The sequence below is a fragment of the Gasterosteus aculeatus genome, chromosome 13 (genome assembly GCF_964276395.1).
Source record: "Gasterosteus aculeatus chromosome 13, fGasAcu3.hap1.1, whole genome shotgun sequence".
Taxonomy (NCBI): Eukaryota; Metazoa; Chordata; class Actinopteri; order Perciformes; family Gasterosteidae; genus Gasterosteus; species Gasterosteus aculeatus.
This window is the reverse complement of record NC_135701.1, coordinates 1,985,882-2,057,970: the sequence shown is the minus strand read 5'-3', so window position 1 is coordinate 2,057,970 and position 72,089 is coordinate 1,985,882. Positions and strand designations below refer to the sequence as shown.

Genomic DNA, 72,089 nt, shown 5'->3' with positions numbered 1-72,089 from the left:
GATTCTTGCCGTTTTCTGCTCCATCATCACCCAGGACCTCAAGTGGGAGCTGAACATCAGCTCCATCACCAAGAAGGCTCAGCAGAGGCTTTTCTTCCTGAGGCAGCTGAGGAAATTCAACTTGCCAGAGATACTTGCCAGAATGGTGCTCTTCCACACGACCATCATTGAGTACTCTGCTCCTCCATCACCATCTGGTACGCTGCAGCCAAGGACAAGGGCAGGCAGCAGCGTGTCATCCACTCTGCAGAAAGGGTGATCGGCTGCAATCTGCCAACCCTCCAAGACTTGTTTGCCTCCAGGATGTCCCCAATGTACCAAGTCAAATTCCTGTATGTGTAACATATGTGGCAATACATGGCTTCTGATTCTGATGTGTATTCAGAGCCAGTGAGCAATGGACTTTCAAAATAAGAATTAAAAAAAAAACACTGAGCGAACAGCCGATAAAGACATTTTCGGGATTAATTAATGAGATAATAACCCGTTTATTTGCCCAGCCCTAGTAATAACACTAAAACGTGTATTAAAATCAGCAGAGAAGGAATCATTATTGCACACTTTATGCAAATACAGTAATTCTCAGGAGAAGACATCAGTGTGTGTTTAACTATTATCTCAACAGCAGGTTATATTGTTAGATAACACAACACAGTGGTCTATCCAGTAGGCATCTAAGAACACAGATCAATACACATTAGTGCTTTAAATGAGACTACACGGGGTATGTGTATGCACACCATATGGTGATGGTGTTAAAAAAGGGACTGCTCATGCTGTTCCATTGGACCACCGTGCTTTATTTATTGATAGGTGAGAAGGTCCTGAAAGCCATGCAAAGTATTTTACCTGGCATCTTTTGTATGTGGAGATGTCTGACAACACATGAGCTGCTGAAAATAACAACAACAAAGTGAAAGGAATTGATTTTCCATCACAGTACAACAAAAATAGACAAAATGTGAGCAATGTTAGAGCATATGTGGGGATGGAGTGTGAGAGTGGTGTCTCCGGTGAGTGCAGGAAATGGGAGTAGATGACAAAAATGACTGGAAAAAAGAATGTGTTAGATAAACATGGAGAAAGACAGTTAGAGGGAACCATGAAAGGCTGCAGCTGAATTGGTCGAGGCAGGAATCGATACAGGTGCTTCAGCGGAAGCCCAGCCAAAGAGATGGCTGGTTTGCAGAGAAAGCACACTGATGTTCAAAAGGACTGTGAAGATGGTGAGCAGTATGGGTTATCTGTCAATAAAGTTGCATTGAATATGTGTGTGTGTGTGTGTGTGTGGTGGACAGCGAATGGTGGCATATGAGGCCTCACCTCTCCAGTGGAGTGGTAAATCAGCCATCAGCCATGTGATGGGCCCAGGGCCCCCCTGTTCTGCCCAATGGGACATGACCCTCTCAGTCCCCCCCCCCAACAGAGCTTTGATATCCCTCCTCGCTCCACTGACCAACTGATGGGAGGGGGCGCACCCTCAGCATTCCTCCAAACCAGCCAAACGGAGTAGCTGAATATATCCCAGCATGCAACAAAAGCCCAGAGGAGCTGCATTGGCCTTTGTAAAGGGGGAAGGAGGCGTGATGTTCGCTCGGCCTCCTGACCCAATAGAGCCGGCTGAAACCGCTGCTGACCCACCGGGATTGAACAACTGCTTACTGCCTGCAGGCATTAGCGTAGCCAGTAGAGAGGATGAGCTGATTGCACCATGCGGCCGCGGAATACTGACCTGGCTTCAGTCCACTACCTGACATAGGGTCTAACCTTCTAAGACACAATATGCTTTCAACAAGAGCAACACAGACTGATGGGTTCAGTCCACTTAGATACCGGAGGATATATGCCACAAGAGAAACACACACTAAAAGGTAGCCCAGGCTAACTCTTAAGAATCAGCCATGGTGACACCAAATGACACAACTCCTGATTTGTGGTTTGTTAACAATATTGTGAAGAATGCAAACCACAAAGAGAGTGTGTTAAATTTACGTTATCTGTTTCTGTAACCGACCTGAGCCTGACAGACGAGTTAGCTGACATGGTGTAGCACAGGGGTCCCACACTTTTCCGGCTCGCGAGCTAATTTTGAACTGACCAAGTCATAGCAATCTACCCCCTGCCCTCCGAGGGCGGGCCGATGGGGGGTAATTGTCTGCGGGTAGTAGCGGTAACCAAATGAAACAACAGCAAAACGAGTCGATATGAAGAAAACCACGAGCCTCTCATCTGTCAGAAGGAGGGAACCGTCACAAGCATCTTGGTAGATGCTTGTGACTTGTGGCTGACACCTTATTGGAGTCAGCCTGGGTTCCTTTGGAATGAAATGAAATGCTAATCGCTAATTAGCATTAGTTTCGGTCATCTCAAGCGGTCGACCGCCCGTGCGTGACGTGACGTCATTTTTTTATCGATGGCACGCATCTACTGGTTCGGCCTTCAATCAACCTATTGGGCACCCCTGCTGTATCAGGTCTGAACTGTACTCTGCGAGTGTCTTATGGAACATAAGTGTAGAGCCTGTCAACTGACACAGATGTAAAGGGATTATATGTATCATTGCATCAGTGTGATTCACATTATACAAATCCTAGTTGGCAAATGCTTCAACGTACAATTTACGATGTAAGTTATCAAAGTAAAATCCTGGCTCTTTCTATCCTTATTGATACATTTCGATATCATATTTGGGCGGTAGGACAAATGAAAAGATGCTAAGGCCCTGCTTCCTCCATCTAAACCTGAGTGTAGATTAGCTCTAAACTGTGCAATTTTTGTAGTTCAATACATGAAATGTATTTTTGTAAAGACAGTGTGACTTTCCTCCAAGAGTAATATAAATGAAATGGCAAATGTTAGTGGGCAGTTATTGCACCTGCAATGTCAGCAATGTCACCTCAATGTGATAGAGCAGACAGCAGTTGGCTTCTGCAGTATCTATGGCATCAGCATCAGAGAGAAGCCACCGGGGTGTAACTATCTGGGGACACAGGAGCAAGCTTCATATGTTCGCCTCCAACACCTAATGCCACCGGCTGCAAAGAGCGCAAACACTGCCTCCGCCTCGGCACAGTCCTCTGGGACGTCTACTCACTGTTACACTCACGCACACTCGGCTTGCATCACTTCAGGACTGAAGTACACCAAAACCCAGCGTAAGAGACTGGGATTAAAGAATTGATTTCTCCTAGTCAGGTGGAGATGAGACTCTTCAGAAGATTTAAAGCTTTGGATTGAGAGAGTGGGGCAAGATCAAGATCTGTCTCTATGTAATTTGCAGCTAATCTGCATTGGAAGAGCGCTAATAATTCTATGACCAGTCAGATAGATTCAAATCTGTGGATAAAATAAGACAAAAATAAGACTCCGAGGTAAGAAAGTATAAGCTCCTCAACAAATGAGGCTGTTCCCTTGAGCAAGGAGCTGACAACCTCAGCTCCCTTATGTGTTGTGATGTGATTCTACTGATCAGCTCTAAATTCTCAATGTGAATTTTGGATCAGAACTATTGTTTCTTCTTGAATCCAAAGCTTATTGGCAAATTCCTTTGTTTTCCAAGCCCAAATCTTTACAGTTTGGTTCACTTTCAGCATTCATATCAACTTGGTTTCTTGAAGCAGTTGCTTTCATGTGAACGCCTTTTCTCAAGTGATAATATCAAGCTTAGAGAAGACTGTCTCTTTCCAATTCAAGTCAAACAAACCAAATTGTGCCCAAAAATCCCAAAGACACTACTATCATTGCTCTCAAATTTGACATGAAATACTGAAAATACTGTCATTTTTCATTCCAATACAAAGTGACCATCTCAACCATTTGGTCAAGGTCCCTCAATGTCTGTATCGAGGCAGCAGGGCATCCTCTAGTGTGCTATTAACTCAGCCAATGCATCCCGCAACTGACGTAGTATAACATGCGGTGGAAAGGCCAAACAAACACAAGACTTTCAGACAGGCGACTCCTGTTTGTTTCTCTTGTGAAACAAACAGGAGTCCCTACATGTTCCAGTTTTCTCAAGATCAATTTATTTTTTAAATTTATTTAATTTTTTATTATTATTATGTTTCTGTCTTCCTCTTATCTGTACGCTTCCCTTACTTACTTACTTACATTGTAAAGCATATTTGGATACCAAGAAAAGCGCTATAAAAAACAAGTATTATTATTATTGTTAAAAGTCATTCCTGACTTATTTTGTCCTGTGACTCATTTGTCAAGTTGACGTTCTTTTTCCAAACCTAACTTCCTTTTGAAGACGGATGTTTATTTTGAAAAGACACTATGCATGTGGAGAATGTTTCAGTCTCACACTGATGAGAGAAGCGCATCTAGAGGGCCATAGTTTGAAGCACAGGGCCAGCTTGAGTTTGGAGAGAGGATGTATGTACGATACGAAACCGTCCCCTCGTCCTTTACCTCAGTAACCATGACACCAGACGGAAATATGACTACATCGAGTTGGGGTCGAATTGCTTAAGACTCTCATGCACACAAAGTAACAAATGAGTTTCCGTACTCTGAAAGCTGTCTTGACTGAAATAAAAAATGGATTCAATCTCTATGAAACTTCAGCAAATGGAACTTTAATCAAACCAAAGTTTTATGCTTAGAAATTTGCTGTACTAAACAGAGCATATTAAGGAGGATCCTTCCACACCTGATCATTTTGATGGGAAAGACCAACAGTGAAGTAACTATCTCTCTCTTCATTCAACGTTGAAGAACAGAATATGAAATGAGCCTGAGCCAAGTACATTTGCTGAAGCACGCTTGATTTCAGAATAGGTAATCACTAATCACACGTACAGTATGAGACATTTTTTATTAGGTGCTCTGCAACAATATCTTGGAGCTATCTGGACAAAGGAAAAAGAACAAGAACACTGATGCTGTATTTAAAACGACTCTAATATCCTTTAATATCTGCAGTAGGCTTCCTTGTTTTCTCTACCGGGGGATCTTGGCTAGCATCCTCTTTACGCTCCTCTACGGGCGGGGTGGCATCACATAAAATCAGCATCAATAAGATGAGGCTGATAAGGCTCAGTGATTGGCCTTACCGTGGACTCATTGTAAATAACAGAACTAAGACCAAGTTTAAAAATAAGTAAGGCCATCGACTACCCGTTATTTAATGGACTCAGCAGCTCCTTTAGTGAGCGATAAAGAGCTCTACTGAGTTCTACCTCTTAGAGGGTCTTCCAGCCGCAGTTATTATTTGATGAACGGCTTAGATATTGTTGTTAGATGCATGTTGTTTAATTATGTTTCATATGGATTTTTCTGAGGTGTTTTTGTCTGTTGTGCCTGGTCACTGTGTCTAATGTTTTCCATTTGAGTGTTTTTTGGGGCCAAATTAGTTTCCCCACTGGGGATCAATAAAGTTTTCCATTCAAAATTCAATTCGACAGCAGATCTGTAGTTGCCTACAGGCATTAACGTATCATTGCCCACAAAGAATAGATGGTAATATCCACTTACCAAGTGCATGTCAAAAGTAACTGCCTAAATGGTGGTAATTGAATGAATTTCTGTGGCAATGCAAATAAAGGCTAATTGCCACTTCCACTCCAGGCCACCGTGTAACCCTCCACCAAGTGGAAAAAAGGAAAACAGCCCGCGTCTACGCCGTGAGGCTCCCTGCAACATACAACCACCTTCATTCCTATTCATAATGCACTCTCATATCTTAAACAGCTCATTTGAATTGGTTCATTGCCAGGCGAGCCTCTCTCCCTTTTAACAAACAAACACAACAACAATATTGCGAGTCAAGCTGTTGTTTGTTAGTGGGCAGAAAGATGACTGCGGCGCTTTGACTCCCGCATCACAAACCAGTGTGTAGTGACCTGACCTGCTGCTAAAGGAGTGTGTGAGGATGCTTAGAATGGCGAAGGAGACATCAAACCCGGGCAGATGGGAGAAAACGATGGCACAATGCAGCTTGTCTGGGACAGGCTGCGCCAGCTGATCAAGGCAACGGCAATTTACTGGCTACGAGAGCTCTTGCCAACACCAAATGTTACCAAATAAAAGAGCTTTGCTTTTAAAATGACTATAATTTGTCTCCTGACAGGATCTATATGAGCAGTTTCTTTGTGTTATTATCTCCTCTGGCAACAGCGACTGACTTTTATTTGCAGAAGTATTGTCCTTTATTAAGTTGAACATGGAATATTACTCAGTGACTTGTCAACTCCGGCAATTTACCATGTAGGATATGTTGTCTACATCCATTCAGCTAATTAAGGGAGTCACAGCAGTGTAGATTTTCAGGGCAGATCAAACAGTAGAGTGTTGATATGGGAAACAGAGGAAGACTAGTCTCCACCACCTCTGTTATATCATAATCCCTGTTCCCTCAGCCTGATTAAAACATTTCAACAAGAGCTTGGGCTGCCTAGCGTGGTAGCGCCGTGGAGAGGCTTGGCGTAGAAATATCACAGCTCCCTCATTAGTGAGAGGGGATTTCATTTGGAATATCTCACCGAGCACTTTGAGAGAAGCGGCTGTATTTACATTTAAAAGATCCAAAGTGGCCGTCTGAAGCTGGCTACCTCTTTCCTTAATTGCTGGCTTCAGTTGTCCATGAATACATCCACTTTATTGCTGGCTCTCATTACTGGACGGCACTGAAGAAAGTGCCCCCACCAACACACACACACACACACACACACACACCACCTCTTTTTGTCTCCCTCTCCAGCAGGGCAGGACCACATCAGAGATCTCCCAGTGGCCAAAAGACACAAACAATCGAGAGGGATTATACTGTAATCCTGTTTTTACTTTCATCTGTCACATATTCAAAGGAGAAGATCTTTGAAGCATGGGATTCTTGGGGGCTTTGCTCCACGGAAAAACTAGGAAGTACTGTATATAATGCAGTACTAGGAGAGGGGTTACAAGTTAGACATGACAAGACAATGAGCTTGACAACACATGCAGGTTCAGACTCTACTGGATACAGATTCTGTGGAAAGAGAACTAAGTCAGGTGACTACTCAAGTGTGCGCGATCAATTTCAACATGAACCTTTTCACTTTCTCAACACACATCTTATCTATGCATAACACAACGTCTATTGTTAAATTTAAAAAAACTTGAACTTCGAACTGCACAGACTTAACTTCTTAGAACAGGATGCAATGCTGGACTTTTCGACCAGATTGATTGTTTCTGATTCTAAATATCTATAGTCATGTAGCACTCTTTCACTGTTCTATTTGTTTGTTACACATTTATTACTTGTACATTTCTTGTCCAAGTCTGTACTAACTCGTTCTCATGCTGCAGATTTCAACACAGATTTGTGGGTCACAGTGAAACATCGCTTCTGTGTCGGCTCAGGGTGTATGCGGTACCCACCCATAGATACCCACGGTGTGTAGGAACAGTTTTCCCTCAACTCAGCTTTTAAAAAGTTCACTGGGCTCTGATTCCCTCAGTAGGCATCTTCATCCAAGGTTTTAACCAAAAGCATCTTCTTTTTTGTTCATTTCTGCCCCGAAACAACACAATTAAACAGTTTCAGTCAGCCTGAAGTTGTCTGCTCCTTCCTAGCGATCAAAGATAAAAATAGAAATCCGTCAATGGACATTATGTTTGTCTGTAGGTCTCTCGCAGTGTGGGTTGCCTGGCTGAACTGAGATGGTTAAGAAGTGCCATTTACCATTCCCATTGCCAGTTAATTAGATAACTACAATCATATTCTTTCCATGTAAAGACCATCGAAATTGAAGCTTTTCTGCTAAATTGAACACTCAGTGCGGTATCAATACGGAAAAGCTCCACAGCCGTTGGTGTAATTCTTTTGGGCCCATAAGAGTTCATGACTGAGTAATCCAAGCCAGTATGCATCAGTGCTCTGCTGCCGGCGGGTCCCAGAGGAGAGATTGAGACCGCCATATCAACACAGGAATGACCTTGTTTCCCGTGGCAGACCCCCTCCCCCAGCACCACACAAACACATTACAGCCTGGACAAGCCAGCTGACCTGTGTCACTCAACACAAGAAACACATGCACTCACGCAGTTCCAAACCAACGCAGCCCTGGCATTTCTAAAATGGTTTTCAACGTGAAATCGCGGATGTTCAGGGAGCTGTGGAGGGATATGAGAAAAATAAGAGCAAGCATTGATATCCAGTCCAGCTAAACAAGAGTGTAAGAGGGTTTAAGCATGAAATACATGAACATTCCTTTTTAATTTGTAGGAATAGGCCGCATGATCAGACATAAAACACGACCTAAACCACCATGAGCACATATTGTATGTCAAATGGGAATAGTGCAGCTGAGATTCAGTCACAGCTGGCAATTGTCTGCAGAATTTACATCTGTGTCATTTACCACGTTGCTTAGAGCAGGCTGTGTTGTCTAGCTGTCAACACCTCGCTCTGCCCAAAGCCCTGGGATTACACAGGAGCTGATAGCTGTCTGTCATAAAGAGAAGCAGTCGTACCTTGGTTTGTAGTTCCAAGTTGTAATGGCGAATCGCAGTGGAACCGTCTGTGGTTGAAGCAAAAGGGGCCGAATGCATCGACTGAAATGTAATCAGGGGACCCACCTCGTTACGGTTGAAATTTTCAAAAATAAAATCTGCCTAAAATCTGTTTGTAAACTGTTTACTTGTGAAACAATTTGTTTATGCACGTCCTCTGTCAATTCCGACTCCATTTCCACATCTCAAGTTACTAATTGCAATGTAAACAACGTGGAGGTCTTGGCCTGGATATCCACTGGATATCCGGCCTGGATAAGGTTCAACATTTGTCCACAAGTGATCCGTAGCAATTATGATGTGAGCCAAGGACAAGTATGATAAGTCATTCTTTAGAGGTGCTTATGAGTTGCAAATCATCAGTTATGTAAATTAAAAACAGTTATTACATTTTATGAAAACCACAACGACAGCAAACGGGCAAAACCAAACAGACGAGAGGCAAACACCTTGAGAATCAGACGCCACAACGCTTAATAAAAACACAACAAAAGGTGGTTCGACGCGCAGGGCCCCACTGTTGGCCATGGATGATCTTGCGTCAACCCCAGCAGTCCCAGGACGTTTTCCAAGATAACTGGTACTTCAAATGAAATCAATGAGAATATTGAATATTATTAGATCTTAAAATAATGAGTTAGGTCAACCTGGCTCACCTTTGGTGAAGTTAACAAACTTAAATTAAAAACAAGAAGAAACAAAGAGAAAACCTCCAGTGCTGAAGAATGAAACTGATGTCGAACATGGAGTTTTGTATATGTCTACCTTTTTATATTACATGAAGGCTTGAAGTCATGTATGATTTTTTTCCCGTTTTTGCATTTTTCACTTTGTTCTGCATTTCCCTTTCCTTACATTTTAAATCAGGTTCCATTATCTGCAAAATACAATTTTCTCTTTAGTTCATCTTCACTCTACTGCAACCATGCCAAATCATATTTATTCACTCCTCACAGTCTACTTCTACCGCTATTGTCCTTCAATTCCCCATCCTTTTGTTTCCGTTTTCTTCCTTTTCCTCTTTTCTTTCCTGACACTCGGGATCCATCTTGCGTTGGGACCAGTCCTCATCCAAATCCCCTTTGAAAAGCAGAGATGGATGCGAGGCCTTAAAACTTTATGGTGGGAGCTTGGTACCACATGCCGTTTCAGTAGCAGCGCTGCTAGCACGCCTGGCGATTTATGGCTCATGACACTTATATATTTAATTTGTAACCAAACACTTCCCCTTCCCCTGAGTCGCCTCAGAACTCTGGAACACGTCTTGTTTTCTCAGGTCAAGGGTTAAACAAAGGAAACACAGTGCTGGCTAGCTGAAGGGCCAGCGCAAGGGGGTGTCAGGGTCACCAGCGAAGCCATGCAGCAGATTATGGGACACATCAAGGTTGAATGTTTAGCTGTGATATCTGGCAGGAAGACCGAACCGTTGCAAAGACCTCAAAGTGGAGAGGGAGCAGGAATCAGAGGCGTTTGCATTACACGTAACGACATCCTCTCTCTCTCTTGCAAGGATCCCACCCGGTTGTTGGCTCTGACATCTTTACTGCCCCATTGGCTGTAAACCCCCAGAGGGGCGGGCCCGGTGCAGTTACACGCCCCACTATTTCTCCACCTCTGTGCTGTGGTGTATCAACATATACGTTTATTTAGTGTGAAGGTCCCGCAGCTCTCACTACGTGCCATTTATGAAGCTCACAGCATCGTGACCAAAGTAGCCAGGGAGGACAAAAGTCTACTAGCAGTGGGGGTGGGTGGGTGGTGTGGAAAACGTGTGCTTTGTTGCATACATTTCCAAAAGAGAAATATAACTATTGGATGAGGTTCAATATTCGTGTGCTGCATGATCTTTTTACAGAGAGGTTTTGTCCTTGTTTTCCATAAATCAGAAAGGGCAGCCATATGGAATCAATTTTCTCCATGCTTTTGGTAATACAATGTTGTTTAAATCAGGCTATGAGAGGTATATGACAGCCATCAGTTAAAACTTTCAGAATGTGTTTTACATCCTGAAGTGGAGATTTCTGGATACTCTGTGTATGCAACTAACTTTCTATGTTGCATATTTTGTTAAGACGCTGACGGACTAACATATCATTGGATTATTTATATTTATCATTATAGTTGATGTAAAAAATGATGTAAAAAATGTTTTCAGAAATGTTATGTTTGAGCAAGGCATTGTTTACGTTTAGGGTATTTAGGAGAACCCCGCCCAAACAAATAGACATAGCACTAGATCTACTACAGATCTAAATGTATATTATGGATGTTTTGTTTCCACTGGTGTGAAAGCTGTATGAAGTAAAAAAAAATCTGTAAATCTAATGCGTCCTCTAGGAACCTTGAATTTAGAAAACCTCAATCATTTTACCTTAAATATTGAAAAAAAGTGAAAGAAAGAGGAATTACAGTCATGACTTCTAATACAACCTTCTGTCTCATCTCCATTACTGTGCAGATGGATTACATTTTTTTGAGAAAAAAAAAAGATAAATGAATAAAATAAAATAATAGCAACATGTTGATTCATAAAACACACCTCCATGCTTTTTTTTAGATTATCAACAAAACACACACAACATATTTCATGAGACCTATATCTTCTTTGAACAGATCTGGGTTAGGGTTAAATTAAATTAAACTGCATTGAAAATGACTTTTTTTCTAAAACGTATGAAACAAAAAAGGTCTTTCACCAGGAGACTGCTGCTCACGTCGGCTGAGAACCAAGTGCTTTTGTGACCTAAAGAAGTGAGGCGCTGTGTTGACCTTTTCAATTTCACAGTATTGTGAGATTATTGTTCACTGTGGTGTTTTACTCTTTAACGTGTATTGAAAACACTTTAAAACTGCAACCGCTCAGTGCCGTGTTGTTGTCTTGGAACGTTACTCTGTAGGAGACAGGACTGATATGGATTATCCAGCGTAATCACAGTTTCTGTAAAGGCCCATTGATCTTGTTTTTCAGAATCTGAAATAATAAAACAATATTTTAAAATGTTTAATTTTCTGTGAGCACCACGGATTAACTTCCATTCATGTCCTTTGTGGAGACAAGGCAGAAATCTCAGAGACCAAACAAACGTGACAAAATCTAGTTACTGATGATAGCCATCATGGTTCAATACCAGAAGAGGGAGTGAGAAAATAGGCTTTGGTTTTGGGATTTGGGTCAACTGACTCTTTACTCGTCTACACAAGCCTATTGCAACAATAACTGGGTTAGCAGCAAATTGACTAAATGTGTTGCACACTTACTCGTTTACACATTTGTGTAGATACAACGAATAGAAGCAGCTATGAGAGAGAACCTATATTCATATGAAGAGCTGCAGCCAGAATCACTCTTCCCTCCATCTGCTCGGCACAGAAAAGTGCCAACTGCAGCGCAGGAATACCACACACATGCTCTCATTGCATTAGTGCACCAACGAACACTCTCAGCAGCACATGTATACGTCAGAATATCTGTGTTACCTTGTTACCTGAAGCGGTATTCTAAAATAAATACACTTCAGTCGCAAAAAGAGGAATTTTAAAAGTATGCTTTCATTCTTACTGCACAGTTTAAACCCAGATGCCAACAGCGTCAGACTCCTGGCTCACTCCCGGATCACTAAAAGGCGTCTTTATGGGCCATTGTTCCCCATATGGGGTGGATTAAAGCCAGGGACAGCAGGTAAATCACAGGCACACACTCCAACCAGCAGACCGGAGGACATGGCCACCAGCCTGCGTGTCAGAGAGAGAGCTTAAGAGAAAAGCAGTGGGGGAGGAGGTGTGTCTGTGTTGTTCGGGACAAGGCATTGCCTGGGTTTTGACATATTTGTGTTGAGGTGGGGAAGCAGCACCTAGTTATTATTTTTTATTTGTATTTTTATTTGGTTGGGGTGATTGTGCTTAAACAGTTGTCTTTAAATGTCACCAGATTATTAATATTTGTCAGAGCAATTTGTACTTGTGACAACTCTGTAACTAATGAAAGGACCGTGAAATCACTTTTTTGAAAGCTATAACCATTAAACCCTGATCTAGAGCTGGACTTGAACACAGTCTTAAAGCATCAGTCCCTGGTCGACTTTAGGACGCTGTAGATGTTGTGCACACCTCCCCTTCATCTACTCCCGCCTCCCTCCCTCCCCAGTTGCCGGGCTGCTCAGCAGCAGGGGGGCCTGTAATCCCAGCAGCACTATTGTGCAGACCGGCAGGTATTTCCCCCGCCGGCGCTGAGCAGCGGACTCAGCTGACTGGCAGCGCTGTGGGAGCAGGAGGAGTTCTCCTCCCAAACCATGACTCCCTTACTTCCTGTCTTTCAGCCGAGCTCTCAAGCACAACATTCTGAAGACAATGCTATTTGTTGCACGGGGTCCGTACTATTCCTCAAAATCACATTTCAAAGTCAGGTGGTGTGTCTCTGTGTGCTCTGTGTGTCTCGGGGTTTGATTCCTAACCTTCCATCAACCTGAGAGATTACCACTTAGTCTCCAACAGCTTTCCTTTCACACCAGTGGAGGGGTACGCTTATTTAATCTTGACTGATCTGGCCTAGCCACTGAGTGGTTAATGTCTTACGTCTACTGGGGGCCTCTCCATATCCCCACAGCTGCAGAGGTCTCTATAAGGTTGAGAGTACGAGTATCTCCCAGGGGTCGCTAAGGGAGTTCCATCAGGGATTTCTCCGGATTTCATTTTTGGACAGGAGCATGCAAAAGAATTGGTCATTTCAATCCGTATTTCTGTCCAGCAATGCCATTCAGAAATGACCCCATTCTGAAGGAAGTAGGATGCCATCGGTATACATTGACAACAGTTATCAGCCACTGGATCTACTTGATGTGTTAACATAGAGCTCTTCAAAGTAACCCATACAACTCTGAAACTCAGGTAAACGCTACAGGTAAACACTACCTGAGGAAGCTACGTTTCCATGACGTTGTCCGTTGGGAGAGTGCTACCTGCTGCCATCTGGGAGTAGTACAGAGCTGCAGGCAGGAGCTCACACTAACGTGCACTAGAAGAGAGCTGAGGCTGTGATAGAAACACACAATCAGGTAGAAGTACGTCCTCTTTACATGGATGTTAGTCAGTTGGTGACATATTAAGGCTCTGAATATTACATCTTTACATCACTTGAGATGATGCCAATGACTAAGCGACGTTAGGCTATTACTGCTATTCCAGTATTAACTGTGCGACCTCATGAATGCCAGTGTTTTTGTATTTGTGCATCCAAAGCTGATGTGTAAATGTAGTGAGCATAACCAGGATTTTCCAAACAGTGGCCGACTACTGTAGCGGCCCGTTAGAAGTTCTGTCCTGCTCTCTCTGGCCTTTGCAGCCCTGGTGGGGCGCATTTGTCCCCCCTGCACCGCTGCCCTGCCAGTTGGCAAGCCTGAGCCAGGAAACTGTCAGTGTCGATTGAGCTGAGTGGAGGAGGTCCTGCTAAAGGAGTCTGCTAGTTCCACGGCCCACCTCTGTTTCCAAAGCATGGGAATAAAGAGCTCTGCATTCCACAGGTCTGAGCTGCCAGCTTTCCCCCAGTCCACAGTTCACAGGGAGCCCTGAATGAGATTAACAAAAGCGTTCTGTTGGACCCCTCTTGGCCGGCTTCCACGTCAACAGCTCGCAGGGTCAGGGGTCACACTAACTACATTCATTCCCAGCAGACCCCGTGCTCCAAACACAGGCTGCCAGTCGCACAAACTCCCAGCTTTTCCTCTAATCCCCCGAGATATGTCTGATCGCTCCACATGTTTCTGCTCAATTAAAGCAATATCACACCTTGCAAATGGAACGCAGAGATAGAGAGGGAAGCAGAAGAAAGTGCAACCGCAAAGACAGAGAGAGAAAGAGGGAAAAGCGAATGAATGGAAGCCAAATAATGGAGTTATTAATCTGCTCGTGTAAGGCACTAACACATGCGCACCTGATTAAACACCTGAGGCAAAAACTTAGTAATTGATGGAGGACACATGACTGGCATGTTAAAGCTGATGCACACAGAACACAGCATGTACAGAGACAGACACACACCTGCCCCATTCTTTGACTGGACATGGAGGTGTACATGGACTTTGATTTTTAATTCAGATATTCAACATGTTCTGATTTGATTTACTTTAAAAGTAACTTAGCTGTGCTCATCACTTACGTGTTCCATCACAACCATTGTAACTAACATTTTTATTTCTTCTATTTTTACAGGAAAGGGCTGGTGTGGTGGTTATACAGCAGGAAAGTCCTGGGTTCAGAACCGCCCAGCACCGGCTGCATGTTCTCCCCGTGCCTGTGTGGGTTCTCTCCGGGTCCTGGCTTCCTCCCACAGACATGCAGGAGAGCTTCATTAGTGCTGTATCTGTGGATAAGCTGTATACAAGATGACATTTCCAGGAAGTTATCGTCTGTATTCATTTCCGTCCCATCTGAGATGACGGAGCAGACACACCAAGCACATTTTAACTTGTAGTTAATTGGAAATCAATTTGAATGCACATACCAAGGAGTAGCAATGTGTCTTTTAAAAAGTTTAAAATGAAAAAGCAATGGATGGGTGGAATAATGTGAGACTGAAGAGCATGTATCTGACAAAGGTGAGCAGATGTGATATGATTTACACATTGAAACCACTAGTTGTGTAGGTTAATTTGTATACAAATGTAGTCTCACAACAGTCTCACAGAATCCATCTCCCAAATACATCATGCTGAAAGGACAACAGAACATTCTTGGAGTTGTGGCTAATATGGCTGCATTTATGTAATCCATGTGTCATTTACTAATTATTAAGTAATTCGCTAGAAATAATAACATTTTACATTTTAGTTTTTCAGATTGTTGCTTGGTTGTTGTTTTTTTCTCTTTGCTTTAATGCTTTAATTCACGAGGATGACGACTGGCATTTGACCTCTGACCTGAGCGGCAGCACATCTGCACCCACAATCATCAACATACTGTATACACCCCGAAATGACTTGTAAACATGTGTACCTGCGGTAGATACCCAAATCTACTAGGCTTTAGTAAGCGGTTATTAACCATTTCAAAAGTAGGTTTGGCCCTTAAACTTCTTGCCTTTTGCTCCCTGTGTATTAATTGCTAACGTTTACGTCCCTTTGGACGAGAGCATCAAGTTAACACCTCTTGGTCAGAGCGACATGGCGCTGCAGTGCACGTGCAGTCACTCCGTGTGTCTGCCTACAGACGGGGGGGCATCCACCTCGTCCCGCATCTGAAACCAGTTAGCTCGGAGAGCAGCGGTAAACCAAAGTGGACAGGGGGAGGCTCTCAGAGAGTGAGAGAGGAGAGATATATAGAAACGGAGATGAGGGTGAGGTTGGGGGGGGGGGGGCTGGCAATGGTTGGTGGGGGTTGTTCACAGTGAGGATCATACATTACTTTTTTCTCCCCCAGTATTTCTTGTCCTTGATCTGCCTGCTTTTCTTTAAGCTGGATCCAGAGCCCTGCCCCCCTGCCGAGTCTTTAGCCCAGAGGAGGGGGGGCCTCGGCCAGCTGCAGGCTTCGCTGGAGCCCTGCGCGCGGAGGTGGAGGGGGTGGAGGAAAGGGAGGGGTGTGGTGGTGGATGGAGGCAGAGACAGAGAGAGAAGAAGGCTGCGAGAGGCAGTCGATGACAGCGTGAGTGCAGCAGAGGATATTGCACTCAGAGACACAACACGGGGACCCTGAAAGATTAAGTTTCAAAGAAGGGAAATGCAGCGTTTCCCCTTTTCCGTGATCCACAGCCTGCCCAAACACCGTCTGCAGTCGGGGAGTGACGAGGGGCCAAACTCGCACTGTATCTGACAGATTTGCTTGACTTGTATATACTGTTAAGATCTGTTTTAGGGTTTTCTAGTAAGGGTTAGTAGCAACATCAGTCCTTTGAGAAGGGGTGCACGGCCGTGGTGTTCATCCTAACCTTCCTTGTGCATGCTGTTTTCAAGCGCAAAGGGAAAGCTGCCAATCCCAATCCCAATTACATTTAGACCAACATATGTTGATAATCAATTAAAAAAAAGATCGAGGCGTTATCAAACTTCTTATTCAACTTTTTTTAACTATTTAAATGAGTAGTCATAAAATAATTTTGTCACCAACATAGTAAAACTATCAATGACGGACTTTTCCCAAAATAATTTTAAAAAATCAGGCGGACTCCTCTTCTGTCACTTTATGTGCACATGCAGCAGCCCCGCAAATGTTGATCACCAGTATTATCGCATGAGCTGCAATAATCATCACCACAGAAAAGGGTCAACTTCTTTTATGTCTATTAAAATGAATGTTCGAAATAATAACTTTTATTTATTGTATCTTTGTCTGCAAAGCAGCAATTACGTTGTGCTATCCTCCATTGGACTGTCTAAGCTCTGCTGAGCTCGTTCTGGCCTGTTAACGGCCGGGGTTCCACGGGAGGTGTGATGTGGGCGCTTTTGGACAATGTCCTCCTGCTGTCAACAGAGGGCGCTAGGACTCAATATGTGGATCCAAGAGAGAGAAAGAGATATGAAAAGCATTACCGAAAAAGACTAAATCAGTAGGAAGAATTCAAATTGAAGACATTTCCATTGATAACACGTGTAGACAGCATCACCTGGCTTCACTTGAGGTGGATCAATCGCGTTGCTCAGATGAAGACAAATCAAATTTTAAAGATCACAGACCTCCTCCCTCTAGTGCCTACGCTCAGCAGCATTACCATAAGACACAGCTACAACACGTGTAACTAAACAGTCAAATCCCAGGGATGGTGTTTTATGATCTGTTTGATAACTTGTGTGACACAGCACTCCCTGTTCATTTATAAATCCTCGGTAATCCCCGAGAGGTAGTGACAGCTGATTGAGAGACGCTCAAGGCTCTGTTGGTGAAGATAAACTGAGGTACTTTTCTAGAAACAAGGTCTGCTGAGGGCCCGGAGAGTCTAAATCACTCCTTAAAGAGACAGAGAGAGAGCCTTGGCGTCTCCGGGGTCCATGGGTGTTGCTGGGCCACTGGTCGGCACGAGACGCATTCGCTTCATGTAGCCCGTAGTGTCGGCGAGGGCTGGACACAAAGTTTCTTCAAAAATGTTTCCTGCTGGTAAGAACGGGAGATAATTCATACATCTAATGGGAGCCATAAATTCGCATATTAACTTCAGAGAAGGGCAGGGAAGAAAAGAAACACGAGTTAAAAGGTAGAGGAAGGGTCGGGGGAGTGCACGCTTAACACAAGACAACAACACGGGGAGGAAAGATATGGGTTCATATCGAGACGCAGGACAGACAATAAAAAGAAGGGAGCAGCGGGGGAGGGGCACAAAGGGAGGGAGGGTACAAGGGGATAAGGGGCAAGGGTGAGACAGGAGGCAAGAGGGGCCTGGTGGCAGGGCCCGGGCCTGGGTGGTGTGGCGCTAACAGGCCCCCGGGGACCCGGCGCTGCAGGACCATATGGGGAGCAGTGAAAGGGAGAGGAGCAGCGGGAGCCCCGGGCTGACAAGCCACCGCTGCCCCTGCTTCAGCTGTTCCCCCGGAGCCCCGGGGACCTGGGGATTAGAGGCACACAACAAAGACAACGCGTACAGGACAACACACACACACACACTCAGAGGGTGGACACCAGTGGTGCAAAGACAGGTACACACTGGCCGGCACATACACATTTACACACAAATAATGCAGTGCCAAAACAGAGCAAAAAGACCAGAATTCAATCCACTTATGGCCTAAATGATGGGTGCCACATAAAGACACAATCAGCAGGTGCACACACACACACACACAAACCTTCATCACTGTATTATTCACACACACACACTCTTATAAGTAAGAAGGCGCACTCTTAGTGGTTATCTACTTGGTGTGTGAAAGACTGTCTGCATACACACTAATACAGAGCACATCATCACTCACAGGATTATGATGGTCATGGATATAATTCCTATCAGTCAAAATGTATTCACCTGTGGGGCAGCTGTGCTGCTGTGGGGTGCAGTAGCTCAGACTACTCAATTTTTAAATACACTTGTCTGTGTGTGTGTGTGAAATGTAAACTAATCTAATCTGTAAACTAAGCTTCACTCATGGATTTTGGCAATGCACTTTGTATTTAGGCCAACGGTAGCGTAATGTTACAATTAGCCTTCTTCATACCATTTGGCTGTGGAAGTTGTTATAAAATAGAATAGTCCTCACAGTTGTGTCGCATGTTTTATACTATACTATGGGACTTATTGGTAAGTAAATAATAACAATATATCCTTTCAAACATTATCTCTGAGGAGAGGGAGGATGACGTACGACACGAGTTATAAGACCTGCTCTGTCCCGTGAGCTACCGGAGCCCCCACTGCCCCTGCACAGACAAAAGGTTTCTGCAAATACAAATATGTTGAATGTTGCAAAAATAAGTAAACTGGATTTTCTGTTGTGCTTTCCTTTATAATCCTTTCAAAAAGGCCAACATAAAATAAAGCTACTTTTATATCTTATTTTTACTGCTAAATTATTTGGGGACATCCTGTGTATATCTCAAACATGTCAGACTCACATAACACACAAAAGAGTAACAGTGGCATCCCAGACTCACTTATTGCATCACAGATGAAAACAAGTGTTTGCTGTAAGAACACGTTGGAAAGTATAGCGTGAAGGCACCTGCTCGGGCCAGCTGCCAAGTCTCTGTCAAGCCCAAAACCAGACTTTCAACTTAATCTACTCTTCCCTAAAACTTGAGCTGGTGAAAGTTACCTGCCAGGATCAAATAAGGGAGTGGGGAAATCTGTGTGTGTGTGTGGGACCAAATGGGAAGCCTCACACCAGCGCTAAATCCACCCCATGTCCCTCCTGTAGCCCGAGGCCATGAAAGCAGCCTTGGCTAACATTAGGCTGCATTTCCTGGGGCTCAGTGAAACAGAGTACCACCTGTCCTCCTCTAATAACACAAAAAGTAGCTTTTCCCTCCTCTCCATCTTCCATCTTCAGAGACAATGAGCCGCTGCCTCTTTTACAGCGTGCATTGAGGTCGAGCTGACGGGCAAACTCTCCTTCAGGCTCAGGAGGAGGAAGAGGGGGAAGGAAGAAGTCAGTGGAAGCACCTGCAGTGTCACACCAACCAGCCCGCCTCCAATCCATCCCAGTCATTGCGTAGCCTGTCGGCCATTGAGTTCTCCCAAATCCCCCGGATCGGTATGAGATGACAAACAGCTAATTAATTTCCCTGACGCCAGGAGAAGCCAGACTCAAACTGCGGAAGAAGACTGCCTTCAGCGAAAAAGAAGTGTGGACTTTATTATGTGCAGTTCTCTACTTTCTCTCTCTCCACACACACACACACACACACACACACACACACACACACACTCACACCACTAATTTGCATTCACCTCCCTCTTGTCTGCCTTTTACTCAACTTTAGCCTTTGGCGCTCTCACTCTCCAATCACCTCATACATCAATATGAACCAAAATGCATACATTTACACTCATCAATATTCATGTTTAATCCACTATATTCATAAGAATTAAGAGGTAAAATGACGGGACAAAGCAAGAATGTGGCTTTAGCACCGGAATGAATGAATGCCACGTTACCTGTTGACTAATAATGAAGAAACTGTTATAATTTTTATCTGCACTTTAGCATTTCCACAACGTGGCGTTTCACTACCTGATGGAGATGAATTCCTTGAGCCCCTCCTGTTTTTTTTAAGAGGGAAGAGACTGACTCGGAGAGGCCATTGATCTCATTATGCCACTGCTGAATAGTTTTATGGTCGTTGCATCACAGCCCTGCTTGCTCCACTGCTTTATCCATATTAAGATGTCCTGAATTCAGTTCCTCTACGGATGTCTCCGTTTCTAGTTTGTCACATGAAACGGGCCATTATTGGTTTCACGCTCAAAATGATGTACAGAGAGGTTACTTTAGTAAAACGATTGGGCCTTTACCTTTAACGAGAGCATATATCATAAAGCAATCTGAGGGCAATAATCGTTCATCATTATTGAGACTACGACGCCGCTTTGGGGACCTGGCTTCAGAATGCAAAACAGATTTTCTTCAGGCTGGGGCGGAGGTGTTAGAGGCTCTGCTCACTCTGCTGCAGAAAGAGGATGCAATCTCAGTTTTGGACTCGCAATCTGATGCATGCATGAAGCCACTCACTGGAAATAGACAAAGTATGTGTTCTGCTTTACGTCAGGGCTACTGTTGGACCAGTGAGCTGGGACTGTAGCTAGCACCGACGACACTGCTCCATTGCTTTTGTAATGGAATATTTTGTGGATATATCATAATCTGATTGCAGTATTCATTACCTCAAGTCCAAATTCTGCCATGAAAATCTATGAAAGAAATAAATCATGAGCATCACAATATTGCTTAAATTACCAAAAGTAAAATAAAATATGTCTTAGGAAGAATAGTAGAATGATTCATTTAAAATTATTGGATTAGGAATATCAACGTAGAAGACTGTCTATAATCCTGGGTGGCTTGTGAATCTCAAAGAATCTTAATTTATAGAAAGTCTTAATTTATAAAAATTACTAATAACATATATACTTACTATTAACATATACAAATACTTAAGTACAGTAATACCTTATTCCTTTCCATTTTGGTGTTGTGGGACAAAAATGCTGAGTACTACTCCACTAAGAGAAAATAAAAAGAACAAAGTATGTAATCAAACATGCAACGTTACAATTTACAAGAATCCTAGAAAACCTTCTTCTTGTATTCGTTCACACTAAAGAAAAATGTAACTGTGACTGTGGTAAAACATTTGTTTTGTTGCTGCATTATTTAATGCATGTTCTTACTGTTGGAGGCTAAATGTTTTCCTCCGGTAATCTAATGGCTTCAGCCTTATATTTATTGTAAAGACATTAGTGGAATTGAACTTTACATCTAATTCTCACGAGGTTAGTGAGTTGCCATATTGTATTTGCTACAACCATGATGTGCAACTAACCTCAAGGTTTTATCTTTGTGAGGATGGAGCTAGAGGAAAGCCAGAAGTGTCCCAGCCTGTGTTGTGCGTGTGTGTGTGTGTGTGTCCCGGTCCCTGAGCGTAAGGTGAGAGGGTTGTTGTGCTCTGTGTTTTATTGCTCTCCAGCCTGCGACTGAGCCAGACTTTTAATTGCGGCAGCGACAGTGGGAGGGGCTGCCGGGGCGGCTCGTCACCCTGCTGCTGTGAGCTGGGAGTCAGGGCAGGTCCTGATCCCCTCCCCGGGGGCCTTGGGGCCCAGCAAACTGTCACCTCTTCCCCCTGACGCTGCACACCTGAGGCTCCCGGCCCTTCAGAACCTCCCCACCCCCCCTCCCCTCCCCTCCCCAACTACTCCGACTTACCTCCCCCTCAAGCTTCACATTTGCCGGCCCTGTTGACATTATACAGCTCACAACGTCTGTCCATACGCGTCTACTGATCAATAGGGTTGACTCGCAGCGCATCGACGCTGGCATCGGCCTCATTGATCACATTCAACCTCCGCGGTTTTTCAAAGATAATTGGGCCCGGAACCCGCCTCCTTATGAGTGACAGCGGGCTGGAATGATAATCAACTGGATCCAGTCCAAGTACAATCACAGCAGGACTGGCTGGACCTCAGGCAGGGTTTCCAATGTTTTAAAAGATCTTTTACTTAAGCTCTAACCTCCAAAAGCCATTCAGGATTTGTAATTACTGTATCCCCGATAGATAATATCTCATATGTGTGCATTAATAAAAGTGACACTTTTCTGAAAAAAAACATGAATCTTTAAATTAAAAAAATAATTTATTTGATACAGACATGTTACAACAACCTGATAACACAAATATCCTCCCCATGGACACCCAGTCCCTCTCCAACGGAGTGTCTGAGAGATGATGTAAGGCTTTAATAAAAGGCAAGCCTGCTGATATTGATATTCATTATTACGTGGCCTGAGCTAACCCCATTATGTTCCCATTAGGGCTAATAACATATACTGCTAACTCATTTGTTTCATTTAGCCATTCTGCATATATAAAATGAAATGACACTGCGTGGTGACAGAAGGAGACGGAGTGGTCCGTCTTGATTTGAGACCATTTTCACCTCGCGTTGTTTGAAAGGTTTTTAGAGAAAGGAGACTCATCTGAATATCAAAGGAGATCTATGGAGGATAATGCGTGTGCTGAATCAATATTTCATGTGTGACAACTGAGATTTACAGTGCATTGTGTGTCATGACACAAATTCTGAGCTGTTTTCCAGCAGGTAGCCACAACACAGGATCAGCAGCACCAGAATAGCTTTGTGAGGTAGTGATGTAGTTGGTGAATTGGGTGAGAGACGGCGAGCCCAGGGCATAGGCCTACATATTCAGAGAAAACAGGACTCAAGCTGCTTTTGGAGGATGAAGGCTGCTAAAAATAAGCCGGAAGAACCAAAATCACAAAGTGAGAGGGAACGAAAGAAAAGGAGGAGGAGCTGCCATCAGCAGGATGGGTCGGGTTTTGCCCCTCGCTGATTTCAGCCAGAAAGCTCCCACATCTCCACTGCTGCACCCTCTGCCCCTGCTGCCCCGTCTCTGAGCCCAAACCCCCTGTGAGAAGCTGTGCCCCTGTGCTCAGGCTGTCAGGCCAGCACACCAGCTCGCTACCGAGAGGCATTATGCTAATGGAGGGCCTCCTTCCCCCACTCCCTCTCTCCGCGGCCCTTCACTGCTCAGTGGATCGGCTTGCCTTAGGGCCCTGCTGCTTGTTTTGACAGAGCATCCCCTGATAGTTGGGATTAGTCCAGCTTGTTTGGCTAAACTAGGAGAGGGGGATCTTAAGCTACTTTGAGTTTTTGGAGCTCCGCTGGAGCCAGATGCCTCCTGCTTTTATCCCCACCAGGAGAGGACCTTCACCCCCCAAGGCCTGCCTACAGCCATGGGCAGCCATAACCATGCAGGCAGTGTCAGGACCCATACTGCACACACACACACACACACACACACACACACACACACACACACTCACAGTACCGAAAAACACTAGAACACTTTTGCACAAACACAGGCCTCATAACATATCCAAAAGACAAAATATTCACAACACATGAATAGTCAGAGAGAGTGGAGCAACGCTCTGATGCAACCCTCAACAACCACATGTCTCCCGCGATGCAACCTGGAGATACAGCAAGGGTCGTTCCATCTTCCAAGTCAGAAACCAAAAAGCAAAAACAAATGGAGTTGAGAATAAAAATGCTTGTTAGATTATTTTATTCTGGCTGTGTATTCCGGACAGGATAGAGGATGAAACACAAGGGTCTCGGCACTTCCCAGGCAAACCTTACATGAGGAAGTGCAGTTTTACGGCTACATTCCTTTTCTGCTCTACATTAATGGAGGCGTCGGGCTGCTATCCCTTTGAGAGAGGCTTGAACCTCTCTATTAAAGTGGCTGACCTGTGGTTGGCGGTTCAAACAGCCGGTATGCACATTAACGTCACATTCCCGGCGTTAGCGTCTGAAGAAGGAGGAAAAGAGAATAAATAAGAAGAGGTGGAGTGATCTCCCTTTCAGCAGCCGTCCCCAACAGGAGGCCCACGCTATATTTTATTCACTAATGTCAGGTGGGTTCAGGCATATTCAGGGTCGTCCTCAGTCCGGCCCGCGCTGCTGTTTTCATCAAGGTCAGATGGATGAAAAATAGAGATATCGCTCTGTTAGATCCACTACAAAACGCTGCTGCTGTGGCAAAATGCTTAGAGAGGAGAGGAAAGGTGCATGAAATCAGTGAAGAAGGTGTCGTCGTGGCGCAGGGGTTAGAGAAGGTGTGCTGGGAAGCACAAGGTTGTTGGTTCGATTCCAGGCTGCCCCATGTTCCATGTTGAAGTGTCCCTGAGCAAGACACCTAACCCCTAATTGCTCCCCGGGCAAAATGTGAAAAAGCCATGGGTTTAAAAAGTGTAATGTAAGTCGCTTTGGATAAAAGCGTCTGCTAAATGACCTGTAATGTAATGTAATGTAATGTAATGAAGAAATGGAAATGAGAAGAATGACCAAAATCTTGAAAGAAGGGAGGACGCTACAATCATGAAGGTCAATGGACAAAATGAAGATTAGATTAGAGCAAATTGAATGCAGATTACAATGGGAAAAAAAGAGATGATGTGAACAAGAGCGGCAGCTATCAAAAAAAGTGTAAAAAGAAAAATGAAGGGCTGCAAAGTTTAGAAAAAGGGATAGTAGGAGAGCAGGAATCGACCAGACAATCGATAACTAGAAAAAAAGAGAAGCACAGAGGAAAGAAGAGGTGGAGGACAGGGAAGGGGAAGAAGAAATTAAGAGAAAAAGAATAGAGGAGAGGAATTGGAGAGGAGAGGAGGGTCTCTGGAGGGCTGGGTCACGGAGGCCCAGGGGTGATGTCAGCCTATTAAACTGATTTCACAGGTTCCCTTAACGAAGCCTCTGGCATGTTAAAGGGCAGGAAGCATCCTATTTCAGCCCTTTTTTCCCCTCCCCTTTAAAGCGGAGCGAGTGTGGGACTTATCGACAGCTCCTGACAAACAGGCGTGAAGGAGGGCAGCTGCTGGGGCAGTCCTCTCAGGATCCAAGACACAAGGTGCTAGTCAGCAGCGGACCTGCCGATCTTTAAACAGCAGCCAAACTCCTTCTTGTCGCCCCACGCTGCCCTGACGGAAACCTGATCTTGACTGCTGAGCAGCGGCATGTGACTGAGTGGTGATTCCAGGCTGATAAGGCTGTTGATATTTTTGGAAATAATCTGTCAGCGGAGGAAAATTTGTTCAGATGAAAAACTTTAAGCCAAATTGTTGCTTGGATTAACTAAAAAAGTCTAATGCTGGGCAAACACTGAGCTTCTTTCTTCATTGTGTATCTGTTCAGTGTGTATATTCTGAAAGATACACTCAATATGGTGTGTTTTGACCACAACATTTAAAATACTATTGAAATAGTATTTTAGAGTTTAATTTAGAAACGTGGACTAAACCCTGTCTTAGTAGACTATAAAAGGTGTAGTGATGCCGTAAGTTGGTTCCAGGACTATTTACTTGCGGAGTCTACACTCTTGTGGTGGTGAAGGGGGTTTGCTGAGGATCCGATAATGGGATGTGGAGTACGACTGGCCACTGGATATGAGAACGGTGGTTGAGGGGGAAGGAGGAGGAGAACCATTTTAAAATTTGACATTTATGATCTGATTGGCTCGGGGGGATGGTGGCAAAATATGATTGTTTTAAGTCAGTGAATCCATAATCAGCTGTTCATACTCTGAAACAAGTATAAAGAAAAGTGAGTGAGAGACTATATCTTCCTCATTGAACTTCCAACAAACAAAAAAAAAACATTAATATTGGACTTTCAAAATACACCGATAACATTTATGTAAATAATTTTTTTTCTTTCAATGAAGGTACTGTTACTGTTGATTACATCCATTTACTGGATTATGTCCATTTCTGCCTTTTTAAGTAAAGGACATTTGATTTTGAATAATTAAACTAAATATTGGAATGGGACACATGCAGTGCATTACTACATGCACAATTGTCCGAAACTGATACCTCCTTCCAACCATCCATCCATCCACCTTCAAGGCCGCTTAGCCTCCATTCAGGGTGTGGGGGGCTGCAGTCAATGCCAGCTAATATCAGGCCAGAGACGGGGTACACCTTCAAGCAGGGCTGACACAGAGACAAACAACCATTCAGACACACAGCCACACACCTATGGGCAATTTAGAGTCACCAATCAACCTAATCCCCAGAGCAGGTCTTTGGACTATGGGAGGAAGCCTGAGTACCTGAAGAGAACCCACCCAGAGACAGGGACAACATGCTCCACACAGAAAGTCAAAACCTGGGCCTTCTTGTTGTGAGGCAACAATGCTAACCACCACGCCACCCTTAGTCTTCCAAACACTCAAAGCTAATTTAACGCTACATAATTGTCATAATTTACCCATTCAAACAATTATGGCCAGGCTGCCATGCAAGGTGTCACCTGCCATATCAGGATTAACAGTTTAGACCTATTCACCGCAGGTAAAGCCCGCGGGAGCAGTTTGTAGTAAGAGTCTTGTAAGCGTCTTGCCCAAGGACACATCAAACCGCCGGGGATCAAACCGCCTCTGATCGAAGGACAACCCCGCTCAACTACTAAGCAGCAGTCGCCTGAGTTTTGGTGTTTTAAGTTACATATCTCGACCGCTATAGAATGAATTCCTTGGTAATTCTTCATTTTTTCATCCCGCGCCACCAAACACAACCAAATACCAGCAAAATGAAAAGATTAGTGGCGCTGGGGATCAAACTGCAAAGCCTCTGATCAAAGGTCTACCCTGATACACCACTGAGCCTCGGTTAGTGAAGTAGTTTAAAGAGCAACTATATCTGAAAGTTATAGGTACAATTTAGTTATGACGAGTGTGAAACTCCACTAAAGGTTGGTTGGAGGCGAAATTCATGGCGCAAACAAACACATTCAGGACTATCCCCGAGGTATATATAGTGAGGAAAAAGTGAACGCTGCATTAATTCTTGTGATGTAAAGATGTTGCTCTGGTTATGCAATATTAGGTATTTGTTATAAGTAGTTTTTATTTACACTTGTCACATGTTATATTATGTTGTTACCCTCCATTGTTACATTGTGTTAACATGAATGTTTTTTTCTCACTAAGTAGGTTTTCTGCAGTGGTGAGAAAGTAGTAGTGGCGCACAATTCTGACATGAAGCGTATTTCAGTTTTTTATTAAATGCCAGTATTTGGCCTTATTCATGGTCTTCAGAAAAGTGTATGCCAATTATCATATAGAAAAAAAAAACATGTTATTTCCTAATCCTAATCCTTTTTTATAAAAAGTCATGGTTATTAACAGACTGTATTTATTGATTATTTATATATCTATATGTATTATCAAAGCATAAAAGAAAAAAGAAATTTCTTTTTGAATGCAATGTAATTCACAAATGTGAATAAGTGTGTGTGTGTGTGTGTGTGTGTGTGTGTGTGGGAGGGGGGGGGGGGTCTGTGACTGAGTGTGTCCTCTTGCTCACAAACATTCACATAATCTGCTGAATCGCTGTGTATATGATTTGGAGCTGACGCACGCTATCCCTGTAGGATATCCTTGCAGGTGCTCGCTCCCTCCAAATGTAATCGCCCATCTAAATAACCCAAGTGCAGACATTTCTTCTCCTTCTTTCAAGGCCATGGCCATTTTCTTTTCCATGATGAATGCAATGGAAACATATACATTTTCCCAATTTCTATTTTTTTCTAAAAGACAAATGAACAGTAAAATGACAGTTTGGGGCATCAAAAAGTTGTAATTAAAAATTCAATTGAGTTAACAACTAATTTTGCCAATCAGAGGGAGAGTCATACCTAAATCCCATTTTCCACAGTTCAGTCCGGACCTTTGGGACAGTAAGTAAGGTACATAGGAAAGAAGGAAGCAGTTGAAGAACAATATCCTAATAATTAAGTCTACAGGTGAAAAAGCCCTCCTGTTGGTATTGAACGAAAAGCAAGACAATAATTTTCTGCAGCAGATTTTGTCACCTTTTCTGTTACTACCATAACCCATAATAAAATCATAAAAGAACCAAACTTCATGAATGTTTTTTGTGACAAAGAAGTATCTGTTCCAATCCCTCTATCAGAGAAAAATCAGAGTTGTAGAAATAACTGGAAACTCAAGAGACCACGACATTATGTTCTATACGAGTGTATGTAAACTTTTGACCACAACTGTATATAAAAGAATAATCAATTATAATTCCAAGATACTTGTATTTAGGTAGAGAGTAGATGGTGATGGATTGAGGTTCAGTGGCCTTCATTTTGAATTTGAAAACATCATGAGTTTTGTTTAGTCAGCATTACATGTCCATTTTAATTGAAAAAGGCTACTTGGTATAGAATTATAAGCAGGTTGTAGCCAACAACAAGCTTTAATATTTTGACTGTGTTGTTGTATGTCATAGAGGTCCCATTATCGATCACTGGGATACACCCTTCGATACACCACGGAAGCAAAGTGAAAGTGAAACCTTCTGCCTTCACAACTGATTTGCAGTTTGTCCTATATTGGTTAGTCTTCAATAGGGCATTGATTGACAGCATCACAAGCGTACTATGAGTCAATAAAACAAGTCCTTTACAATTTACTTGAGATTTGACATAATAATGTTTTCCTTTAAGGCTGTGCTGTTTTCTTAAATCCTCCTATAAAGATAAGATTTCTGCAGTTAACTTAAAAAGAATTCCAGAACAATTACACCAAGAGAGATCATTTGGAGATGGGCCTGTAATTGTTTAGGTGACTAGAATGAGATCAAAAAGGTATCATAATACAATGTTGACGGTGAAGTAGAGAGAGTTTCACTTACCCAGTACCTGTTGATGTTCTAGTATCCAAACCTTTGTGTGATCTAATGACATCTGATATTGTAACCAGATTAGAAACAAAGGCTGGATTTAACCTTAAAATCCCCTGTCTAACATTTCATGAGTAACCTTGTGAGAATTGGATAAGGATCGAGAGACAAAGAAAATGGTCATTAAACAACCAAGCATTTCCAACCAACCAGAGATTATATGGTTATCCCTAATCAACAAAGCATAGGGGAAGCTCTTTGCCCTTTTTGTTTCCAACTAAGTACTTCAAAGGATTGTTTTTAGCTCGGTGAGGAAATGGTACATGGCATTAATTGTGTCAAAATTGCATGTCATAAAAACAACTATTCTTTTTTGGTTTTGGACAAAGTAAATTCATTCACTTGACTACCTGACTGTGGCTGAATGGAGAGCAGAGTCGTCCTTCAATCACAGGATCGGCGCTTTCATCCCTGCCCTTGTCAGTGATCCAAAAGACTGGGACTCGCTGTGTGAATGTTAGTTACTGATGAGCTGGTGCCACTGTGTATGGTAGCTCCTGTCCTAAGAGTATGAATTGATGTGAGAAGGTGAATGATGCCATGTAGTGTTAAAGAGCTTTTAATGGTCGAAGGAAAAAAGAGATGTAGAAGTAAAGGAAATTCACATTACAGGTCATTTAGTTGACGCCTTTATCCAAAGTGACTTCCATTGCATTTTTAACCCATAGATTTTACATTTTTACCCAGGGAGCAATTAGGGGTCAGGTGTCCTGCTCAGAGATACTTCGACATGGAGCAGCCGGGGCTCATACTGCCAATCTTGCGGTTCCCTGCGCACCATCAACCCTGTGGAATATAATTTACCATTAATTCAATGGTCAGTGATGTGTACTTAATTATTAAAAAAAATGTAAATATTCATACAGTACATGAAATTTGACGTTTGCATTAAATCCATTTAGGTTTAGGATAAGTGTGCTGTAACTATTGTCGATGGAGGACCCTCCTACCAAGCTACAGGTTACATCCCTGCTCTTGTTCCGTTTCCCTAAACCAATCACAGCCAAACACTGTTCTCCCCTATGTTGCTGTCTGTTGTCTTTTTATATAATAGGACTACCTTTCTTTGCTTGATTCTTAAGATCTCCCTCTATAGAGTAGGAACTCTATAATCGCGAACAGATTGCGTAGAAAAAATTCTATTTCCAAGTGTGATTTTTTAGGCTTTGTTACAACGCTGTGGGTCTTGCTCTCTGTCTCATACAGATATACAATTAACAGAATGGAACTTAAATATATTTCTATATTATTATATTATATATTTGGTAAACACAGGTCTCTCATAGGTTATTCACGGTTGTGTTGGTATCGGTTCTCTCACTCAAAGCTCTGCTGTTGGCAGAGGTCTCGGTCTTATCAGCAATCAATTCTTTTATCACTTCATAGTTTGTGCGTGGACTGTTTTGTGCCAAAACAAAAATACTTTAAGAAAAGGACATTTCTCCGATTGGCAGAAAAAAATTGAAAAGCTTATAACACAGCTGGACCAGCCGCTCACTATTTATATAACAGCTGCTTCAACCGCAACAAGTCAACTGCACAGAAGCTGAAGGAAAAGACAGCGAGGTTAGTAGCAGATATAACCAGTGATTCATATTGAATTAACCTGGCAGTCTATCAATAATCACGGTTGTACACATCTGTACAGATGAACTTATAAAAGTGATACATTGTGCCATTGATTTGGACATTTTTTTTTGTGAACTCCAACTTGAAATATTATGTAATGTAATCTAAAATTTGGTTTGCTTTCCTTTGAATTGTTAATTTTATATATAAGATTCAACATTTTAAAGACTTCTAATCATGTAAAGATTCTATGTACCTCATAAAACAATATTGATGGCAATATCAGTTAGTCTCATGTCTGTCTCATGTGTCTTTGAGTACAGGTCACAATAGGCCGACGACGTTGATGAGGATGAATCAAGTGAGTGAAATTAACAGTCAGCTGAAAAACACCAAAAACCCTAAAGAGCTATTCAATTCCATTCATTTTATATCACCAAATGGTAAATTACAAATTTACCTCAGAGGGATTTATAGTCTGTACACATGTGATATCCTCCGTCCAGAAACCCTTACAAAGTAAAAGATGTACATTTACATTCAATTCAACAGAAATGAGTAGTAAGCCAGGTGTACGGCAGGACCACCTTAATTTGAGTTAGTGGGGATTCTGTCTGGGCTAAAAAGATTATCACTTTTCATGACACACATAATGGAGATTAATATTTTTCTTTCTTAAAATGAGACATTTTCTGTTGAATATTCCAAGCACAACTAAATGCAATATGGTGATATGTATGTGAACGTACCGTTTCCTCACCACCTTAGTGTAATGTTGGGTTGACGGTGGCGCAGAAGTAGAGCGGGTGTGCTGGGGACTGCAGGGTCGGTGGTTCAAGCCCCAGCTGCTCCATGTCCCATATCAAAGTGTCCCTGAGCAAGACACCGAAACCCCTAATTCCTCCCTGGCCCAAATCGTAAAAAGCCATTGGTTAAAAATGTAAAATGTAAGTTGCTTTGGATACAAGCGTCAGCTAAAAGTACCTGTAATGTAATAATATTTGGTGGTATTAGTGAACTGTGGCGTTTTATGTCTCACTGAGACTTGGTTCGACCTTCCAGTGCTGATTCAAACAGGGGATTCTATTGCTGTGAGGTGATCGAACAGGGCAGAGCCTGGTGGAAGGAAGCGTATGATGAATAGTGCATGGACTAAACAAGGAAACAAATAGTTGTTGAAGTTGTGCTGCTGTTCCTCGTGTGTAAAAATGAACAGCGTTTCTTAGCTTCAGGTCAGCCGGTTTGCACCTCTGCTCGGTTTGAACTACATTCACTTTGCCCGCTGATTACATACTGTAAATTAAATAAAAGTTACACTGGACACTCACCCTAAAGGGCACAAAAACTGAGCCAGACCCAACTTCAAACAGGAAAATTGTCATTTGAGTTTTAGAGGCTACGATCTACACTTTTTATCATGGATATTCCATTTTTGGAGCAGAAGCTAAGAAACAGCCTTTGACAGGAAAAGGTAATGATGTATTATTTAATTTAGCCTTACCCATGTACTGTATCAGAATTTGTCATTTTTATGACATGACCTGCTGCAAAACATGACATATTATAACTGCAAACTGCACCTCTAATGCACAAGTTTAACAAGTTTACCTGATTGAATTGCACTTGCACTTCCACGCATCTTGAACTTTGCTAAAGCGGCAAGAAATAATCACCTGCCTTTGATCCTGAGTCTCCTGAGAAAAGCCCCATGGAAGATATGTTCATTGTACAGATAAACAGAATTAGTCCATTTGGGGTTTCTAAAGTCATTATATGAAGCTGAGGCAGGTTTTATAATCTGTTTAGAGGCTGCTTTTGTTTGCAGACCTTCATTCCAGCGGGTGCAGCTGCACTATTTTCTGTCCTACAGCCGTTCTCACAAAATGGAATGTGATGTTGTGCACAAGGACATCACTGGGTTTGTCGTGTTCCTCAGAGCAATTATTTTTTGTCCGGATATTACCTTTGACATTTTTCAAGCTAAAAGTAAGTGTAGGACAAAATATAATCCTGCCTCTCGTGTTTTCCATATGGTCCTGTAACACCAACAGTCCAATAAAGATGGAATCAGGAGAAAGAAAGAAAAACAATAACACAGCGATTGTCAGACTGCATCTTGGAGAAGTAACACAAGTTCTCTTAATTTGCCAACTTCATAAAGCAGAGAAGATGAAAATGGTCAAGCAACAAAGCTTTCTCTGATACATGGAGCCGACTGGCTGTCTGCACTCATTCCTACTTCCTTTCTCTGTTCGGCTCTTAGCTAAATGGATCTCAGCGCCATCCCTCAGACACCAGTGACCTTCAGTCGTTTAGCAGGCAGTGTGATAGGAACATGATATCAACACCTGAACAAAGAGCAGCGCAAAGCACCACATCAAGCTGCTGTTTATTCATAGCGCAGTTGGTTGGGTCTGTCATCTAGAGGTCAGTCATTTGAATACACCCCCATTACGGGCTACCGCCGTCCCTTTGCCTTCCAGTTAAAACAGCCCCACATCAGCCACTTCAAAAGAGCCTGGCTTCAAACATCGCGTTTCCAATGTGACAAACGTACTTCACAGCAACAGCTCAGACAAAATATGCAGCAGCTGCCTAATGTAAAGGATGAAACGTGTAAAAATCAAGACTGCACTGTGCTCATGTCAAAGAGGAGGTAGAGAACAAGAGAGAGAGAGAGAGGGAAGAGGAAAGACGAGGAAGAGACGGACAGAAAAGACGGGAGACGTAAGAGAAAAGCCCAAAGAGGCTTTGTTTTAATTACTGGGCGGAGAGAAGCAGAGATTCTAGCTCGTTAGACTATAGCAGTGGATCAAAAGCAATATATTTACATATCAGATTAAACCGCTCCTGCGAACGGTGAGATCTGAACTGCAGAAGGCACGGCTAACGAGAGGAAGCCTTCTTTTGGTGGGGAATAACACAGGCAAAACAACTTATCCGTACTTATTAGAAAGAGCAGCGTGCAAAGACCCAACGGCGACGGAACTTGGAGCAGAAGAACTAGTTAGTGCAACATGTGTCGTACAAGTGAGCCAACAAACAACAAGCCCAAATCACAGCGCGGTGCCGACCATTTTAGAATATTAGAAGAAGCAGGAATGGACTGAAACCTCAACATTTTCCAGACTTCTCCCCGAGCGAGCCAATTAGAGGTCCTGGCAGGTCAAAGTGCATTATGGGAGGTGGTAGGAGTTTAGTAGCCGCACAAATACACCGTCAGAAACAACTCCCCCCTTCTTTCATCCAGCCTTTCTCCTGCGGCCTTTCTTCTCCGCTTCTGTAGAAGGAGAAGAGCTAGCTTTGTGGCTCAAGGGATCCAAACGACCGGCCATCATTATTCTCTCTCAGATGCCAGTCTCTCCTCCACCCCCGCCTCGAACACCACCACCACCACCAGGCTTTCCCGACCCCCCCCGCCCCCAACCACGCACCCCCTGCACAGACGACTACATAAGCTACAAGAGGCAGAGGCTGCTGCGGAGGCTCTTTGCTGTGTGAAATAAAGACTTCTGAGGGTGAAATCTCCATTACCACAGAGACGCCGCTTCTCTCAGCCAACAAATGAGTGAGAAAGAAAGTAAAGGACAAAAACAGCCAGTTAAAGTAGCAATAACTGATTACTGTATTGTGTGTGTGTGTGTGTGTGTGTGTTAGTCAACCGAGCTAACGCTTGCAAGGCCGCCACTGGAAGAGAAATGTGAAGCAAAAGAAATTCAATGTCTATGGGTACAACAATGGAAGTGATGGGAGTTAACAATCCGAATCACTACGCAGGGATTTAAAAAATATGTCATGTTGTTGCGCATCAGTGATAAGAAGTAATAACAGTATTCCCTGACTGCGCTGTTTGAATGATAGTCAGACACAAAGCCCCAGCACAAGACCCCCCCCCTCCCGCCCCCTTTCCTGCAATGTCAGATACATCAGCAATGCAAATGCTCAGGCAGCATCCTGCGCTGCTTGCACCCAACCACTGAAAAGACGACCATTTAGGCTTTAAAAGACACACATGAACAAGAAAGTGATGAGGAGATGAAAAGAGAGGGGAAAAAGACAACGGGGTAGAGGGTGAGGAAGAAAGAATGAACGGAGGACAGGGTGGGGGGGGTGGGGCAAAAGAGGAAGTCAATTACGTATTCTGAACCTGGCCGATGTAGTCCTCGGGGATCTGCCTCCGCACCTCAGGATCTGTAAATAATTGACAGATAATATTAATTGGCTTTGGATTAGTGAGCAAGCTCAGTATCACACATTAATATTTGATCAGAGGATGATAGGGACCCTGGCAGGGGATCCGAAGGGGCAGCTGAGGCTGTTTTGTTGATTAGGCCAGAGACGCGAGAAGACAGAGGCAAGTGGTTGCAGCAACAACAGCAGCTACAGAAATACTGCGCACACACACACACACAGATGGAAACACACAGCAGTGGTATGATGCTACCGTTAGCTCTAGGCTACTAAAGCTCCTACTGCCAGCTAACTGCATGCTCCTTGATCGCCACAAAGAACAAGGAAAGAAATAATCAGAGGAGGACTTCTAGAGGGAGGCCCAGATCGGCCACTTAGCAAACATAGTAAAGAAACTTGTAATGTCCATTATGATCTCAGTTCTGACTGAAGAGGTACCAGCTCATAGATATACAAAGGAAACTAATAATACATATCGATTGTCTTTGGATTTGTTTTACAAACTTGTCATGGAGGGCTTGGTATGACCCACAGTAGAACACATTCATTTAATTCAATTTCTTTTATTTCTTACAGGCGAAAATGACAAATTACAAATCTGCCTCAGAGCGCCTCACATTCTGTAAATATGCGCAATCCTCTGTCACATATCACAGTGTTCCCAAGGTATTCGACCTCCTCTCAAACAAGCTCAACACTAACAAAAGGGTTTGGGAATCAATTATGAATGACCAAATGAAATAATACAGAACGCTTGGTTCAACCTTCTTTCACATTTCTCGGTTGAACAAGATTTTGTGGTCAAAGGGACATAACATGTGAATATATATGTGAGACATAATGATATCCTCCGGCTACACATCATCTACCCACTGTGTGATGTACATAAGCTTGTGAGTAAAAAATGGTAGAGAAATGAAAGCAATGATGCCTCGTGAAGGTGCAGAGTGTTTCCTGCAGCAGGAGGAGATGCAATAGCAGTGAGAAAAAACAAACAAGACAGATTTACGCAGCAAAACAAGCTGGCAGACATACACACACAATTAAACTCATGGAGGCTAATTAAAGTGTTACTGGAAGCATGCAGCTAGAGTGTGACAACATAATGAAAGATTGAAGAGGGGAGGAGAGACACGGGACCCCCCCCTCACTACGCCCTGCTTCCTTTCTCTCTGAAAACAATGCCACCTCTCCCTTTCTCGCAGTCGCCTCCTCTCTCTCATCTACCATATGCTACCATTTGTTTTGTCAAATCCCCTTTAAGCAGTGCAGATCTATGGCTCTGAGGCAGTGCTTTGCTACAACTTGGATCACTCTCCATAGACATATCGGCAGCTCATATCCCTCATGGCAGTGTCACTCGGCCAGCTAGAAGAGTCTCTTGGGAGGGCCTTTTTATTGCTTTTCCACATCATTTGTCTGGCGATTACAGCTAGCCTCCCCCGAACCATGGGAATAATCACAATATTTCAATTTGAAGATAGCAGGGAAGAGGGACAATAGCTAGTTGGGCTTAGATATTGTTTCTGCACCATGCTGAGAGGAGGGCACCAACAGGACAAGTTATACATCACGCAGTGACACAAATGACTGCTTAACATTAGCACAAAACTGGATTGCCTGTCCTCAAACACTCAAATAGAGCTTGATGTATAGTGGTATAAAGTAAATTTAGGTTAAAGAAATTATTTGCAATAGTTCCCTGTGAATGTTACAGTAATGCCCATTTCCAACCAATATTACAATATGGATTTCTAGCCAGCGCATTTATGGATTTAATAGAGGGAACAACTGGTACACGTCCTACTGTCCAAATCTACAAATAACATGGACTGTGTGTCTTGTGGAACACAATCTTACTTCATGTCTGAGTGTCTAACTTTCATTCTCTTATGACGCCAGTTGTTTCACTTAACTGAATGTTGTTGCCATGCTGCTCACAAGAATAAGAGCTGCTTCATATTTGTCCAATATAAAGCAATTGTATTGCAGGCTATTGCAGTAATATCATCAGACATATTTATAAATGGTAAATGGTAAATGGACTGTACTTGTATAGCGCTTTTTCTAGTCTTCTGACCACTCAAAGCGCTTTAACACTACATGACATCATTCACCCATTCATACACCGATGACAGGAGAACCACACACAGGGACACCTGCACATCAGTAACTAACATTCATACACTGTAGTCGCAGCTACAGGAGCAATGTTGGGTTAAGTGTCTTGCCCAAGGACACAACGACATGCGGGTTAGAAAACTTAAATTACACCACTTTGAATAGGGGTAAATAACACATGTATGATGCTTTTGAAAAATTGCATGTTTCCCTAAACTGTATGGGGTTAACATGCAATGGGCTTGTCTGTAAGAAGGAGACTCCAGGGTACCAATTGAACCTATTTTCATCAGATATTCTTAGCTAAGAGGTCAAGGAAACTCCAGGGAATATGGTCATGCCAGTTGTCCCTCAGTAATCCTTAGCTGAACTTTGGAGTGTTATTCAGCCCACTTCCTAAATGATATTGTTGGTATTGTTGATTCATTTGGTCATTTAGTTGGCTACAGTCTCTGAAAGACGTATGTTGGCTTAATACTGCTCCTCTATTTCCTCCCCGCATTGTACCCGCTGTGTATGCGTACGTTAGCAACACATTCAAAACTTTCGGGGAGATTAAAACTGATCAATGACTGGATTTTAATTAAATAAGTGCTGGTATCTCCATTATTCGCACTCTCTCTTGCTACATATTCATATATTTATTGTTATGTAGGGTTTAGCCCACTGTGTCAGTCATAATATTGCTCAAACCTTTATGCAGTTCAATTTTAATATTTGCATATAATAGCTCTGACCTAATTTTGAAAATATTTTCAAAAGGTAGCCTGGTAAAATCAGATTCTGGAAATTAAAATAATTTAAATGAAGTTAAATTGATTATATTTCTTAAAAAACGTAATAATAATAATATGACGTTATGTTAAATAGATTGCTAATTCATTTGCAAAAAGGAAATAACATCCAAAGCCAATTGAAGGACAGAACACTTCAAATAATTACAATAAGAGCCCTACTAAATAAAAGATAAACTGAAATCACTACCATTGTGTTTAATATAAAGAGAATTGGGTGTTGCTAAGTCCCGCCCCTGAAACACAGACTGGCCAATAGTGTAGCATCAGCCAGCTCTGACCAGGTCCAAAAACTATCTGGCTCTGCTTCATTGACTCTCATACAATGTATATTAAATTGGTTAATGGTTATACCCCTCAGCAGGAGAGTTTGAAAAGAAATATCCTTCAATTCATCTACTATCTGGATCCCCAGGTGACGTGGAGATTCACTTTCACACTTTAGTTTCAATCTTTAACTTTAATTCATCTTTTTTTGCTTTATAAGTATATTACCTTGACATAACAGCATACAGCTGAGTAAAAAAACACCCAGCATGTCTCTGAAGAATAAAGTTACCCTTGGTATGCAACACAATTATAACTCATATGTATGCTTTGTAAAATCATCTTGATCTACTGCTTAAGCACTTGAACTTGAATTTTCACAATTTTAGTGTAGTTTTCTTGTACTCCCACTTTGTTCAGAACAAACATATGAACATATATTGGTGATGTTCAACCCTGATGCAGCAATCTGTTTCTGTTTGCAGGAGACTCTTGCACGGACCTCATAATCCCATTGCTTCATTTCATGGAGTTTACGCCAAAAGGGCTTATCACCAGCATCTCACCCCACATGTACTGCACTCGGTAAGATGGGAACCAGACTGGGGAAAAGAGAGGGACTGATGGGAAAGTTGTGAGGCAGAATTTTGGGCTGTACTTAATTGAATTGAATTGTATGTGTGTGTTGGTGTATGCATTCATGGCTCCATTGCTCAAACGCCCACATTTTTGTTTCAATTACACACGTGTAAAGTCAATTACACACATGTAAAGTCAATTATACACATGTACCACAGAGGCTTAAGCGGAAATCATGTCTTCAGGCTAAAAGTAATGTGGTTTGCTTCTGTGTTGCTATATGTCAATAAATATGACAAATATGTATGTATAGAGGGTTACATATGATCGCTTGGATCTACACAGATCAATGAAAGAGTCTAAATCAATGCAGTGTCCTGTGTTTGTTTCCTTTCCTACATACTTGTTCGTTATTAGAGTGTGACCCACAGTTAGCCGACTGGCCACAATACCGCTGCATAGAACCTCCTGGCTGTTCATTATTCACAACATCTGCTCCATCTGCTGTCTCCTTATATTCTGATATTAAAAAACACGGTGTTGGTGTTGCTGGTGTTGTAGATATCCTGTGATGAATATATAATTGTTCTGTTGGCGATGGATACTAGAATTAGAGGATGCGAGTGAAGTGAATGCATAGTGTGTCCACGGCGGCAAAAGTTACAGTAAGGAGTAAAATATATCACGACACGGTCCAGGTACACAGCGACCAGATATTATTCAGTCTTTCAGGAGAATTCGATGTGAAATCATGATATCACGAGCAGCAGATCAGTCTTGAAAGGACATAGAAATATCTTGCCTTTGGCAAAGAGTACAAGCGGGGATATTCCATCAGAGGGAGGTAAATGAAAAAGCTGTCAAGCTGGAGAACATAACTTTCTATCCGTCTTAATCCAGAGAAGGCCGGGCGGGCGGGGAGGGGTGGGGGCTGTAAGTCCCAGGACCAAAGGGAGGGATGCTGCTGTGATCCAGTCGTAGCCTTTGATCCCTCGGATGACCTACACCACTGGCTGGACCCTGGAAATGAACACATCGGGGGCCTGTGGGACTCGATCCATCACTGTTCAGTCCGAGCTCTGCTGTAGTGTGCACACGTGTGCATGTAGCAACACACATGCACACACACCCAAAAGTGCTCACGCTAATGAACGGCAAAATTAGCAAATAAATAGCAACGCCCCAGAGCATACTATAAAGTTAATTGTTTTTAAATTGTCTTAAATTTTATTTTGTCTTTTGTTTTGATGGTTTTAATGGTTTTATGTGAAGCATATTGAATTGCCTTGTTGGAATTCGCTATACAAATGAAATGCATTGTCTTGTTAACTCTGTATCTTGAGTAGATCAAACTCATTTCAGGCTATAAATAAGGAAGACGAGAAAAGCAGATCTAAAAAGCAACAACTGTAATCATCAATACATACTACGGCAGCATATTAGTCACACAGCACACACTCAATTAAAAAAAATATGTTGTTAAAAGAAGCAAATTAGAAATTATAAGACATACAGCATTATAAATGAACAGAGGAAATGATGTCTCTCTTTCCCAAAGATGATGTTGGAGTGGTGCAGTTGGGAGCCAATGCTAAATCTCATTAGACAGAGCAATACCCAGAGCAAATTAAACCATTAGCCTCCGACATGTTTAAAGGAACACTTTAGGATCACTTCCTATTAAGACTTGCCAGTAAACAGGCCTTTGAAATGGAGCCCTCAACCCGGAGCAGAGCAGTGCTGCAGACATCTGTTATACTCAGCCAAGCCCACCGTAAACTACAGGGGAATGCTTTCTGTGCTACACATCGCTCTACATAACACTCCACGTGCTTGTACAAGGGGGGAACAAACCCTGGGGATTCATGGCCTCGTAGAGTAGACGGCATAAAAACAAGACTTGGGAGTTTTATATTGATGTCAGCTGTTGGTTTTATCTGTTAAATCACACAATTTATATAAATATGTAGGGTTAGATGATTTGCATGAATGTGTTACCTGGGTGGCCTCATTTAAATTGTAACTCTAACCCTGGCAGTGCTAAGTGCCTTTACCAAATAGTTAAACCAGCATTTACCAAAGCAAACGTATGGACAGGAAATTGTGGTCCAGTGGTCCGGTATTCTCAGGCCTGTACAAAGGCTCAAATAAGAAGCAAACACAATGTCTCTCCTCTGACTCCATGTGATGAACCTGTAGCCTTCGTATCAGAGTTTTAAAAGATTTCAACATTCAGCTTTACTGTTGATATTCTAACATAAAAAGGCCATTACAGGGCAAACTCTGCCTTCCACACAAAGAGTAGGTTTCCGTAAATTGCTACCATGTGCTTCAGTTTGCATAATTCACAACGGAAATGGAGACACACCCCCTGAAGTTTACTGAGAGGAACCCACTGGGAGTAACCCTCTTAACCACCATGTAAAACGCCACATTTTCGATGCAGAGCCATTTTAGAATGACCAACATTTCTGTAGAGTACTTGATTTCGGCCCCTCGTGGTGTTATGAAGATTTTTCTGGAAAGATGAAAATGTTAAAACTAGCTTGATTAAGAATTCCTTCATGTAGCATTCTAATGTAGCGTTCAAGGTCAGCTTTGACCTGGTAGCAACCTCAGAATGTGCAACGTCAAGCCAATGTCGAAGTGTCTTCAACCTGCATTCTTTCTAATGTCCATCAGGGGGCATCTCGATCTACAGAAGTCATCAGTTTAGGATGTGAATCTCTAGTTGAAAGTCATTTAGGGTTAGGGTTAGACTAGAAACAAGTTATAGTCCCATGTACACCAAAACAGATGTAGTAGTTGGTACTATTTGGGGCTATTTGGGGCTATTTACTATTTGGGTTGTTAAAACTGGGTTATATTGTCACCCTTTGTTTTTATTTCATAAAAGTACATTTTGGGCAGTTTGAAAATGTCTTATTGAGCATTTGTTTGCGCTAAGCGCTTCACTCTCTTAACCAGCCTCTAAAAAATGGGGATGGCCAAAATACTAAATTTATCGTCATCATAATGTCCACGTCAACATACTATATTGTCTATATACAGGCTTTTTACTGAGTAAAATAATAATGTTGTAGAGGAAAGGATTTTATGTTTTTAATTTTACTTTCTTGTAATAATAAAAAGAATATCAGTATTAGCTGGAAAAGTGTCAGCGACCATGACTCAACTGGCAGAGAAGAATGCTACTTGTTTGGTAAATTACCATTCGTTCAAATGCTATGGTGCTTCGACTAGCAATCAATGTGCTTAGAGAAAGGAACGCATTTTATAATTTAAACAGCCTGAAATAACAGTACATGAAACAGCAGTTTTCTGTAATTCAGTATTCACAGTAATTCAGGACGGTCAGCCATGGTGGTATTCAGAGAAGAAATAACCTTCTTTTTACTGCTATTTGCCAGTTTTGTATAGCATGTTAGCAGCAAAGTACATTTCAAAAGTATGGGTTTAATTTGACATTTACTGTATTGTGTGCACATGTTTTGTGGAGATTTGCTTATGCAATACTAAAATCAAAGAGTGTACTTTGGAGGCTGTTAACGGGTTAGAATACTTGCAGTATATACAACCATGTCAGTGTGTGAGGAAGGTATCATATGCTGTTGTCTGAGTTTCCTTTTTAACAAAGTTTGAATCTTTGGCTTTCCGACATCTGAAGAGAGCACAGTTAATTCTTCAGTGTAATGCTTGTGTACTCTGAGGTCTTGTGTGGCTTGGATTCAAGCGACAGTGGTTAGGCTCTAGGGAGTTGCTTGTCTACCATGGTCGAAGCCAGTCCCATGTGTTGAGAGCAGTTTTAATAGGGTGCTGGGGAGAAATAACACTGCTGAGAGGAGCAACCATAGGCTCTCTGCAGGAGGAGTGAGAGACAGTTGTGCCAGTTCCTGGTCAGAATCACACACATTCACATTCCAGTCTAACTGGATATTGCCCCAAAGTCCCCCCAAAGGAGATTAACCACAGTTGAGCGTTAACTCCTTCGACACTGTTCAGGTACCTTTCACCGGCGGATCCCTTTTCCACACTTAGTTGAAGACTTATTCTGCTTCCATCCGTGTATTGTTTGTGCTCAAATTGAAAGGTTCCACCCTGACCAATCTGTGACAGAACAATCCAATACTTCACTGCATTTTTGTCAAAGCCACTTTGAATCCTGACGATTGGTATCTACCAATGGCTCTGGATAGTATTCTCAGATTGATTATTCAGGGGTAGAGAAGAAGTGAGGAGACAAAGTATTAAGAGTGTACATGTCTCTTTAGAGAGGACCATTGGGAGGATGGAGACGTAAAACAAACAAATTCTTAACCTAAGTGAAACAAAAAGTCACTGTTGATTTATTTCAGACCACTTCCTTGCATGAGTTATGTTTTGTAACATACTTAAATTACAAATATTCCCATTCTAACACAAACCATGACCTTTTCCTTAATCCAACCACGTAGTTTTGTTTAGATTTGCATTAACAACAGGTCTTTCAGACAGAGTCAGGGGTGAGAATGTTTTGCCTCATTCTCTTCTTTTTATCAGTATTACTGAGGCAAACGGGATAGACTGGGTGGCAATTGAATTGTCAGCACTTTGGTTAGTCTGAACTCTTCTGTTCGGATACCAATCAAGCCCTGATTAATCAACTGACGATATCAGCTTTACCTTGTGTGGATATCTCAGCTGTTGGCACTCCGACGAAGAGTAGTCAACTGTAAGTTACCACGCCATATTCCTGTTTCTGAGATATGTGTACAGGCAACCATCAGGATATCAATCTCATGAGCACACTAAACATGGCTTAGACTGGCTGACTCAGAATTAACCACTTCCTCTGTGTGCCAATAAAAAAACACAGCCATGAGTGCAGCACTGGATGAGTCGACCCGGCCTCCCATCTGAGCACGCTGAAAGTTCTGCGTCCTTGAGATCCAACTTTTAAGCATCAAACACACAGAAAAGTCAGACTAATTGATAGTGCATCTGATTAAAATGAGTGACTAATGAGAATCGGGCGGGGAAGAATGCGAGCAAATCCGTGTTTATGCTGAACTTTTAACCTTTCTGTCGGAGGGCGAACCGCTTTGATGTTCCTTGGTCTTTTCATCAGGCTCATTTTTGGTTATGAAAACGGCATTTTCAAAGTACAAAGGCGAAGCTCACATTTGTAATTTGTCTCCTCTTCAGGAACAAATGGTCATCAGACAGTGTTTTTTCACCGTATAAAATATGCAAAGAGGAGTTATAAATAAAGCTGCAAATAGGAGGTGAGGGGGCTGAGCTGTCAATCCACAGAGTAGATTGGGAGGCTCTTATCTGCAGCCATTCTGCCTGTAGTCTTATACCCAGAGCAACTATACTGCGATCACACCCTCTACAGACTGAGAGGCTCTCGCCTAGTTAGAGGGAGAGGGAGCAGAAATTGGAGAGGGGTGGTAGGAGTTGTACATTGGTGTGCGTGTGAGTGTGTGTGTGTGTGTGTGTGTGTGTGTGTGTGTGTGTGTTTGTCAGTCACATGGGGTGTGCAGGCGATACTTGGATGGAAATAAAGGTTGAAATCCTTGACTGCGAAAACTGTCATAGCGGGGGACATGTGCAGGGCCTGTTTGCCTAATAACCAGGGTCTTGTAAAAATAAGAATGTGGAGTCCTCTGGAGCATATAATTTAACACCCCTATGCCAAGGGAGATGAGTGAGAATTGAAGCGAGTACACCTTGACAAAGGCTATTCTCCTGGTTTCACACCAGCAGAGCAGTACCATGCGAGGTGCTGCTGCTGAGGCTAAGGATGGCCCATCAACCAGCACATATGAATCAAAGCTGCACAAAAAACTCTTAACTCAACTTACACACCTTGTATGCATCCTTAACATTACAAAACATGCTATAGAATGCCTCTCAGTCGACACGGCACTTTGTTGGAGACACCTACTTTTCACGCGGACCCACCTCCAAAACCTGAATACAATTTACTGCTTGCGTTGTGTGTACACTCAGGTTTAAAAAGCATGGCAGATAACACTGTGGCCGCCGGACACCACTGGAATGCCCAACCTCCAATTTGGTAACAGTATAAACACACAGACAAAACATGACAACACTCCAGGAGGTTGTTTGATTTACTTCCCAACCAAAATGACGACGGCAGCAACATATTGTTTTAGTTTTTAGGTTGTCCAATTGCACCAGCTGTTACTAAGCGGCTGTTGTACCTTTTACCAACCAAGGTGGATATGCTACTTAATTTAGCAGTAGTTGGCTAGCCAAGAGGCTTTCTGGTAGAAGGTTTTAGAATAGTATAGCAATAGTAACGGTGGTGTAAAGAGCATGTATCCGTAGAGAGTGGGCCACGGTAAACTTAAAAAGTCTAGTTGATTTATTATTGAATGTTGTTATTTACAATATTTACAGCTTTCCGATTCTTCTTTTCTTTATATGTTCATACGTACGCTGGGAACCACAAGGTTGTTGGGTTCGAGTCCCGGCTGCCCCATGTCGCATGTCCCCAAGTGTCCGTGAGCAAGACACCTAACCCCTAATTGCTCCCTGGGCAAAAATGTAAAAAAAAGCCATGGGTTAAAAATGTAATGTAAGTCGCTTTGGATAAAAGCGTCAGCTAAATGACCTGTAATGTAATAATGTAAGTAGTGTTTCTCTGATTGCTTATGGAAACTCAATCTAATAGAAAGACATTGTGATGGTTTCACAAGATCATTTGATGAGGCTGAATTTTGAGTCAAAGTGCAATCAGTGAGACTGCTGTATGGCGATGGTTGAGAAGCAGACGCAGGCAGTATATGCATGACCCATTGTCATTCATAAGGCCCACCGGGCCCACAGCTCTTGACTGGCTCAATCTCAAGTCATTCACCCGGTTCAGTCATGGGGCTTGGGAGGACTTTTGCTGTTGCGACAGAATGGGAAACAAGAGGGCTGTTTTCTTTTGTCCCCTGTCCTCATTCCTCGTACCAGCGGCTCTGTCCTGCATCTGCGAGGTGGATTAGGCCCACAAGACGGAGGTTGCATTATGTCCTGAGGGGGCTTTACTGTAAGATTCGCCACAAGGCCTCTCTCCCTCTGTCCCTCCCTGCTTAATGTACCGCTTCTCTCAAAGGCAACTAAATCTTTGTTAACATGGAAACTATGAACTCACGGGGAGTTAATCAGAGTCAGTGCAAGGCGGGCTATTTGCATGTGAATTGGCCGTGGCTGTATACCAGGGCTCTTTATGTCATTCACTCCACAGTGCCTTGGGCTTCTGTCCCCTTTGACATCACACTGCCGCATAGGTACAAAAATCTGTACGTCCTCCGTACTCTGATTGTATTTGCTTGTGTTGCATCGGTGGTATTTGTGAAGCTTGATCCTGTAGTCCTGTCTTGTCAGATGCTTCTTATAAAATAGATCATTTAGTGAGTTGACCATCACAAAAGGTAAAAAAAAATGTTCAAATGTGTTCTCATGGATGTTTTTAATAAAATGCAAAATACACCAATATAGGCAGGGGCTGTGTTAATTAATAAAGCAAACTTCCTTTTTGTATATGGTTTGATTTGGAAAGATTTTTTGGGGGAAAGGAGGGGTGCTTAAGAGAGTAAATCTGATGTGGAAATGTAGACTTAGAAGGATTTATCCATTTGAGAAAAGACCTTTTCACTTGTTTTGTTGGTTTATCCCCTAAACCCCGTCTCACCCCCCTGCCTAAAAGCTTTTGACATCTTCATCTTGTTCACAGTGGGCAGGCTTTGTTTGCTCTGCTTGAAAAAGCGGATGGGGCTCGGCCCTCCCCTCTCCGTGGCACAAGTGTAGGACTTTGCCATGGCAAAGGGGGGGATTTCTCTTTCCTCCTGCCCCCTCCTCTTCCACATAACTACAATATGGTCATTGTCTGCCAGTGAATAATGTGGCCACTCGGGCAGCATGGACTGCTCCTCGGGCTTTGACTGTGAACCAGCTCTTTTCTTCGGCGTGAAAGGACTCTAATCCATGTAAATATAAGACTCCGAGTACAGCTTGGCCGCGGTGGGGAGAGCAAGAGGGAGGAATGGAGGGGAGGGTCAGCAATTTAACCTTTGACCCAACAAATAAGAGGCATGTAAGTTTTAGAATTGCTCTCCAAAGAGGGGCTCCTGTGGCAGAATGAGCTTCTTTTGTAATCTTTGCAGTCTGGGGCTGATTGACAGGAGCTGGACTAGGAGCACGGCGCGGCACAAAACCAGGAGAAAACCCCTCAAACTCTGCCATGGGAAATTAGACAAGCGGACAATGCTAATTATCGATTATCTCCATCCAGGATGAAACCTAGTTATTAGATTAGTTGATCAAAAAGATTCTGTGAAAGAATTCCAAATTTTGACAGTCGTCCTCTTTGAATGTACGAACAGAATGGATTAGATGTTTATTATCTAAGTATAATACTACAGTATCTCATGCTGCTGCCCAGGATTTTATGGGAAGCTTTACAAGACATAAAGCACCCCCCACGCGCCCCCCGAGAGATGACTTAGAGCTGGGCTATTAGACATACAGGCCAATAGCGTTCATTATACACTGTCTAACGTTAATCTGCCTCCTCATAGTTTTGTATTGTATGTATTTTGTATGACTGTGACTATGATTTGAGTCAAGGTCCTTGTTATCTGTGTGCCTTTCGTCAAATGAAAATAACAGTAATGAATTGATCATATTATCTTCTTTTTCTATTTATTCATATTGTGTTATTTTTTTTTCAATAATCATTCAGTAACATAAACTTTGAAAGTGTATGTCATCAAATTTCCTAAAACTAATAGTAATTATTGATCCAAAGCAGATCAGTAGTGTTTCTACTTCACAAAGCCTTTGACAAAACAAACAAAAAAAATATTTCCACTCCCAAAACATAAAATTTGTCTCATTTTGTTCATGATTCAACACCTGATTATCTCATCTCGGCTTGATTTTAGCAAAAAAACTATTATGTAGAGAACTAATATGTGTTAAAAATACTGCCAGGTAAATATTATATTATTGTAGTTGAATACACCCAAAAGTAGTTGATTTTTTGATGTTGATGTTAATACATCAGTAACAACCAACGAATAATATACATTAAACATTAGTCGGATTTACGGACTTTTCATTTTTAATTTAGTAAAATAATTATTTTCCACAATATTATCCAGTGATATTATATATTTTACAGGCTACCAATCACAAATTCCGTACCTTCCACCTTCAGTAAACTTCTGTATTAAACCACTTTACATACTAAAACCTTTTTTCGTGAGCCATTTTTAAACAAAAAATGTCCAAATGTTTACTGGCTCGCTCCAAAATACAATTATTAGAATTACAATTCAGACGAATTTGAATTCAGGTTTTCTAGCTGTTCCTCTCAGATCTGTCTCTATGACTGACACTTATTCTAAGAATATACATTTTGGTTCCACACCTAAGCACACTGGGAAGTCAACGTTTTTTCACGGTCTTTTACCCCACATTGTCCCCTAAAGCTCAAGTCAGCCATGTGAACATGATGTCCTTTGTACCCTTCTAGCTCAGGGGTCTGCAACCGTTTTAACATGGAGAACCACATTTACGGTCCTTGGTAATCCCTGTGCCCTGTTAATACTAAGTTGGATTTTGACAGTAGATCAATAAATAAAACTTTGACAGATCTTTCATTTTGTTCCTTTGTTATTTAGGCAACATGCCTCGTAAAGCAACATTTAAAAAATGAGAATTTATCTTTGTGAGATAAGATTTTTGACCGTCCTTCTATCATTCTAGATCATACACTAAACCCATTCTGGTAGCAATGGTTGAATAAAATCAATAAAGAGGCATTTTGTGTTTCTATTTGGTTTCAGTTTGGTAGCCGAACAATTATGTCTTTTGCTAACTCTCAAAAACTGCCTCCGTGGTGTTCCTGTTTGGTTTCAATTATAACGTTTACCGTGTAATGTGGGAGGAAATATGTTTCCTTCAGACAGTGTTCATTTATAAGGGAAAGTCATTTTTTTAGAAGACTGGACTGATAACATAAGGATGAGAGGGCATCCTTTTCAAAAAGCTCTATGCAATTGGTTCAAGAACTACCCCTAAAGTTTCGTACCTCTGGTCTTGTCTGTATCATTTCCAGCTCTCTCTACCTGCTCCATGTGGAACACCTTCCCTCTTCTGTCATTTGCCAACACTCTGTCAGTGAGCCTCCTGGACTATGTTGTGCTAAAGTGGGGGTTGCAACTTGGCTCCCACGCTCAAGGCTCCGGCCATTGCTGTGACTACCTGTAATTTCGTCCCGGGTCATATGTGGTAGTTTGTGGGGTCGTCCTCCACATAACTCTCTGTGTATTTTTGGATCATTTTAGTCGTTGGTGTTTATCCACAGAGGTGTTCTGCAGGAAGTGCCTGCAGAACACCTGTCAATCAGACAATGTGACAGGGGGACATCTTCTGCCATCACTTAATGGAGGTTGAGTATATTTGTTCCGTTACTTCTGAGATTCCTTATTTCCTTCCTTATTTCCTTCTTACGGCCTCCTTATTGCCATTGTGAGCTAGAATCTGATGACAGCACTGCCACCTCAAACCTGTCCGAACTCAATCAAGTAGCGTGGACGTCCATAGGAACCAAACCTGCTCGTAATGTTCAGGAACTTTGCACCACATTTTCGGCGTCGGAATAAAGGGGAATTGCCGTGTATCTTATATGCATGAATGGTAACGGGAGAGGTTTGCAACATGTATAATGGATACGTTTTGTTTTATAGGATTATAAAACTTCTCAGGCATTTTCATTATTTATTAAATGTATTGGATTGTCTGACAGAACTAACAAAAGGGCTGTTATTGACATCAGGGAGATTCACAGTTTTATTTGATCAAACGTTTCTTTTCAGAACTCAAGTTCCTCTTCCTAACAAGACTGGGATGTGTTGGAAAGCCTGCGATGAACAATTCATTAATTTATTAATTGATCAATAGACCGGCCCTGTTGCCCTCGAATGGGTCCCGAACCTCAGGTTGTGAACCTCTGGCAAAGCCAGTTTAAAACGTCATTACTGTTGATGAGAATGAAGGGAATGGTTGCATTATGTGATTTACAGAACACAGTGTACTCCCATAAGTAAACATGCTATGTGGATGAGACTCACATCTGAGAGGCTCAGGTGTGCTGTGTGTTTATACTCGTATGTGATTCTTCTTCTCATTAAACATTGTGTGTGTGTCTGTGTGTGTGTGTGTGTGTGTTTGGACACTGGCGACGGCGTGGATGCTGCACGTACAGTGATTAGGTGATCCGCTTCCTCCCTTTCATGTGTTTTTAGTCTCTTCTGCTTTGTTCCCTTTCTTAATTACAGGCGAGCTCTCCTCAGAGAGCGCGTAACCCCACTCCCCACTTCCACAGCAGCATCCCATTAATGCCACGCACCCAACGCCTCCCCTCTACCTTTATGCAGAATACAATTAAAAACGAGGAGAGATCAAAAAGATGCCAGGAGTCTGACGAGGGTGATGTTTTTCCGAGAAATGCAGATTTGTCTTATTGATGGCTGCCCCATTTGGAAATCATTATGGGACGGGATTAATCAGGAGAGCTGCATCAGCATTTTCGTCGTCGACATGCAGCAACAGCCCCTAACACACACACACACACACACACACAAACACCAACAACGGCATATGCTTTCAACAAAGAGTGAGCCTCCCTTAGTGTAGTTAGTTATTAGGATTAGTGCATTCTAAGCGTGTTGTGGTTGTTGCTTCCCAACAATCTCCAATAGCTCCATACAAATATCTCGTCATATTTTGATACTTGTGTTAAATATGAATGTGAGAGTTGTACTGCCTTTACCTCCCTCGGTCTCATATTTGCAGGGCTTTATCAGAGTTAATATACAGTTAGGACTCTTTGGAGCATGATGGGAGGAATGTTTTGTTGGATTCTACAAACTTACGTATTTTTCAATAATGGCCACATGATTTGAACTCAGAACTTTGTGTAATTTCATATTATTGTTGGAGCTCCTATCGAGGAAAATAGAAAAAGCATTAAGACCTCCACAGATGGACTGCACATTTTAAACACACAAAAAGGAAAAAAAAGACTTTAAAAATAAGGGTGATTTTACATCTTGTCTGTTTCAGGCAGTAATTCATAAATCTCCTGTCAAATAATAAAAATAACAAAAATAAATGTATATTTGCCATTGAAAAATGTTGTCTTCTTATATTGAATTGTTTCTACCAAACCTCAATCAACAGTTTTAATGGAAATAAAAAATGTTCTGAATAATTTGCCTTAGGATGATCTCGTACAGTCCTTCATCATTAATATTTGTTTTACAATAATCTGGCCTCATGCAGTGAATGAATCCTCAATCTTTTATTTCAGTGTGAAATCTTTGAAGCACAGCAGACTACTGTGAACAATTCGTAGGGAAATACTCCGTTGTTTTGGGTTGAACATCTCAATGCGGTTGCCCTTTTTATTAAGTTACTGTATGTCACAATGAGTGGAAACAAGTGATGGGAGTTTTGGATCCATGAAGGATAAATGATGACTGTTGCTCCTGGTGATTCTCTGTCAGGCATCTTTTTATCCTGCCACACTGAAGATGTACGGCCCCTATGAAGAGAGAGAGAGGGAGGGAGAGAGAGAGAGAGAGAGAGAGAGATGCTGAATTGTAATTAATTCAGTTTTACCTTGACATACAAATGTATCATAAATCTTGTACTATTTTAACCAGCGCAGCTCTGCCTTTACACGCTTTTTACTGTTATTAATTATTGTACGGTGAGTTTCTCCTTCACTGCTCTGAATGCTGTGAAATGATTCCAACATATAGACTAGATCTCGACCCACATTTTCACACAGATCCTCCTGTAAATTCAATTTCTTGTTCTTTGGCTTTTTCTTCTGAGAATCGACTTGAATCAAACCAGAGGAACAAGCCCGTTTGGGCTCCTAAAACAAATACATACAAACTCACATATTTTTTCCTTAATCTTACACTCCTAATATCATATTTCATACACGCCCGCAGACATGCCCGCTGCCACTATGTTTAATGTATAAACCCGCCTTATAGCAGAAAACGCACATGATAAATATGCATGTATTCAATTAAGGGTATTACAGAGGAGCTGATTTGCATAAGGATTTAGGAGATTAACATTATATTTGTGCTATAAAACTTCACAATAGCCTAAACGCTAGCCTTTATGGGCGGGGGGGGCGACAGGTATTTTCGGAGGAAACGAGGAAAAGAAAAATAATTATAAAAATCTCAAAAAAAAAGAAAGCAAAGAAACATCCGTATATTGAATCAGAAGCAGACACATTACAGGTAAACATTTCTGGACGAATTTCGTTTGGAATAATGTAAAAAAAAAAACTATTTGACTGGACCACAGTTTTTCTACAACAAAAGCACAAAAAGGTGTGATAACGTCTTTTGTGCGAGATGAAACCTCCTCCGGTCCACACGCCCCCCCCCCCCCCCCCCCTCTCTCTCTCTCTCTCTCTCTCTCTCTCTCTCTCTCTGCGATGACGAAGTCCGCGTTCTCCTCCCAATTAAGAGCACAGAGCTAATTAGAATGAGCGGATCCGGGATCAGTTGAGCAGCCCCGCGCTGCTGCTGCTGCTGCGTGCCGGGCGGACAGGGCCGAAGCCGCTGGGCTTTGGGTGACACCGGATGACAAGAGTGCGGCTCGGGAGAAGGATAAAAACAGGATGCGTGATGGAGAAGACACCAGCTGGAGCCAAAAGGGATCCGAGCGCATTAACACCGAGTTGAACAATCCCACTGATGATAATACAACGGTCTGATCCACGTCGTTCCTCGGTGGGATTTAAATGCCACTGAGCGCGGCTACTAAACACGGATGAAGGGCCTCGCCTCTCGACCCTTTAAAAATACATCAAATAAATATTTTCATGAATTTTGACTTCAAAGTAGCACAATTTACCTTGACTCATGTCGATATTGAATATAGGTCAATGTGAAATGGCAGGGGTTAATTAAAGTTGTGGCTAAATGAACAATAACGACTCAGGGGGGAGATCTTAACTTGCTGTCTTTTGAGGCGGCTGTTGTTGAACGCTTTCAAACAAATAAACTTAAAACTATTTAAAGGGGATTTAAAAGTGAAACGCTGTGTCTTTTCTTTCGGTGGCTGATTTGAGAGACTGCGTGCCGCTGCAGGGTCGGGGCAGAGCCCCTTGGTGCCATGGAGGGTCTGTGGGCAGCAACAGCGCGCGGCTGTGTGGAACCCTGCCTGTGCGTCACATGAGTCAAGGTCCCAGCGGAGCAGCCCGACAGCTCCAACGGCTCCAACAGCTCCAACGGCTCCGAGGACTGACTCGCTGTGCTGCCCGGACACTTCGTCCCTTCCTTTAAAAGTGGCCGTGGCACACACGAGGTCGGCCGGTGATCGGTGCGTTATGGAGGCAGAGGCGCAACAACTTTTCCAGAAAGGTTTGTAAAAAGTCTCTCCGAACAGTTTTGTGGCGGCGCAGTAGCCAATGAACATAAATGGTACGTGGTGACGCAACAGGGCCCCGTTGATAAGGAGCAGAGAGTCCAACCGGGACTTGAGAAGGAGGAACGCGCGTGGGGGGCCAGCAAATACTCGCCTATCATCAGTCAACGTAAAGCCAACTCCGCCTCTTCTGCTGTTACGCACATGTATGCAGGCTTCCTGGCCAACGACTAAACATTCACCAAACAGACTACTGTGCAGGAAAAGCGCTTCTCCATGACGCCCGGTCGGATTCTATAAAGCAAAGCGCTGTGTTTTCATTTTTTTTTCCCCCTGCAAAATAAAAGTCGTTTCAGCGTCATAACTCCGCTGCTGCAGCATCAACTTGGACCGCTGAGCCGCGAGGAGGGAGGAACGCTGACAGCTTTTTGGGGACATATCTTTTTGGTTCTTTCTGACTGTGTGATGCGTTAGGCAGTGCCAGTCGCACTGAGATGCGTCTTATTCAGCAGTAAAAAGGAAGACATTTGGCCAGTGCCCTGCAGACTGACAAAACCCTGAAACATTACTCCCGGAGAGAAGGAAGCATCGGGGAATCCATGCAGCGCGGCTTCCATAGTTGGTATGTTTATTCATCGTAAATAGAAAGGACAATATTCAAAGAGCAATTGGCGGTGAGAAAGAAGTAACATCGTACCTGAGAGAATTCTGATTCCAGAATCAATCAGAGAAACGAAATATCCGCGCTTATTTCTAAATTAATCAGCGTGTTAATATTGGGAGCTGCAGAGATTCAGATGACGGTTTCCATTGGCAGATGAGACGTAGTGTGGAGAACACGTGTCCAATTTTTTCCTCAGATTTTTTCCTCCCTAGTCTGGATTTGCACTTGTCACGGCAAGAAAGGAAAACCTTTTTTTTTTTTTAAACAAGAATTTTGAGTGGCGTATTTGCGCACATTGTTGCCTCTGATGGACATCTTGGGTTGCAGATCCGAAGAGAACAGTTATAATATCCTCTCCTCTGCGGCAACGATGCTTTTCCATGGCCTCCCTGGAGGCGACGTGCACGGCGTGGTGGAGGAAATGGACCGGAGAGGAAAGAGCGAGTCAGCAGCCATCAGCTCGAGCATCGATATGGGGGAAACGGAGACGGTAGGACCCTCCATCTGGCCCTCCCGGGCTCGTTAGCGCAGGCAGCATGGCAGCTCGCACGCGTGTGACAGTGGCTGCACTCTTACAGCTCCAAGCACCGTGATTCACTTCTGAACGCTTTGTACTTCACATTGACGCCGAAAAAGCAGCCAACAAAAGCCCCAGCACGTTTCTGCATCTCAAACTTGCTCCACGAGGCTATTGTGATTACTTCCCTGCCAGTGTGTACTCTAAACTTGCACTGGTACCACAGAAGCTCCAAATAGACCCACAGTCGAAAAGGCCCTGGCTTTTTTTCACACAGAGAGAGAAATGTATCTTTTATACATAAGAATTCGCTTATTTAATTGTGCCTTCACGAACACGAAGAACACAGCGCTTATTCAGAGCAAAAGCAAAAATAAGTATTTCAACAGAGCCTTCTCACTGATTGATAAGTAAAAAATTAAAACCTAAAGAAAAATAACCAAAAAGTACCTTTTGCTAAATATTTTGTTTTATTTTTTATTTAGGAAACATTTGTAACAATTTAATTATGTATTAATACTAAAGTAATTCTAGAATGAGCAGCAAGGAAACCACAATAAGAAAAGATAGGATGGAGAAATCATTTTGTATTCTGTTTACATCTTCTGTTGGTAATTATTTGTGGACGGTGCGCGCGTGCATGAACTTGATTGTATCTATTTTGCAAAATCATAACGCTGTCTTAGTTATAGCACCTGTAATAGACATATATTGTTTCCAGGAAACAACTCCCCATATATGTCACTGATACGTATCATTAACTCATATTACACAATGTGTACATTTTGTTGGATGTTAAAAGGTCTTTTTGTTTTCTATTAATCTGCCGCTGGGACTCGGAAATAATAAGAAATGTCACGAATCAGAAATATGACAGCGGCCTTATCGTTGCTGTTTATTTTAATTCTCGGAGCGGAGTTTGTATTCTTCAAACAAGTTTCTATTTTAATATCATACTAAATTTGGTGCCCAGTATTATCGAGGTTGTTGTTGAAAATGCAATTTGCAATTTAAACTTAATGTTATTTCTTAAAAAAAAAATAATAATCCTAAATCCTCCCACTCGTGGTGTCTGTGCCCCCCCTCCCACGGATAAATAAAATGATCCTCGGCCTTATTCTTATTGAGTATGCTACGTTATGTCCACGTTCGGACATAACGTAACGTTGCACGTGCATGTGTTCCCACATCGTGTCCCTGACGCCGCGCGTCCTCGCGCCTCTCTCCTTGTTGGCCTGCAGTCCGTGCCGTGTATGAGCAGCGAGCGCGTGGCTCTGTGCGCGGGCTGTGGGAGGAAGATCTCGGACCGCTACTACCTGCTGGCCGTGGACAAACAGTGGCACATGCGCTGCCTCAAGTGCTGCGAGTGTAAACTCAACCTGGAGTCCGAGCTCACCTGCTTCAGCAAGGACGGCAGCATCTACTGCAAGGAGGACTACTACAGGTACGCGTGCACCTATGACCCCACGGGGTGCTTTCAAATAATGCCAACGCAAAACGACGTCAACACAAAGAGGATTCTACATTTGTCTATAAAAACAGCTTTAATGTAAGAAAAATTCAACGAAGTTTCATCATCTCTGTCTCGAAGCGTGTTTGTAAAATATTTTGCACAACTGACAGCTAGTAGTTAGTAGCATAGTGTATCATTTATATTTATCCAGACGGTTCCAATGAAATCCACGTGCTCCGCTCACACATTGACACGCGGAAAGAAAACACAAAGTAAATGGGATTGGTTAAACTAACAGTGTCAGGTTCAAATTCAAATTGTACTCAAATTTGCAATTCTGCAAAAAATTGATGCAGACTGTCAGAACAACTTTAACGTTTAACGTGGACTGTTTTTGTGCGCGTACATGTCGGGGAGCCGCGCGTCCAGCCCCTCATGAGGTGTCTGTGTTGTCCGCAGAAGATTTTCGGTGCAGAGATGCGCTCGGTGCCACCTGGGGATCTCAGCCTCGGAGATGGTGATGCGGGCCCGAGACCTGGTCTACCACCTCAACTGCTTCACGTGCACCTCGTGCAGCAAGATGCTCACCACCGGGGACCACTTTGGCATGAAGGACAGTCTGGTGTACTGTCGGCTGCACTTTGAGACTCTCATCCAGGGAGAATATCAGACTCACTTTAACCACGCGGATGTGGTCCCGCACAAAGGCCTGGGCCCGGCCAACACGCTCGGACTATCCTACTTCAACGGCGTGGGGACGGTGCAGAAAGGCCGGCCCAGGAAGAGGAAGAGCCCCGGGCCGGGCGCAGAGCTGGCGGCTTATAACGCAGGTAAGAAGGGCTGCAGCGAGACCCGTGCAGGTCAGAAATAATGCATATCGTGCAGGAATGTGTCGTGTTTCGTTGCTGGTTTTACCTCGTTAACAATTATTCAAGGGCGACAACTTAGAAGAGAAAAATCGACAAAAAGAAGCAGCGCTGTCATCGTAAACGTCGCTCCCTGGTTTTATTTAACAGCACGAGCTGATTGAGAGCGACAGCTTCCAATAATCAAACTTAAGAACTTTAGTAAATAGGATTCATACAGGGAGTTTATAAGGACTCCATCATAACTTTACCACTTACCGGCATGCACAGCTTTAAACGCGTTATGGGCCTCGACTATAACTATATATATACTATACTATAACCCTAACCCTATATATTCTACATAGATATAGATTTATATATCTATCTCTCTCTCACTATATATATATTTATTTATATTAACACAAAATGAATATATATAAATATATATACATATATGTATCTCTCTCTGGTATATATATATATATATATATATATATACCAGAGAGAGATACATATATATATATATATATATATATATATATATATATATATATATATATATATATTATACATGTGTTTATATGTGTGTGTGTTAGTGTTCAGAGAATACAAATATAAATATATATATATATATATACGTGTGTGTGTGTGTGTGTGTGTGTGTGTAGGTTTAGTATTGTGCAAAATTTTGAGTGCAGCATTAATCTTTTTTCTTAAAGTTCTTCCCATTGGAAGTGAGTTCTTACCGATAATGATGTGTGATGGGCGAGAATCTTCCACTGATAGTCGGTATAGTTTCATTCATTGAGCTAAACATTTCTGTCAGAAACAACAGCGGCATGTTCACGATGAGGCCAAACATTGTGCATGAATAAGCCTGCAATGGCCACTAATACACAAAGAGAACAGCATGCAGGCCAAGTGAGGCCAGGGAGGACAAAACCACGCAGGCGAACTGAGACAGAACAAAAGTGTTCTAGGCGAACTGTCATGTGAGATAGAAAGCGGTCAATCTGCTATGAAACCTGTTTTAATGTTCTGGGATTTGCTTTCACCCTCTTCTACTTCTTAGACCCCATGAACACACACACACACACACACACACACACACACACTGCAGCCTTTCATTGGGACTGGGTCAGACTGGGTGTGTGCAGAGATCAATGTGACGGGATGAATTACTCACTGGAGCAGGCAGCAATATGAGAAGTTTCTGAACAAGCTTTGGGGATCTCACGTTTGTTTTTTTGACTTGATTCATTTTTCTAATTATTCACAAAAGAAGATAGTTAATCGCAAACAAAGTTCTTCCATCAATAAACTGCAACAGGTGAAATAGTTACACTCCCACTGGTTTCCAATGCAACAGAGCTTCTTTCCTTTAGTTTCCCACCCGAAGCAAGTGATTCTTCTTTAGAATACACAAAGTAATGCTGCCTCTTAAATGCTGCCACCTTTTGTTTTTTTCTGATACTGATAATCATTTAGTTGGTTGGTGTTGGACTTTTTATGAATAAATTACAGGCCTTCTGAACACAATATTACATCACGGAGCTACAAAGAAGAACGAACACGTTCTTACTCTGAAGCAGCCGGTGTATCTTTTTGTTATCATGCGTATTTAGTAAAGAAACTAAAGTAAATGACACCAAAGCAGAATGAGGGGAGTGAAGAGGCAGAGCGCCCTCTTCTGTTTGCTGCCAGAAACAACATCCACGCGTCACCTGAGCGCTCTGGTGAGAGCATTAGGCCACCTGCAGCAGCCCGCAGCGCTCACGCGGTACATAGAGCGAGAGCAAGACGTTGTGTGTGACAACCAGGACACAAGCAGGAAACAAGCAGCTTTTTGTTCGAGTGCTGCAACATATGCTTTGGCCAGAAAGCAGCATTTGTTCTGCCTGGTGCGTATGGGCTAATTAAGTGAGGTGTTATTCTGATGGTTTTCACTCACTTCATATTCATCGTTTGCGTTTTGATATTGACGACGAACTGTTATGCATGAAGCAACACTTTGGATATTGCCAAGAAACGTGCAGACTGGGACACGTACATGTGTGTGTGTGTGTGTCTGTCTGTGTGAGAGAGAGAGTGTGTGCGTGTGTGTGCTGAAGCCAGGCTAGCACCTCCTCCCAGGATAGAAGGAAATGTAGACAGGGACGGACAGACAGACGAGGTGCGGAGAGGAGGAGGATCTGCAGCTGGAAGAAAACAGCTGTCATGTCACGGTGTCTCCTTGGATCACATTGCGTTCATAGATTTAAATGAAGAAGGGAATGTAGATTGAAATAACAACATTTTTTACATTTGTAAAAAACAACACGCACAATAATAGCAGAAAATGAAGAAACAGTTATTGCTAAACCTTTTCTTTTAGATATTTGCGATGCACCGATCTCATACACGCTTGGTACTCACTAAGTTTGAAATGCAGAACATTATTTCTATGCGCCCAATTTATTGCTGCATCTATACTCTTACGGATTGAATGGTCAATGATTACTGGGGTCATGAGATGATGACAGCAGGAAAGAGAGGACAATGTCTAACCGGCTCTTCTCATTTGTCTCCTGCTGGCTCGCAGCGCTGAGCTGCAACGAGAACGACGGCGAGTCCATGGACCGGGACTCACAGTACAGCTCCAGCCAGAAGACCAAGCGCATGCGGACGTCCTTCAAGCACCACCAGCTGAGGACCATGAAGTCCTACTTTGCCATCAATCACAACCCAGACGCCAAGGACCTCAAGCAGCTCGCCCAGAAGACCGGTCTCACCAAGCGGGTCTTGCAGGTAACCACAACAGCTACAGCGCCGTTTTCCTCTACTCAGGGAGGGACAAATGACAACAAGGGTGCAGGAATTCTACTGATTTCCAAATGCAAATGTCAAATAAAGGAAGAGAAAGAAGCCATTTCAAGATACTGCTGTTTGCCGTGAAAAGTTTAAAGGCCGAGATGAACACAAACAACAAGGAATTCTTGCTTTACATTCTAGCAAAACCACATCCAAGTCCTCATTCGATCACAGAATGAGAAATACATTTGAAAAGCTGCTTTGAAAAGCAGGAGATTTTAACATTTTCTCACCGATAGAAAACGTGCTAAAAGTAAAATGTGTCTTGCAAACAAAACAAATTGCATTCTACTTCAGTGGACGATGTGAAGTTATGATGAGGATTGAGGGATGAAAATCCAAAAGCTCTGTAGTACATGCGAAGAAACAGGAAGCAGAACGTTTGATTTCCACAAAAGAAGACATCAAATTATCTGGGGGACTGAGAAGAAGAAAAATGGGACAAAGAGGTTTCTGAATCAAATTTTTCCTGAGAAAAAAAAAAAAAAAGGCTCATCCCGCTGCTTTAATTAACGCTTGCAGAAAACAAAGCAGTCGTTTTGCTTTGATGCGTTGGAGTTTTTATGCGTGTTTTTCCGGCTGAAGCGCCGCGCTCCCATGGCTCCGTCATGATTCCAGCGCTAACACGCTCCAGCACTCGGCTCAGACAACACTCGCCGCATCTCAGATACTCCTTTATGTGAAAAAAACAGGCCAAAGATTAAGTGTAAAACTGAAAATGATCAGGGCACAATGAGGAGCAGGCTGCTCGTGGTAAAATGGGGTGCAGGGCCCTCTTGAGAGGGTTCAGGGGGTCGTCGGCAAAATAAGGAAGAAACCATTCATTTCAAGGCCGTTGCAAATAGGAATCTAATGATGAAATAATAGGTACTTTTATTCCAATACACACTTTGTTGTGTTTTTTTTTCATGACGAGCCCTGGTGTTCTTCTTCTCTTCTTCTTCTTTCATTAATTACAGTGTGAGCATCTGCAAACAGACTCAAACCAGACACAAGGCCCCGCTCACCTCTGTGCGCTCTGAGCCACAGCGCTCTGTGGAATATTTCATTCTCATTGGTCAGTGATGGCATTCAAAGGTCTGCTCATTTCGGAATAACAATTTTTTTATGGACTCTGATTTCCATACACAGCGAGACAATTCATTTTTTTGTCGAAAGAACACCATTATTTTGAAATAAAAAATTTGGCTCAGCGGAGAACAGGGTGGTCTTTGAATCGGAGGATCGGCGGTTCGATCCCCGGCTTTGCTTCTCCAAAGACACTTAACCTTGCTCCCACTATTTACACACCGGAGCCTACTAGTTACTCATGGGCATGGTAGCTCCTGTCATCAGTGTATACATGGGTGTAGTAGAAAAAGGTTGGAGAGAATGGGGGTCGGGTTTGGTTCATACTGTTTATGATTTCTCATTGCATCTAAAAATGTCTCATATTAGTTTTCATATTTACGGTCCATGGTTTGTTCAAGTTTAGGCCCGGTACGTCTGGATATGGTCCGGCTTAAGTAAATATAGATCCACAAGCAGTAGCTCTGTGTTCTACATCAACCTCACTTCCTCCTCTTCCCATAGTGTATGACAGTTGACAGTGCCCAGTCTTTTGCGTAATGCTTTTGTAGCTGCAGCAGGTGTGGGTTGAAAATTCTCTTATTTACCCTTTACCCATAATGCCGTGGACATGATTGAATGAACCAATGTGCAGAAATCAAAACGGTCATTAGTGTAAATATAAAGCTACGTCTTATTAGAGCATACACGTTGTTTCCACCCCTTATTCATTTTACCACAGTACCCCAAAAATCTGATAGATGACTTGAAACACGCTTGAGGTATAGTAAGTTAATCCATAAGAGTCCGCATTCATTAGTGCCACTTGTATCGTTGATATGTGCACGTGATGTACTGTGTGTGCACCGTGTGGGAGATAGACTGGGATCAATACCTGGGTGGAAGTGCATGTAACATGGTGCTTGAGAAAAGGGTTGGCGGCTTTACACTGCATTTTCAACCCCTGGTTTTTACATTCCGCCCGGGCAGCAGTCAGGGGTCGGGTGTCTTGCTCAGGGACACTTCGACATGGGACATGGAGCAGCCGGGGTTCGACCTGCCAACCTTGTGGTTCCCGGCCCACCCTCTTTACTCTTTACACGCGGCACCGTTGTAGAAGAATCTTCTAACTGCACTGAGCTCAACAAATGGTGGAGATGTTTCACCGGCAGATCAAACACAAAGTCTCCGGATAGATGGAAAAGTCACAAACCTGAGCCTTTAACATCGCCGCTAAATGCTTTTTAGATGCTCATTTAAAGAAGCTAACACGAGCACAAAATCAGAAGTGATTAATCACACTGACAGGATGGATTTTGTTCTTTTGCTCCCTCAGGTCTGGTTCCAAAATGCTCGGGCCAAATTCAGGAGGAACCTGCTGCGGCAGGAGAGCACCGGAGGGGACAAGGCGTCGGACGGCTCCACGCTGCAGGGCGGGACGCCGTCGGGCCCGGCCTCCGAGATCTCCAACGCTTCCATGAGCCCCTCCAGCACCCCCACCACCCTGACAGACTTGACCAACCCCACCATGCCCACCGTCACCTCCGTGCTCACCTCGGTGCCGGGGGGCATGGATGTCCACGAGTGCCGGAGCCCGTCACAGACCACGCTGACCAGCCTCTTCTGATGGCCGGAGAGCACCGCTCCCCACCCCCACCCCCCGCCTCACCCCGTCACCTCTGCTCCACCCTACTGGATCTAGAACTGTTTCCTCCTTTGAATAGAAAAGAGAAGGTAACGGACGCATTGAGAAAAGATATCATTTGGCTGCGAGCGCCTGAGAGACTATCGGCATAGCGAGGCGGCCGGGCCTTAAAGTCGGAGCAGTTGACGTTATTTTGATGTTGTTGTCTTTTGAGAACTGAGGAGGCTTGATTTGCATTTTTCAATGTTTACAGAAAGAGGCTGCGGGAAAAAAGAAACTGCTTAATTTTGAACTCATTCATTTTTCCAGCACAGTATTTATGTTGTTGTACAAGAGTCACTGTTAGAAGGATTGTAACGAATCTTTTTTGAAAAATGTGAGATTAAACACAGGTTACAATATCCACCGAGTGCCATGTGCCTTACAGTCCTTCCGCTCTGAACTCCTCTCACAAGTTGAGCCCGATTGGACAGCGACGTTAACGTTGGGAGAGTGTGTGCTTGTGTGCGCGTGTGTGTGTGTGCTTTGTTTTGCCCCATTTAGTTTGTGTGTCTGCACATCTGTAGTTTATTGCTAAACATTCCACTTAAATTTCAAATGGTGAGTGGTGAAATCTGAAGAGGTAATTATGAATAATAGAGAATTTATTGACTCCACTTTGGCCAATCTTAAGGTATTTACACACCGCAAGCGTTTTTTTTTTGCATTTGTAGCGCACAACATATTTTAACGACATAATTTATGTTGCTTTTGTCATGAAAACTTTATAACACAAAATTTAGCAGCATATTTTGTTTTTACCGAATTAGTTTTCTTTTTGTTCAGCTTTTGCTAAACAAATAAAGACACGAACTCATCAGGTTGTGTAGAACAGGTTGTGTCATTAAAGGTGCAACGCAGACTCTGTAATCCGAACCAAGGCGGCCACTTTTATCCCCCTCTTCCACTTTGACAAAGGCAGTGCATCCACTCCTTTCGTTATTATCTTTCACAATAAAAGCCCATAACATATAATAATCTCAGGCGAGTAGTTTACCTTTTAGTGTCCTTCATCATCGGCATAATGGCCTTAATTAAGCAGACTTGAAAGCTGCTTTAAATGAGGAGAGAATATATTCTTTTAATTGAATACTTTGTTAGCCAAACACATGCAGGTCAACCATGACAGTGACATTTCAGATATGGATCTTACTTTTTTATCCTCATTATCAGGTCATTATTCGGCTTTCAAGAGTCAATCAACTGTGATCCAGGCTCTTGCTTTAGTTTGCACGAGAATACACGTTACAATAATACTAACTTAGCTCTTCTTACCTGTGAAATAGACGGAAACATTATCTCTGAAGCAAGTGAGAAATATCTTTTGTTGTGGTGTCTATAAATTCAAGAGGAGCTTTCATTGGTAGTAAAATGAAGTGGAATTGTCGCATGTTAACGAGCAACCTTGAGGTTTGTGAAGGTGGAGAAGAGCTGCCCACATCCCGTAGAACATTTAGTGTTGTATACACAAAGAGTTGCATTTCTCTAATTGGTGGTAATGGGACGCCTTTAAAGCGGAAACGACTCTACATCCATCCTTAGGATTCCCATCCATGGGATTTTTCATACATTTCTGCTCTTGGGTCTTGACATTGACAGTCACTGAGATGTTTAATGCATATTTTCCCAATTTTTGTTGTCGGCAGTTAAATGTTTTTCCTACTTCAGTGCGGTGTAAAAAGTAAATCTCGGGAATTGGCGTTTGAAGGGATCTTTCCCAAAAAAATAATATGATCTGCTTCATTTTCTTTCTACGTTCCCCTTTTCTCCTATTTCTTCTTGATCTCGTTGTTTTGCAATGTAATGCAGCATCGTTGTGCTAGAACCCGCCATAACAGCCATCCATCCCAGACAAAAACACCACAAACCTTAATGTAAATGATTGCAGAAAACACTGAATCTCATTAGGATTTGGTGACTGTTTTGTCCTTTTTCTCTTATATTTGTATAACATTTGGATCAATATATACCACTCAAATGCAAACAAGAAGGATAACAGTTTGTTTCATTTCCGTTCTCTCAGATTGTGTGGGCTGGCCGACTTGGCCCTAATGGGTTATCTGTCTTTCCTCAAAATGTTACCGTGTGACGAGTGAGGACGGCAATAACATGTGTATGACACCACACAGAGAACCCGGGCTATGTATATATATATATATATATATATATATATATATATATATATATATATATATATATATACATATATACATATGTATATATTATATTATTCACATTAGCCTCTTTGTCACAGTGAATTAATACATATAAAATAAAAAACACTGGGAACCAGTCAGTCACAGGGATGAGATAGAGACCAACAACCATACACCCACCTACAGGACATTTAGAGTCAACAGTTAATCAAATCCTCAAAGCATGTCCTTGGACTGAGCGAGGAGGCCGGAGTACCCGAAGAGAACCCACGCAGACACAGGGAGAACATGGAAGCTCCACACAGAAAAGCAGCTGGGTGGTTTGGAACCCAGAACCTTCTCGCTGTGAGGGGACAGTTCAAGCCACCAACAACCATCAAAATTCCAAACTGACTGTAGAGGCTAAGCCAACGCTTTAAGCCACTGAGGCATTTTGTCCGGAAACTTAACTGACGCGCCGCCGTTGTACCATGACGGATGAATGAGAGTAATGTAGCCCAGCGATTCCCAAAGTGTGGGCCACGGCCCCCTGGTGGGCCGCGAAGGTACTGCAGGTGGGCCGCAAGAGGTCATTTACAATAAATAAATAAAGTTTTTTAATTTTCAATTTTTAAAAGTTTGAAATTAATATAAAAATATTTATGATGCGGCACATTAGTTATGTGAAACATTAGTTGATGAAGCACAAACAATTTAAACAGACAGATTAATAAAACAATAAGGCTCTCGCTCGAAACGGCTGCTCTTGTCCGCCTGTCGTTATTCAACAAACGGGCCCCCTCTTGTAGTATTAAAGTAAATATACCGCATTTTCCGCACTCCAATGCGCACTTAAAAGTTAATTTTCTCAAAAAACTGGTTGTACACGGCGCTCAAGGCGCTCTGCCAAACATGCCAAAGCTCATCTACGACGGCGAGATGCTGAGCGGCGCTCAAGCGCGTGAGATATGGAGCGGACGCACCTCGCGGCATCGATCGGACCCTGAAAGCAACGTCTCCACCTTACTGTCAAAAAGAACAACAGCGAGCGCGTAGAAAACTCCTTCGAGCGCGAGCAGAGATTTTCCTCGCGAGCAACGAAGTTCACGTTTTGCAAGCGAGCAAATACCTCGCAGAGACAGACTTTTGCTCGCGGATGTTTGATTTTGGTTAAATTCTTAAGGTCATTTAATCATTATGTTTTGATCAGAGTTGTGATTAAAGGTTTGGGTGGTGCACGAAAGATTTTCAGATTTCAAATTTGGCCGCGGCATTCTTGAGTTTGGGATCCGCTGATGTAGCCTTTTTGTTACGTTGCAAACGAGTCCATCTATTTGCCAACTTATTCTTGTCATACGTTCAACATACATCCACCCGTAGCGTAACATGACACTACCGAGCATGCGTTCAAAAACTGCTTTTCCTATCCCATCTGGAAACACCTGCCGAGCCCCCAAAAGGTTCCTACCCTATGTAGGCCCATCAATCAGATCCTGACACACATCATAATGGCTCTTACACTGACTCGTGATCAGTTGACGATGTCATGTGAAACTACAAAATGCCGATGGAGATAAAACTTCCAAAAAGGCATATTTAGTCCTCTACACGATTACACTACCGAAAACTACAACCATGGTGTTGTGGCCACAACTACTTGCTTGATGCCTAAATATGTTTGTGTAGATTTGTGTACATGGGTTAGTTTAAACAACATGGAAAAGGCAAACATTCAAAGCCAGGCAGATCCTCTCCACGGCAGTAAAATACAAAAACTGGCAGCACTGGTCTTCCAATTCATAAAGTTACAGTCATCAACTTCATTAGTGCTCACTGGTCTCAACACTACAGAAGCATGGAAGAAAAAAGAGAGTGTGTTGTAAAGGTTGGCCTTCTCTTCCTTGTTGTGCTTCTTCTTTTTACAGGTTACTGTTGGCAACGTACAGTGCAAGTTCCGACAACATTGAATATGCAACTATTTCTAGAACTATTTCTAAAAAGCATCAACGTAGTACATGGGATGGCTTGAGCTGCTGGTAGGGCTGATTTTGATCAGTGATGTCAGGGCCTTAGCACAGGGCCCCACGTGGCACCTATGGCACTCGTCCTCAGTGTAGGCTTTGGATCAAATCTCACACGTAGGTGATATTTAAAGTCTGGAGGGCCTTGCTGTCATTTAACCCAAATCAGGCAGTTGAACTACCATGAAGGTATGTAACATGGGTAGGTCTCAATATCGGATACTGTGGTAGACAACAGGATGGAAAGGAATCTCCTGGAGACCGCATTGACAACTTTAGTCCAAGACCCAAGTGAACGTCATCATCTAGCAGCAAAAATGGAGATGCACTTTGTCAGATGATGTTTGCTGATGCTCACAAACAGTGGGCGTTGTTTCTTAGTTGACAGTCGCCGGCCATTGGCACCAAGCCTGTGAGAGCGTGGGCACACTATCAAACTAATAAAGACATGTCTCCTCAGACAAAATTGTGAGAGCTTAGCTTATTTATGTGTTTTCCAGGTGATTGGGGGGTTTGAAATACATTGTGTATAACATTTTATCAGTCACAAGGCAGCAACACTTATTACAAAGTCAGAAAAAACTCTAGCCGGCCAACGAGACGTTTGGAGAATTTGTCAAGAGGGACAAGTGCATGTAATTGGGAGAGAAATAAAATGTTTTTTTTTTCAGAAAAATAGGCAAATTAAAAAAATTAAAGTTTCTTTCTCTGCGGCCACGGGTACCAAGTGGAAAAGCATTGGTTGGTTGGGGACCTCTGGGGTTGAGTTTACTCTTGTGGGGCGTGGATGTGTAATGGTTTGAAAAGGAAGAGACTGGTTGAAGATATATTATCCCCTGTCGAAATTTGTTTTTGTGTAAAACACAAAATAGTCTTGTGTGAAACCAAATTTTATTTGTTTTTATTTATTCAAATATTTTTTAATTTTGTTGATTTTGTTTGCATATATATATATATATATATATATATAAAACAGTTTTTGTGTGGTTTCGAAATGTATTCTATGGAGATCATTTATATTCAAATAACTGACGTTATTAGTGAATCCTTCTGTGTTAATTAACTAATAATGATACTGAATTGACCCCACATGCGCTACAATCGATGAGTTGAGTATGAGTGTTAAGTGGTTTTAGTTATCCTAATCCTTCAGGCAATCTGGAAAATTTTGCCGACCACCAGCAGAGATATCCGATATAGGAAATGGGATTCAGCAAATTCTTCCAAAACCAACAAAAATGCAGACAATATAGATTTTGGATGGATTTAGATTTGAATAATCAAAATATCAAACTATGTTAGAGGATAGGCTGCACATCCACAAACAGGCATTGACCAGATATTAATATTTAGTAATTATAATTAGTGCTTGTGCATATCAGAGCTGACTTCTGAAGTCAAGCTGCTCTTTAAAACTTTAAAGATTGCGTGTTTGTTGTGAGAAAGATTTCTCTGTCATGCCTTGCAACATGATGTGTGTGTGTGTGTGTGTGTGTGTGTGTGTGTGTGTGTGTGTGTGTGTGTGTGTGTGTGTGTGGATGTGTTATTATACAAGGACAGTTACATAGAAAAAAGATGCAAAAGCAAACGCTCCACTCCCAATCACTTAGATGTGGCGAAGCTAAGAGTGATTGTTGACGGCCTTCCTGAAAATGTTAAGAAACTTTTCCTCACACAGCCGTAGCAGAATTGTGTTTCTCAAGGCTCCAGCAGGGACTGATCATAAAAGTAGAAATATTTCCCGCTAACCAATATCACTTTATTATCCATTCCAGCACGTAAGTTTTACAAGGAGGTAGTGAGTGGGTGGTGGAAGGAGAGGTCTGGAGAATTGCAGTTTTTACACTTTGCAAGCACAACATGAATTATAAAAAACAGACCATAACTTCACCTGCAGTGCATAATTAGAAATGGGTCCACATAAAAAGCCTTGCAGCGCACAGACTTGGTAATTATCTCTGTAACGGTGTGAGAAGTTTGAGGACGTGACCACGGACAAAACACACTCCACACAACGACATTGACCACATCTCCACAGGTCTGCCTGCATGTTCACGGAATAAGAGAGTGATGAAGTGTATGTGTCTGTTTGGGGTTCTCTCTCCAGGAAATCACTCAGGTCAAACAAACATATGGATGTCTTGGACAAGCCTGGCTGAAACTGCAGATATGTGCTATATAAGGACCAAACATAGTTCAACCTATAAATTCTTAGTGTTAGTAAAATATTTGGCTGCCTGCTTCATGTTAATGTGTGATGTGAATTTGTTCCAGTAATTAACGGCAAAGGAAGAGCATTGGCAAGCATTTCAGAGAAGAAAACACAACAGGCCCATAACTGAAATTTAGAGTTCATTGATGTTTTTTTCTAGAAATTGTTATTCGAAGGACACTAAAATTGGGATTTTTCAGAGTAGAGTGAAGGGTTCAACAGCTTCACAGAATGAAATTGTCTACATTAATCTGACAGTCAAACGTAATGCTTTAGTTGTCTACTAATACCTGTCCTATAATTAATATATGAGATGGTAAGATATTTTTAGTCATCACATGGAGAAAAGCAGAAGATAACAATTTTAAAGATTCACAGCAGTTTTCTTGCATATTTTCTTTCAATCTTTTTACTGACCTTGTTGTAGTATTTTTTATTTCTCGGTGGTTCTCTATCTACCTTCTCAAATTACCCCAAATCAGAAATTCATAAATTAACACAAGGAGCCTTTTAAAGGTTTGAAAAGAATAAGGCTTTTTGTGTGATTACATCCAGAACATTCTCAATTTATCAATTCGTAACAAAAATGAGTAAACAATCATTAACATATTTAATAGATTTGTAAGGATACACACACTTTTCAAGTTTTGTTTGACCTTTTTTTCAGAGTGAATACATTTTAACTTGCTTTGGGAAGTTATAAAAGGAAATCAACTTGTTGTAACATTTAAAAATAAATCAAGAAAGTAATCGAAAGAATGATTCATAATAAAAGTAGTCAGTTATACTAATTAAATGTTTAAAGGAGAATCCCCATGAACACACACACTAGTAGTTTATTTTGACTCAATCCAACACACCGTCTTGCTGCCACACACACACAAGAACACCATGAGTCAGTTCATGCTGACAATAGTCCCTAATAAAATAAACTTGAGCAGTGGCGGAAAATGTTCTAGGTAGGGTAATCAAATCCATTTTCACAAACATCCCATGTTGATTGAATTTGAAACAATTAAGGCATCAAAAACACATTATTACTTTGCAGTTAAATATTTCATATTTATTCCAATATAAATAGAATCAGTAAATAACACTTTGACCTTGACACTTTGATCACTGATATCATATTTTACAAATATTACTGGGTACATTCCACATTTCAAATATTGACATTTTTAAATTATTTAATATTAGCTTTTTGGGGGGCTCAAGGAGTGGCGCTCCAGGTTGCCCTCTATTGGCTATAGCCACCGCTGACTTTGAGTAATGCTATGCTACTGCTGACTCGCTTGAGTAACAAGTTCCTTTATAAAGATCCAATTTAGAAAGCTGTTTAATTACAACAAAAGAACCATGGTCAATATGCTACATTAACTAACTGAAGTAAGTCTTACACTGAATAAAAAAATAGTAGGTAGTACTACTTGATAACACTTGTCATTACACAAGTCATTACAACATTGTAATAGGTTAATTAATTAACCCTCCAAAATGCCTGTCCTGTTTGCTGTCACAGATCTGGCTCATTCACGCTGGAGCTGGAGCCACATTCAGGTTTGCATTAAAGGCATTTGCCTGACACACTTCTACAGAGTGACGTACAACCACTTACAGAATAACAGAAGAGGCTTACGTCCCTGAATCACCAACATTACAAGCAACCAACAGTAAGTAGAGCAAGGGTCAACTTCACACACACACACACGGCTCTCCAGCCTGTCCTGATTCACGGCCTGTTCTCCCAGCTCTGCTTTCCCAGAGGGGGGGTGCCAGGCAGGCTCGGTGCCGAGGGCTTCAGGTCTCATGGTAGGTGTCTGAGCCAGGATCTTCAGTGGATGCCAAATACGTTTGCCAGATGTACCCACACGCTCACATAAAGTGCTGTGATGAAGGCTTTAATAGAGAGAGGCCAGTCTTAACAACGCATGACAGGCAATATAGAAACACTGGGCCCTGTAAAGTTTAATATGCAGGAACGGAGCCAAACTTCAGCAGCAGCCTTCTAAATACTCGGAACTACTTTGAACTGGGGGGTAGAGCGGATCCAAATGTGGCAGATATGCCTGAAACATGTCATCAATCACCAACAGAAGTCCAATTAACATGGCAGGCATTTATATGGATATATAGTTGTAGCAGTTGACTGGCTAGTGAATTCACTATATTGTAATTGACTTTAAAATAAGAGTTTGTGCTGCTCTCTCTTTTAGGTCGGATCACAGATGTGATCTGCACAAAACTAAGGCTCCATTTATGAATGGCAAATATCAATATAATACTACTATTAAAAACAACTATTATTATTGTATTATATACAACCATAGTAATAAAACAACAATAATGTCATGTCATGTCGTAAAATATCAACCTACGATACAGTTCAAGTTCGGAATGACATGCTTGCAGTAATAGTAATAACTTGCTCCTTCCCCCTGTGTGCTTCCCGCTCGTCCGATTGTCTGCCTCGCCCCTGATTGTTTCCACCCTACCCTGTGTGTATATATTGTCTTCCCTCCCTTTGTCCTGTGCCGTCTTGTCCCTCGTGTGAGAGAACCCATGTTATACCCAGGCCTTCCCCATCCTAATCCTTATTCTTCAGACTCTTATTTAGGGTGGAGCTCAGAGTAACCTTTTGTGCTTTTGCTTGACAAACTGTGACAAAAGGCGTGACGAGAGGGTGCCTGCGTACTCATAACGATACCCTTTGGATAGATGAGGCTGTTGGACCTTTCAGAGTTGAGCTTATACTGCCTCGCCTGGTAAAGTGTCTGATGAGCAATGGACACGACTACAGCTGTAGGAGAAGCCACGTTCGTTTGGGTGGCAGGGGATGGGGGTAGGGGGGCGGAGAATTTGATATAATATATAATGAAAATGAGCTGGCTTCCTATTCCTGTGCCCGTGGTCATTATGTGGCCATTTAGGCCGACTTTAGCCTCCTGCCTCTCACCCTGAGGGCCTCTCCATCTCCGGGCTAGCAGCTAATTAGCATGAGGAGGCTCAGCTAACGCAGACAGGGCTCTCCCTCGGATCACATTCACTCAATGGCTGAGGACGCATGGAGTGATGAAATTAGAGTGATTAATTAGTCTTTGACACTGCGCCAAAGGTTCTCAATTTAGCGCTGTCACATCAATAAAAAAGGCATCTTCTCAGCAGCACGCCGAGGCGACCTAAAGGAAAACGACGTGGGGGTATTACCAACAATTAAGACCAATTAGTGGGAGCAACCCTCCAAAGGGAAGATATACATGAATATGAGAGAGCACAGAGAAACCACAGACACTTGCTGCAGCCAACATAAATCTCTACCTTTCTCGGAGTAAACAATTTGCTGCTGTTGTAATCGCACTCCAGTTATTTTTGCTCCTATGGGCTCATCTAGTTTGAGGTCTTCACGGAGGGGAGGCGACCGTGTGGCTCTGCGTAGCCCAATGTCCTCCTAGTTTCATGCAAAGTAACTGTATGTACAGTACTATATTGTGTCCTTTTTTATTATGCGTGCACACAGGGATGGGGACAGTGCACAAACATATAGCACACAGCTCTCTTACTTTCTTTGTTCTCCTCATTTGTGTTCACATGTTTTCCTAAAGCATGCCGCATATTTTCAGAACTCAAAGACTAAAACTAAATCTTTTTACATAAAAGTTGGCTCATCTGCAGCACTGTTATTGCTGAAACTCTTATGTGCCAGTGTGGATATCAACATCTAAACAACAATTATGTCACATTCACTGGTTGCTACTCGCGTTCTGTT

At 42.5% G+C, this 72,089-nt stretch overlaps 1 protein-coding gene across 8 annotated transcripts; it reads left to right on the top strand.

Annotated features, from left to right (window-relative positions):
- The first annotated feature begins 51,995 nt into the window (after nt 1-51,995).
- lhx2b (LIM homeobox 2b) lies at nt 51,996-62,320 on the top strand. 8 transcript variants are annotated; one of them, XM_040196358.2, is made up of 7 exons: nt 52,167-52,891; nt 52,971-53,517; nt 53,887-54,049; nt 55,318-55,520; nt 55,989-56,359; nt 58,959-59,164; nt 61,611-62,320. In XM_040196358.2, exons 3-7 carry the CDS (start codon nt 53,930-53,932, stop codon nt 61,899-61,901), a joined length of 1,191 nt encoding a protein of 396 aa, XP_040052292.1. In that variant the 5' UTR covers nt 52,167-52,891; nt 52,971-53,517; nt 53,887-53,929; the 3' UTR covers nt 61,902-62,320. The 8 variants fall into 8 exon arrangements, with proteins under 8 accessions (XP_040052293.1, XP_040052292.1, XP_077943475.1 ...); XM_078087350.1 differs by having other exon boundaries at nt 52,619-52,891; nt 55,992-56,359; XM_040196359.2 differs by lacking the exon at nt 52,971-53,517 and having other exon boundaries at nt 51,996-52,891.
- Nucleotides 62,321-72,089: the final 9,769 nt, after the last annotated feature.

Coding starts and splice junctions, on each gene's coding strand:
- lhx2b (XM_040196356.2), top strand. CDS start 53,867: ATGGACATCTTGGGTTGCAGATCCGAAGAGAACAGTTATAATATCCTC. Junction 54,050..55,317: donor ATATGGGGGAAACGGAGACG/GTAGGACCCTCC, acceptor GTTGGCCTGCAG/TCCGTGCCGTGTATGAGCAG. Junction 56,360..58,958: donor GCTGGCGGCTTATAACGCAG/GTAAGAAGGGCT, acceptor GCTGGCTCGCAG/CGCTGAGCTGCAACGAGAAC.